The sequence below is a fragment of the Phacochoerus africanus genome, chromosome X (assembly GCF_016906955.1).
Source record: "Phacochoerus africanus isolate WHEZ1 chromosome X, ROS_Pafr_v1, whole genome shotgun sequence".
NCBI lineage: Eukaryota > Metazoa > Chordata > Mammalia > Artiodactyla > Suidae > Phacochoerus > Phacochoerus africanus.
The window spans coordinates 76,078,276-76,150,364 of NC_062560.1; the positions used below are offsets into that span (position 1 = coordinate 76,078,276).

At 37.1% G+C, this 72,089-nt stretch overlaps 1 pseudogene; it reads left to right on the forward strand.

Moving 5' to 3' along the window:
* Window positions 1-39,781: 39,781 nt before the first annotated feature.
* LOC125118069 (C-terminal-binding protein 2-like) lies at window positions 39,782-41,025 on the forward strand (annotated as a pseudogene).
* The last annotated feature ends 31,064 nt before the right edge of the window (window positions 41,026-72,089 follow it).

Sequence of the window (72,089 nt, forward strand, 5' to 3'; positions counted from 1 at the left end):
AAGAACCTAAGATGCGAAAGCCCACTAAGAAGTTATTAAATAAAATGTTTGATTTTTTTGAATTAGATAGGCTAATATAGCTTAATTATTTACTGCAGTGCACATTTCATAGTTGGTGATCAATAAATATTCTCTTTTACTTGCAGAAACTCTGTTCGCAATATGAACAAAATGATAATGTTCCATCATTTAAAATAGTGCCTGAATTACCCCCCACTGGAGTGAGTGATACCTGAAAATATTTTCATGTTTAAAAATCTCCTATTGGGGAGTTCCTGTCACAAGTCAGTCATTAACAAACCAGACTAGGATCCATGAGGATGTGGTTCAATCCCTGGCCTCACTCAGGATCTGGCATTGCTGTGAGCTATGGTGTAGGTTGCAGACATGCCTTGGATCTTGTGTTGCTGTGATGTAGACTGGCAGTTATAGCTCCAATTTGACCCCTAGCCTGGGAACTTCCTTATGCCACAAGTGCAGTCCTAAAAAGACAAAAGACAAAAATAAATAAAATAAAATAAAATAAAATAAAATAAAATAAAATAAAATAAAATAAAATAAAAATCTCCTATTGAAATGCTATCCTGGAGTTCCCATTGTGGCTCAGTGTTAATGAGCCCAACTAGTATCCATGAGGATGTGGGTTCTATCCCTGGTCTTGCTTAGTGGGTTAAGGATCCAGTGTTGCTGTGAGCTGTGGCGTAGGTCATAGACATGGCTCACATCCCACATTGATCTGACTGTGGTGTAGGCTAGCAGCTGCAGCTCTGATTCAACCCCTAGCCTGGGAAATTCAGTGTACCATGGTTGCAGCCCTTAAAAAAAAGAAAAAAAAATTCCTATCTTCCTAGGTGGTCTAAGATCTTAAATAGTTAAGAGTTTACATGTTTTGATAAGGAATTTGCTGATAAAATGAGAAGAAATCAATGGAGGATTTTTTGGATTTTTTTTAAGCAGCTAAATATAGAATGTATTTCAAGGAGAAAGGATTAATACATTCATAGATATTGACAGAAGAACCATGAAAGCTATGCTAATCAGTTTGAAAATCACCCTGCAATCAGTGGGAACTTAATAGCTATTATCAGTGGAATGACATGATTAGGGGGCATTGAAGAGGATATAGAAAAAAAAGGAATTGAAGACAGAGGATCAGTGATGAGTTCATTGGCCAAATGGGGATGAGAACTTTAAATAAGGATCTCTGAAAGGATTAGAGGGTAGATTTGAGAATTATTTTAGAAAAATAATTATAGCACTTAGTTAAAAGAGTTAGATTAATTTTGGGATTTCTTGTTTGGGCAAATAAATGAATGTTATATGATTTGCTAAGATATAGATTATAAGAAGTAAACCATGATTGTCAATTAAGTGAGGAGGGGCTGATGAATTAGTTTCTCTGGGATTTTAAATTTTATGATGAAACTTCTCAGAAAATAGATTGAAAATATAAGATTATACCAACATATTGAGGCAAAATATTAACTCAGGTAGTCAGTTTAGGATCTTGGGCTTCAATGCATTCTTTGATATGGCTATTGATTAACATTTGTGGCTTAAGGGCTCAAGGGAGTAACATCCCCACAGGACTTGTTTACTATAGGGAGTGTACCTACACCAAGATGGACATTAATCCCTAATCCCATGTGACTCAATTTATGGGAAGAAAAGGGCAAAGAAACCATGAGACCTACAGGACATTTCCACTCCCCAAACCCCTTATTGGATACGGACTGATATAGGTAATTGAGCAAAGCCAGTGGGAGAAAAACCACATCTTTCTGGACCCCATGTTGGTACCCTCCCATCTTTAAGAGATAAAAATCCCTATAGGACAATAGAGAAGGGGGCTCCTCTCCTGCCTCCCAGCAGACCTGGGAGCTATTTGCTTCCCTTTAATAAAGACATTGCATGCTTGCTACCTATGTGTTGGAGGAGTTCATTCTTTGACTGCACCAACAAGAACCCCGGATTCTGGTAACATCTTTCTTGCATCAATATCAAGGCACAATGAAGAATAAAGGTAATGGCCTGATAAAGAATATTGAAAGAAAATCAGGTGTAGTTTACAATAGGCAAACAAGGAGAGAGTTGCAAGAATAAAGAGGTTCTTAAGAGTATCATGTTTCTCTTGGTGTTAAAGTAGTTTAGATTAGGACAAGAAAATATTAAATTTATAGGATGTATTTAGGAACCCAATGAAGAGATTGTTACTATTTTTTGATGAAAACCAATTGTAGGTTACAGTGGTTTGAGAATCAACTAAAGAAAGACAAAATAGCAAGAAAATTAAAAAGCTTTCATAAATTTGAGGATAAAGGAAAGGAGAAATATTGAATGGTACCTCAAAATTAAGAAATACCTAGAAAAACTTTTTCTAAGGCAAATTAATTTTACTGCAGAGTAACTAGGTAAGAATTCAAAATTTCCAAGGTCTTAAATAAATACCTTGAAATACCTTGCTCATGTGGTCCAAGCCAAAATTCTTAATCTAATAGTGGGAATTCACATTGTGGCTCAGCAGTAATGAATCTGAGTAGTATCCATGAGGATGTGGGTTCAATCCCTGGTCTCACTCAGTGGGTTAAATATCTGGCATTGACATCAGCTCTGGTGTAGGCCACAGACACTGCCTGGATCCTGCATTACTCTGGGGAAGGCCGGCAGCTGCAGCTCCTATTTGACCCCTAGCCTGGGAATTTCCATATGCCACAGCAAAATTTTAAAAAATTAAAAAATAATAATAAAATACTATATGATATCACAAATCTGGAATCTAATATATGGCACAAATGAACGTTTCCACAGAAAAGAAAATCATGGACATGGAGAACAGGCTTGTGGTTGTCAAGGGGGAGGGGGAGGGAGTGGGATGGTTTGGGAATTTGGGGTTAATAGATTCAAATGATTGCCTTTGGAATGGATAAGAAATGAGATCCTGCTGTATAGCACTGGGAACTATATCTAGTCACTTATGATGGAGCATGATAATATGAGAAAAAAGAATGTATACATGTATGTGTAACTGGGTCACCTTGCTGTACAGTAGAAAATTGAGAGAATGCTGTAAACCAGCTATAATTGAAAAAAATACAAATCATTATAAAACGGAAAAAAATAAATGAACTAATAAATAAATCTAATAATGTCATAACATTTTGTCATTATAAATATTCCTTGACCAATTTTCTTCTTCTACATCCCCTTTAAAGTGAATAGTAATATGACTTTATATAGTTTCTCTCTCTCTCTCTCTCCCTCCCTCCTTACACTCGATTTTTTTCGGTGTTCTTGTGGTAAATATATATTGACTAAAAATGGATTATACTATGTAATTATAGTAACAATGATAGTGATTCACACAGATATACAAAACAAAAGAAAATTACAAATTCTGACACCAGTGAATAATCCAATTTCACATCGCTATTACTTCTCAGAGAAATATCACAGGGTTATTATTCCTCTAAATTTTGTTCATGCTGTTTTTGCACTGTATGCTGTATCTTTCTTTCTTTTTTTTTGTCTTTTTGCCTTTTCTAGGACCACTTCCATGGCATATGGAGGTTCCCAGGCTAGGGGTCTAATTGGAGCTGTAGCCACCAGCCTATGCCAGAGCCACAGTAATGTGGGATCCGAGCCGCATCTGCGACCTACACCACAGCTCATGGCAATGCCGGATCATCAACCCACTGAGCAAGGCCAGGGATCAAACCCGCAACCTCATGGTTCCTAGTCAGATTTGTTAACCACTGCACCATGATGGGAACTCCATCTTTTTCTCCTATTCAAATTTCACCTATTCTTAAAGTTTGAGCTCAAGCCATACCTCTTTTTTAAAGCTTCCTATAAACACCCCAGCCTATTTGGCCCCTTCTCTGACCTCTTATAGTACTTGATCATACTATAAAAAATTGGTTAATGACTATATGCTTTTGTCTATTTCCTCACTTTGATTTATGTTTGCATGTCTCTTCTTACCAACTAGATTGTAAGCTCATCAATGGCAGTGAGCTAATCTTATGTTTCTTTGGTTCTGTGATCCAACCCTACCCTACATCTTCTTTTAGTTACTAAAAGTATGTACAATGGAGTTAAACACAAATAAACCATTAATCAATACATTCTTAATACTGTGAAATCAATAATTATGTATAGAAGCATAATGTACATAAATCAGACACCTTTCCTTATTAGTACCTTTAAATTCTTTTACATAATTAATTTGGGGAAGAAGAAGAATAGTGTGATTTCCAAGAGGCTGGAGTGTTTTACAAGTTATTTCAAAAATTTTATCAGCAGGAAGCATATTACATTTCTGCCTGTAGATGTACAATTGAACATTCTCAAAGTCCCTTTAAGTTTTATAATTTTCCTCATAAAGAGTGAATTATGAGGTTTCTCTGAATATCTTGAAAAGAATATATTTCAATGGTATACAAATCTTAATGCTTAATTTTACCTGTCATTCAATTGAACTATCCTATAAACACAACCTAATGTGATATAAAATGGCAGTGATTAGCATTTACAAAGGTTAATTTGAAGGATTTCATATGGCTCTGAATATAACAGATTCTTTTTGTGCATTATATAATTTATCTTTTCCAACCTCACATTGAAGCTGTCAGTTTTAAATTATAAATGCACAGAACTATCCAAAATGTTTTATTTTTTTATTTTTTGGACTTTTTGTCTTTTTAGGGTCACCCCCAGGGCATATGGAGGTTCCCAGACTAGGGGTACAGTTGGAGCTGTAGCCACCAGCCTAGGCCAGAGCCACAGCAACATGGAATCTGAGCCACATCTGTGACCCACACCACAGCTCACAGCAATGCCAGATCCTTAAACCACTGAGCAAGGCCAGGGATTATACCCGCATCCTCATGGAAGCTAGTCGGGTTGGCTAACTTCTGAGCCATGACAGGAATTTCCAAAACACTTTAAATAGGTAGAAAACTTATCTAGTTTCCAAATGAAAACAAGATGTAGGGCTACATGAGGCTGAGTCAGCATTGTGAGTAAGTATGGTGGCTTCCTTAGTAATACCTTGCTATTTTGATTTGGGAAAATTTTGTTTCCTTTTATCCTCTCTTTTGGTGGCTTCAACTCATGTCCTTGGCTTTTTGGTACAATTGCCTTACCACAAATATAACCATATATATATATAGTCTGATTTCATGATTCCTTTGGTTTTCCATATGAAGTAATTTCAATGTTTTACTGCTTTCCTTTCTTCTGTTCTTCTCCCATAAAAATTTACCTGTGACTCACACCCTCAGAGTCTTCTCTAAAAATTAGCAATAAGACATTTCCCAAATAAGTTAACTCTAATGCAATACCATAACTTAATCCAATCTAAATTCAAACACCAGAGAATTTACTATCATGGCTCAGCAGTAATGAATCCAACTTGTATCCCTGAGGATGTGGTTTCAATCCCTGACCTCACTCAGTGGGTTAAGGATCTGGTATTGCCATGACCTGTACTGTAGGTCACAGATGTGGCTCAGATCTAGCATTGCTGTGGCTGTGGCATAGGCCAGCAGCTGCAGCTCTGATTTGACACCTGGCCTTGGAACTTCCAAAGACCATGGGTGCAGCCTCCCCCCCAAAAAAGGTTAAAAAAAAATGCAAACACCAAGATGTCTTTAAGGAATTGATCTAAGAATTGTACATTTTTCTATAAAGGGTTGGAGCTTTTTTTGGCATTCCTCAAAATTAGGGCTAATATAAATTAGATGCTGTCACAAAGCTTCCTTTGATAATGATAGTTATAATGAACCAGATTGATAGACCTCCTAAGTTAAGAACCCATTGAATTTGAGACAAAAGTTAAGCCTTAATTTTTTAAAAAAGGAAAATTTTATTTATTTATTTTTGCTTTATAGGGCCGCATCTGTGGCATATGGAGATTCCCAGGCTAGGGGTCCAATTGGAGCTGTAGTTTCCAGTCTATGCCAGAGCCACAGCAATGCAGGATCTGAGCTGTGTCTATGACCTACACCACAGCTTACATCAACACCGGATCCTTAACCCACTGAGCAAGGCCAGGGATCGAACCCACAACCTCATGGTTCCTTGTCAGATTTGTTAACCAATAAGCCATGATGGGAACTCCAAAAAAGGAGAATTTTTAAGCCAAGTTCTAATTTTCAAGTTATTTAGCTTCTATTAATGTGGTTCCTAAACTTAGGTGTGTATTCATCACTTGGGCAGCTAGTTAAACATAATTTCTGTCCTCCTAGGAATCTGTATATTTTTTATAATGCTTTAGATGATTTTGATATAGGCCATCCGAGGAATACACTTATACAAATGCTACTGTATAAGTGAATATAGACCCATCGCAGTATGTTTACTATAACTTTTCTCATATTTGTCAAATGTAACCTCCTCTCAAAATTATCTTAACTTTTGATTCCATTTAGTCCTAAGGAAATCCCCCAAAATTTGATTGATAATTTTTGATCAAATTTTTTTTAATGTATACAGATATAACAATAAAATGGAATCCCTGAAACTTCACCTCCTCTTGGAAAAGAAAATTAAATGTGTGTGTGAATTATTTCTTAAAATATTATGAAAGTGGACTGTGGAAAAAATAAATCAAATATATGTTTTATGATATATAAGTTACTTTCATTTATTTTAGCATTTAATGTATTACACATTATGTATTAATTTAGACAACATCCTTGGGTGACCCAATTTCCTTATTTGGGAATGCATTCTCCAGGAGTAGTTAGCTAGCATTTTCATAACGGATCACACTAGAGAAATGTCTACTGTAAGTGCTCCCATTATCATTATCTCTGATCAATGCAGAAGGTTTTGTTAGAGTTCTAGATGTTATAAATGAATTTGCACTGGTAAAATTTAAAGTATTTCCATTATCTGGATTGGCTTAATATATTTGAAAGTCAGTATCACCAGTACCTTGGGTTATCTTGGGTTTCTACTGAAAGCAGAGACTAAGAATTTGTGTCTGGGTTGATTATTCTTGGAAATCATACTGAGGGATTTGAGTGAAAGATAAGAAAGAATAGACTAGGGAAGGAAGGATACCCAATAGCAGGGTGTATCAATCACTGAGCTGATGGCTGCTGTGGGCAACTAGGGATCAATCAGCCTTGGGCCGTTTGAGGAGATGGGCAGATTCTGCCTGAAATTCATCCACTTGATAGAAGGAAGAAAATATTTATTTTGTTAAAAGGCGATGTCATCAGATTATTCCTACATGAAGCTGATTGCCTAAGTAGTAGATGGAGTAAAAGTTGAGCTGTGAGAATATAAGCTAGGAAAAAAGCAATGTCTGGTATACACATCCATGCATGGTCCATGTAGTTACCTTGTTAAATAGTGTAGAGGTTGTTATAAATGGATTTTCATTGATGAAATTTCTCAAATTCAAAATATGTGCATTGTGTAGAAGTAGTTTAAGGTCATTATTATACTTTCATGTACAGGGTATAAAAATGTAGTGACTTCAGTGGCCTGGACAATTGAAGATGGCCTCAGGCTTGGTTTCTAAGTGGTAATATGTCTAGATATTTACTTTTGAGGATTCTTGGTTATCATATTTTGAATAGACAAAGTAAATTCCTTTATGCAAGATAATGTTAGAGCACCTACAAGGAAAAAGTTCTGAGATTCAGTCATCTTACATTAGGATCACTTTTACAAAAATATCTGTGTGTCCCACAAAATTTAGCCTAAGACTTGCTCTCATTTGAACTTTAGGAAAGAAACCTTTTGCTCTTATCAACTTCTAATTCTTGTAGACTATGTATTTTGTTCTGATAATAGTACCTGCCCAGATTAATTCAGTGTACAAAAGTATAATATATCTAACATCTGTTTAGAGAAGTCATTTATTACTCATTTAAAATTTTAGAAAAATTTAGAAGTAAAATAATGTCCATAGCTTTCAAAAATTGGAACGATTATGCCCATTGAGAGCTTTGTGCTCCTGACCTCCTTGTATATACAAAGTACAAATTTTTAGAAAATAATTTTCAACTCAGAAAATTAATTATATGTGGTATGGTATTGTAACCATGAATTAAAAGACAAGAGTAAAATTAATTTTAGAACTATAAATATACCCAATCAAGAACTTTAGTTACTACCTTATATTGTGGGCTTAAGTATTAGGTATTAGAACTCAAGATGAGGTTTTGAAAATATTTTATTGTTTAGTTAGAAAAAAACAATAGTCCAAATCTTAACTTCCAATCATCCTTCCTTACCATGAAGCTCTACATAGAACTCTAAATCCAAGGGAAAATAGCAAAATTCTAATCAAAGTACAACTTTATAATTAGCTGTCCAATATCCAATATTTGCAATAAATAGAAAGGGCAAAACTCGCTTGGGGCATGCTATTTAATCTTAAGAACTGAATGGGAAAATGGCCAAATCTTGGGATGCTGTAACCTTCTGGTAATCTGATGTATCCAAAACACTAATATAGTTTTTTATTCAAAAAGAGAAAGAGTTCCATGCATGGAAGAGGATATTATTTGAAAGGAAGTCAGAAGGTAAAATAGAGTCAGATGAGGATGTCAAAACACTGTTTTCCTTTGAAAATATGTATGTGTAATGCTTAACAGTGATTCATTGCAAAGTGTTATAGGTACAACGTCTCCAAGCAGTTTTACTAGGTACTTATTATTATCCCCTATAAAAGATGAGGAAAATGAGACATAGATAGTTTAAATGACTTGCTCAAAGTTGTACAATTAATAAGGTCTGAATGATTCCAAAACATGACTTGTCCACTATGTAATCCACATTTTAGAGATCTATTATATCACCATTTCCCAAAATGTGTCCTTAAAATACTAATACTCTTAGGTGTTCTTTAAACAAAATATTCTATATGAGGTGAGGATTTATTTTACCCTTTTGAAGATTCATAAAATAGTCACTTATAAGAGTTATTAAAGGTTCAGTGAATTACTGAGATCAAGAGTCATGTATAATATTTTGAAAAGCAGTGTTGTTTAGATTTATTTGAACATAAAACACTTTTTCATGTAGCCCATACAAATACATTTATAGAAAGAGGAACCCTACACTTTATTTTCAGTTAGAATTAGATCAACAATATTGAGCTTAAGTAAGGTGTTAATAAATGGGTCCATCAGAGAAGTCATTCGTTCATTTATTGTCATGAATTTATTTTTCATGACTATTTGTTAGAAATTGTGATAGTTGATAGGTAGAGAGATATGAATAGGACAGACTCCCTGTATTCAAGAAACTCTCATAGCAGTAGCAAATAATGAGAACTGAAACTCTTCTATTGTGGTTAGCTCTCCAGGTTGGTTTCATGCACAGTAATTATATGTCAGGAGATTGCTCATTGAAGAGTTAATTGGTTAGGCAGTTTAGCCTAAATTTGAATAATTACCCAAAGAATATGTAATTTCAGGCAGTATAGGTTTCTCTCTCCTCCCTAATCCCAATCCTAACACAAATTACTAAAAAAAAAAAAGTCAAAAACAACCATTACAGCCATGCTTAAAATAAGAATAACTTGGAGACGGGATTAAGATGGCAGAATAGAAGTACGGAGCTCAACTTCTCTTCTAAAAACAACAAAATTCACAACTAAATGCTGAGCAATCTTCAACCAAATGGACCAGACCTTAAAAAAAGATATCCTACTCCAGAAGAAAAAGAGGAGGCCACATCAAGAGGTAGGAGGGGCAATTATGTGAAATAAACAACCCCATACCTCAGGAGTGGGAAGCACCACAGACTGGAAAGTAACTGCTTCACAGAGACTCACCTACAGGAGTGAGAGTTCTGAGCCCCACATCAAGCTTTCACTTGTGGGGATCTGGCACTGGGAGAAAGAGCCCCTGGGGCAACTGGCACTGAAGGCCAGTGGGGCTTGTGTGCAGGAGCTCCATGGGACTGGGGGAGATGGGGACCCCATTCATAAAAGGCACACACAGAATTTCATGTGCACTGGGTCCCAGGGCAAAGCAAAGTCTCCATAGGAATCTGGGTCAAACCTGACTGCAGTTCTTGGAGGACCTCCTGGGAAAACAGGGGTGGACATGGCTTCTTGTGAGGGAAGGACATTGAAAGCAAAGCTCTTGGGAATATTCATCAGTGTGCCTTTCTCTGGAGGTGGCCATTTTGGGAAAATCTGGCCCCACACATCAGTCAGCACAGAGAAGCCCCAGGGCAAACAACAATCCAGGTGGGTTCACAGCCCTACCCCTCAGTAAACAGGCTGCCTAAAGACCCCTCAGGCACACAGTTGCCTCTAATTCCATCCAGAGACTAAACCACATCCACCAGAGGGATTAGAATCAGCTCCACCTACCAGTGGGCAGGCATCAGCCCCTCTCATCAGGAAGACTACAGCAAGCTGCCCCTACCAACTTCAGCCCCTGGGGGGCAGACATCAGAAGTAAGAGAGGCTACACTCTATTATCTGTAAAAAGGTCACCACACCAAAAACCTAAAAAAATGAAAAGAGAGAGAACTATAACTCAGACTAGGGAGAAAGGAAAAAACCCCGAAAAACAACTAAGTGGTCAGGAGATTCTCAGCCTCCAGGAAAAAGACTTTAGACTGTTGATGTTGAAGATGATGCAAGACATTGGAAATCAACTGAAGGTGAAGATGGATAAGTTACAAGAAACATTTAACAAAGAGATACAAGATATAAAATTTAAACAATAGATGCAAAATACCATAACTGAAATAAAAAAATTTCATTAGAAGCAGCCCACAGCAGAATACAGGAGACAGAAGAACGAATAAGCAAGGTGGAGAACAGATTAGTGGAAATTACATATGTGGAACAGAAAAGAGAAAAAAGACTAAGAAGAAATGAAGAGAGTCTGAGAGAACTCTGGGACAATGTTAAACGCACCAACATCTGTATTATAGGGGTGCCAGAAAGAGAAGAGAGAGAAGGAGACAGAAAAAATATTCAAAGAGATAATAGCCAAAAACTTCTCTAACATGGGGAAGGAATCATTCACTCAAACCCTGGAAGCACAACGAGTACCATATAAAATAAACCCAAGGAGGAACACCAAAAGACACATATTAATCAAACTGACCAAAATTAAAGACTAAGAGAAAATCTTGAAAGCAGCTAGGGAAATGATACAAATAACATACAAGGGAACCCCGATAAGGTTATCAGCAGATTTTTCAGCAGAAACTCTGCAGGTCAGAAGGGAGTGGCATGATATACTTAACGTAATGAAAGGAAAAAACCTCCAACCAAGATTACTCCACCCACAAAGGCCCTCATTCAGATTTGAAGGAGAAATCAAAACCTTCACAGGTAAGCAAAAACTGAGAGAATTCAGCAACACTAAACCAGCCTTACAACAAATACTAAAGGAACTTCCATAGGCAGTAAAGAACAAGAGAAGAAGGAAAGAAAAAAGAGTAGCAAAAACAAATCCAAAGCAATTAATAAAATGTCAATAAGAACATACATATCCATAACTACCTTAAATGCTAATGGACTAAATGCCCCAACCAAAAGACAGAGACTGGCTGAATGGAAACAAAAACAAGACCCATATATATGCTGTCTTCAAGAGACCCACTTCACTTCTAGGGACACATACAAATTGACAGTGAGAGGATGGAAGAAAATATTGCATGCAAACGGGGATCAAAAGGAAGCTGGAGTAGCATCCTCATATCAGACAAAAGAGACTTTAAAATGAAGAATATTTTAAGGGACAAAGAAGGACATTACATAATGATCAAAGGATCAATTCAAGAAGAAGATAGAACAATTTCAAATATCTACGCACCCAACCTCGGTTCACCACAATATATAAGGCAACTGCTAATAACCTTTTAAGGACAAACTGACCATAACACAATCATAGTGGGGGACTTTAACACCCCACTTACAGCAATGGACAGATCATCCAGACAGAAAATCAATAAGGAAACACAGGCCCTGAATGATGCATTAAACCAGATGGACTTAACAGATATTTATAGGACATTTCATCCAAAAGCAACAGAATACACATTCTTCTCAAGTGCACATGGAACATTCTCTAAGATTGATCACATCCTGGGCTATAAATCCAACCTCAGTAACTTTAAGAAAATTGATATTAGATCAAGCATCTCTTCAAACCATAACTCTACAAGACTACAAATCAACAACAAGAAAAAAACTGCAAAAAACACAAACACATGGAGACGAAACAACATGCTACTAAACAACCAATGGATGAGTGAAGAAATCAAAGAGGAAGTTAAAATATACCTAGAAGCACATGACAACAAAGATACTACACTCTAAAACCTATGGGATGCAGCAAAATCCGTTCGAAGAGGAAAGTTTTTATCAATATAAGCCCACATCAAGAAACAAGTAGAAGCTCAAATAAACAAGCTAACTTTACATCTGAAGCAGCTAGAGAGAGAAGATACAAGACCTAAAGATAGCCGAAGGAAAGTAATCATAAAGATCAGAGTGGAAATCAATGAAATAGAAATGAAGAAAACCATAGAAAAGAACAATGAAATGAAAAGCTGGTTCTTGGAAAAGTTCAACAAAATTGAGAAACACCTAGCCAGACTTATCAAGAAAAAAAGAGATCATACTCAAATCAATAAAATTAGAAATGAAAAAAGACAAGTAACAACAGACATCACCATAATAAAAGGTTCATAAGAGACTACTGTATGCAACTATATGCCAATAAAACAGAATGCCTAGAAGAAATGGACTATTTCTTAGAAAGGTACAATCTTCCAAGACTAAACCAAGATGAAATAGAAAAGTTGAATGGACCAATCACAAGAACTGAAATTGAAACTGTGATTCAAAAACTTCCAACAACAAAAGTCCAGGACCAGATGGCTTTGCACGCAAATTCTATCAAACATTTAGAGAAGAGATAACACCTCTCCTTCTGAAACTATTTCAAAAGGTTGCAGAGGAAGGGATTCTCCAAAACACATTCTATGAGTCCACCATCACCCTGATATCAAAACCAGACAAAGACACCACAAAAAAAGAAAACTACAGGCCAATTTCACTGATGAACATAGATGAAAAAATCCTCAACAAAATACTAGCAAACCAAATGCAACAATACATTAAAAGGATTGTACATCATGACCAAGTGGGATTTATCCCAGGGATGCAAGGGTTCTTCAATATCTGCAAATCCATCAGTGTGTTACACCACATTAACAAACTGAAGAAGAAAATCCATATGATCCTCTCAATAGATGCAGAAAAAGCCTTTGACAAAATCCAACACCCATTTCTGATCAAAACCCTTCAGAGAGTGGGCGTAGAGGGAACCTACCTCAACATCATAAAGGCCGTATATGACAAACCCACAGTTAACATCATTCTCAATGGGGAAAAGCTGAAAGATTTCCCGCTGAGGTCATGAACAAGACCAGGATGTTGCTCTTGCCACTACTATTCAACATAGTTTTCGGAGTCCTAGCCACTGCAATCAGAGAAGTAAAAGAAATCAAAGTGATCCAAATTGGAAGGAAGAAGTAAAACTATCACTATTTGTAGATGACATGATAGTCTACTTAGAGAATCCTAAAGAGTCTGCCAGAAAACTCTTAGAGCTCATCCATGTATTTGGCAATGTCACAGGATACAAAATTAATACACAGGAATTAATGACATTTCTATATACAAACCATGAAAGATCAGAAAGAGAAATTAGGGTAGCAATTCCATTTACCATCACATCCAAAAGAATAAAATACCTAGGAGCAAACCTATCTAAAGAGACAAAAGACCTGTACTCTGAAAACTATAAGACACTGATGAAAAAAAATCAAAGATGACACAGACAGATGGAAAAATATACCATGCTCTTGGATTGGAAGAGCCAATATCATCAAAATGACTATATTACCCAAGGCAATCTACAGATTCCTTGCAATCCCTATCAAATTACCAAGGACATTTTTCACTGAACTCAAAATATTTTAAAGTTTGTTTGGAGGCACAAAAGACCCAGTATAGCCAAAGACATCCTGAAAAAGAAAAATAGAGCTGGAGGTATCGGGCTCCCAGACTTCAGACTATACTACAAAGCAACAGTCATCAAAACCATATGGTACTGGCACAAAGATCAGTGGAACAGGAAAGCCCTGAATTAACCCCACACACCTACAGCCAACTAATCTATGACAAAGGAGGCAAGAATATACAATGGAGAAAAGACAGCCTGTTCAATAAATGGTGCTGGGAAAACTGGACAGCCACATGTAAAAGAATGAAATTAGAACACTCCCTAATGCCATACACAAAAATAAACTCCAAATGGATGAAAGACCTAGATATAAGACAAGATATTATAAAACTCTTAGAGGAAAACATAGGCCAAACACTCTCTGACATAAACAACAGCAACATCTTCTCAGACCTGCCACTTAAGAGTAATGGCAGTAAAAACAAAAATAAAAAATGAGACTCCATTAAACTTAAAAGTTTCTGAACAGCAAAGGAAGCCCTAAACAAAACTAAAAGAAAACCCACAGAATGGGAGAAATTATTTGCAAATGAATCAACTGACAAGGGATTAATCTCCAAAATTTATAAACACCCCCTACAGCTATATCAAAAAAGCAAACAACCCCTTCTAAAAATGGGCAGAAGATCTAAACAGATAGTTCTCCAAAGACATACGGATGGTCAAAAAACACATGAAAAGATATTAAACATCACTCATTATTAGAGACATGCAAATCAAAACCACTATGTGGTGTTGCCTTACACTGTCCAGAATGGCAATCATCAAAGTCTACAAACAATAAGTGCTAGAGAAGGTGTGGAGAAAAAGGAACTCTATTACACTCTTGGTGGGTTTGCAAATTGGTGCAACCACTGTGGAAAATTGTATAAAAGTTCCTCAGAAAACTAAACATAGAACTATTATTTCATCCAGCAATCCTACTCCTGGGCATCTATCCAGAGAAAACCATGACTTGAAAAGACACATGTACTCCAATGTTTATTGCAGCACTATTTTAAATAGCCAAGACATGGAAACAACATAAATGTCCATTAACAGAGGAGTGGAACAAAAGATGTGGTAAATATACACAATGTAATATGACTTAGCCATTAAAAGGAAAGAAATACCAGTATTTTTAGCCACATGGATGGACCAAGAAATTATCAGGCTAAGTGAAGTCAGTCAGACAATGAGACACCGACATCAAATGCTTTCACTGACATGTGGAATCTAAAAAATGAACAGAATGAACTTCTTTGCAGAAGAGATACTTACTCACAGACTTTGAAAAACTTATGGTTTCCAAAGGAGAGAAGTGGGGGGTGGGGGATGTGCTGGGGGTTTGGGATGGAAATAGTATAAAACTGGATTGTGATGATCATTGTACAACTATAAATGTAATAAATTCATTGAGTAATAAAAAAATAAAAGTATTTACATCCATGAGATTGGTTGATCACGAGGGAGACTTGATAGAAAATGGAAAGGGTCTTTAAACTATATGTCCCAAGAATAGCTGATGTTATTGGTACCTTTCCCATATCCTCTTAGTAGTTATTGTCTTTTTTACAAACCAGCCCAATTTTCAAGGGTCAGCATCTATGTATTTTTTTTCCAGGTTTATTTCTGGACACTAAAGTCCAGTCTGTCCTTACACATATAAAACTAATACTTCCAGGTATTTAGTGCCATTCACCAAGGAGTAGCTGCCAAGATGATAAGAGTTGATAGAAAAATATATTTGTTTCCTTTACCTCTTATGTGAGTCATCTACAAAGTATGTATTCTACACTGCCTCTCATAATTCTCCAGTGGAATGAAGCATCTCTACCCTACAATGGAAAATTGCTTGATAACTCATTTTATATTTTTATTCTTTCCTTGTTTTATTTCTCCATTATCTTACAATATTTACTCACATCTGCTCCAGGTGGAAAAAATGGTGACACTGAAATATTAGAGTGTTGAGTAGAAGAGGAAGAATCATCAATGTGGCTAAAAAGATGTGGTTAGTGAAATACGAGGAGAATGCTTTATCACCTGTGTTAGACACTGCTGATGAAGAATGAAAGTTGCCATTATAGTTTGCATTATGCGAGTCATTGATAACCTTGGAAAGAGTGAAGGGGGGAATTTTTATTGAAATTAGTTCAAAGGAACAAAAGAGAATTAGAAGAAAGCAAGTTATCAACCTCTTGTTCAAGGAGATTTGCTATAAGAGATGAGAGCATAGGTAGAGAAATGGGTAGTAGTTTCAGGAAGATGTGAGATCAAAATAAAATATTGTATTTTACTTTTAGATCACAGAACTAACATGATGTTTCATTGCTAATGAAAATAATTGAGTAGAGAGGGAAATTTTGATTGTTAAGGAAAGTGGAGAAATTGTTAGTGTGATATTCTTGGATGATTTAGTATTGATGGGCTGGAGTGCACAGAGTAGTTGGCCTTAGAAAGGAACACAGGAAATTCTTTCACAGTAATGTGAAAAAAAGCAGAGAATGTTGAGATAGTTGCAGGTAGGGAGTGTGCTGAAACCAGTAGGAATGTCTGAAAACCATTCTTAGAGTACAAGATGACTGGCTTGGACAATGATACATCTCCTAGCAGGATGGGCTGCATCCGAACTCAACTTTATAGGTTATTGTGGTTTTCTTTTCCATTCTCCAACCAAGCAGGAGGGGCTGTAACTGCTCAGGGCCTCAAGAGGCCAGGCATTTCACTTTTCAGTCAAGCTTGTCCAAGCTTTTCGGTCCAAGCTTGTCACCCACACTCAGATATTCTGACATTTCTGTAGTTTAATTATTCTCCCAAGGATGAAGTTGCTTTCCTGTGTGCTGCTGCATAACAAATTACCACTAACTAAGCAGCTTAAAATGACTCTTTACTCACTACCTCAGAGTTCTGTAGGTTGAAAGCCTGAATGAGTTTATATGAATTCTCTGCTTAGGGTCTCATTTGGCCAAAATCAAGGTGTCATTTTGACTAGATACTTATCTGAAAACTCTGGGGAAGAATTTTCTTCCAAACTCTTTCACATTCTTGGGGGATTTCAGTTATTTTATCTGTAGGACTGAGATCTTCGTTTCCTTGCTGGCTGTCATCTTGAGGCTGCACGTGGCTTTTACAAGTTGTTCTCAAATACATTATCTGTTACCCTCTCTATCTTCAATGACAGCAATAGAATCTGTCTTCTCAGGCTTGCTTCCAATCTCTGCAACTCCTCCTTACTTCTACAAATGGCCAAAAAGCTTCTACTCTGCTTTTAAACAGCTCATGTGATTAGGTTAGGGCCTATTAGATACTATCTCTTTCTTAAGAATCAAATAATTAGTAAACTTAACTACATCTACAAAATCTCTTCTGCCATGCAGCACAACATAATCCTGGGGTTAACATCAGGGAACAAAGATCTTTCCACCTATTATGGTCTAGCTTATATTTCCTATAATTTATGTCTCTTTTATATGCACAATACATTTGATCCATCTTAAATTCCCCACATTTTAATCTCATGTTCATATCAACTCAAGTTTAAAATCACATCATTGAAATCTGTCATTTTCTCATCAGTTCAAGTTGAAGGTCACATCTAGAGTCTCTTAACTATGAAAAGTAGCAGAATAGGCTGCTCCAAAATATGATTTTGTGTGATCCTCTGTGGCTCAGTAGGTTAAAGACCTGACATTATCACTGCTTTTGCATGGGTTTGATTTGGTGCAGCCAAATATATATATATATATATACACACACACATACATATATATATATATATATATATATATATATACACACACACACATACATATATATATGTATATACACACATACATATATATACACACATACATATACATATATACTTATATATCTATATATAGATATGTAGATATATATTTACAAGATATCCATCCTCCCTCCTTTCTCAGGAAGAACAAATATTAATTGCCAGAGATAATTTTAGACCTTTATCAATGGAGAGAGACTTAAGTATGCCTAAAAAATTTCATTCTTATTTACCTTGCTTTTCCTAGTAACAGCCCCATAAGTGCCCCATACACCTTTTTTTCTTTTGTCTTTAGCTAAAAACGGTATTTAATCTGGAGTTCTAAGCCACTTCTTTGAACTATTCATGTGTTCTCTTGATATCTCCTATATAAATGGTATATGTATCAATAAAGTTCTCATTCAATAATTCAGAAGAGTAGAGGAAAAATTATTTTCCTCCCCTATAGCACTAAGTTCAAAATCTTATCTAATTCAGGCACTCAGGTGGGATGAGTTTTCTGGGTATGAAAATTCCTGAGGCACAGTTCCTCTACATCTCCCTTACTAAACTATTTGTCTCCAATACTCCTAACATACAATGTAATTTTCCCCACTGCTTCTAATATATAATGATAAGACAAGTATAGGGAGACACTTGTATAATTTCGTTTCAAAAAGGAGAAAAATGAAAGGCAAAAAGGTATGATAATTCTGAACATTTTGGAAATTTAGCCATGCATATTTTGAATTTTTCTTAGTTTTCAGGGCCCAGGAATAATTTCCCTAGCTCTTGGTTTTCACCTCTAGGGCATTTCTTAGATTCTATAGGCTATTGGTTCTTTTCTCTGGGTTCTAGACTCTGCCTGCTAAATCACCTTTTTTTTTTTTTTTCATGAATGGCATCAGGTTTTGCATCTGAATAGTACTATTAACTCACTTCATTCAAGTAGAGTTCTGAGGATCTGACAGCCTTCTTTTTATTCTCTCTATCCTCAGTTTTTGCTTGCAGGACTTCTGCTGATGTAATTTATTTAAGAATTTTGTGGGTTTTGCATGAATTGCACTGGATTTCACTCCATTAGACAAGAGGCCATTTTACATATTCTTCTGAGATAATTCTCCATTTCTATCTTTAGCTTTTCCTAAAATTCCTGAAGGACAACGCTCTTAAGCTTTGTCGGAGGCCCACTGGTTTGACTGAATGTGTGACTCACACCCTTAATCTCTTCTAAAAGTCTTTGCAATATTGAATACGTCAATCTTTTAATCTTCCTGAGGTTTTAGTAGCAGGATGCAGATACACTCAGCTTTTCTTCTGTATCATAATTTCTGCATCTATTCCTTGCATTTAGCATCTTTTGTCATCTTGAGAAGTTGACAATTTTGAAATGTTTCAGATGCTGGTTTATTTTTTTTTAAAGTTCTATCCATCTATCTATCTATCTATCTACCTACTTATCATCTATCTATCATCTATTAGGTAGGATAGGATAGGGAATCAGACCCAGGTGATTCAAAACAGGTCATTTATCACTACCAAAAACAGGAGGCCTGTGATCAAATAATAAGGACACATGCAAATACCAGAGGCATGCTCTTAAGAGATCACTCCCGTAAGACCTATTCCCTATGCAGATTAAGGCATCCCACCAGAAGCCAATTGGAGTAGCAAAACATGCCCCCATGCAGAGATCAAACAACACTCAGCCCTTACACATGGCACAAGGGGGCTGGGACAGAAAAAAATTAGGGGGCCTGGATTAGGAAAATTACTGTCCCCAGTAAGGTTCATGATGTGGGAATGTAAGGAAAGACCCAGTTGCAGCCAGAGCCAATCCCTGCCCTAGGATCACTTGCTCTCCCTGAAGGTATAAATATAATTTGATGTACACTGCTATGAACTTGATTGTGATCAATATTGTGATTTCTGAGGCAACTGGTTAGGAGCATTTTTCACTTGGGGAGATAGACCAGAATGGCTCATTAAAAGTGCCCAAAAAATAGCTATAACTTTTGACCTAAGGCGCTGTCAGTTTGAGGGGAATTTGCTTCAACCCAGAACCACTCCCATCCTGAACTGAATGCTCCTGCCTAAAGAGCCTGTCTGCTTCCATCCCTATGCTGCAAGACTGCTGGCTTTATCCCAGTGCTGCTGCAGCACTTCCCAGATGGAACAGTCCCCCACCAGACCATCCACACCTCCAAATCCTTGCTCTGTGTGGGCTAGTGTTGGAGGCATGAATATGTGACTTGACAAAGAATGGAAAGAAAAGACTGGCACCATAGAGAGTCTGTAGAAGGTCAGTCTATACAAAGTCTTGTGACTCTCTCATAACCCTTGAGGCAAAACAAATGAGAACAACATCAAAGAATGGCATCTTGAAAACGAGATTGCTGAAGCAATGATATTGCTGATGGAAAACCATCAGTTCTGACATTCTCAGGACTGGAGCCTTGGGGGATTTGTGGGAGAGGCCATATATGGCTTGAAGCAAACAACAAATTATGGCCTGGGATGGCTAAAACATTTATGATGACTTTATGTACTTAGGAATGACTGTGCTAACATATCTTGCTTCCAATCTATTTGAAGTAAAATGTCACTGTATCCCCTGCACATACAAGGAAGTAGAAAATAGTAAATAAAAAACTTGAGTTGTGTCAGAGGGTTGCTATTGCCTCTTGAAGGCTGTAGCCCCCTGATCCTGTCTCTATTTCTTTGTCTCTTTCTTCTTATTTCTGTGTCACAGCTGACTTTGGGAGCTGGGTTGACGAGCAGGCCTCATCAGGCTAGAATCAAGATAAATAACACAGAGGGATGTGATTTATCTACCTATTTTTCTATATCTTCTCTCATGTTATTCTAGGCAGCCAGAAGAAAGCAGGCAGCACATTGCTAATGAATTTCCTTAGCTATATATCCAGGTTCATCACTCACAAGTTTTGTTTTTCACATAACTGCAGGACACAATTTTCTTGAAATATTCTGCCACTACATAACAAGCATCATCCTTTCTGCAGTTTCCAATAGTATATATTTCATCTATGTTTGAAACTTTACCAGTAGTCTCTAATGTCATATTTATATTAACAGTGTGTTTAGGGCAATCTACACTTCCTCTGTGATGCCTCTATAAAATTTTCTAGACTTTCTTCCATTCCCAATTCCAAAACAACTCTCACATTTTTGGATATTTCTGGTGGCAGCAGCCTACTTCCAAAATCTGTATTAGTTTTCTCTTGTTGCATAATGAATGGCTACAAATTTAGTGGCTTAAATCCATACCAATGCATCATCTCATAGTGTCTGTAAGTCAGCAATAACAATGACAGGGCTAGATTTTCTGATCAGGGTATCTCCAGGATGAAATCAAGCTATTTTCCAGTATATGGTTCTCATCTGAAATTTAGTGTCTTCTTTCAACCTCACTGTTGCTAGAATTCATTCTTTTGTAGACTGTAAGCCTCATTCTCCTACTATCCATTGTTCAGGTCCATTCTCTGCCCCTAGAGGCTTCTGGCAGTTCCTTGTCATGTAGAGCTAATAGGCATAAAAATAGATATTTTCTTTCTTTCTTTCTTTCTTTCTTTCTTTCTTTCTTTCTTTCTTTCTTTCTTTCTTTCTTTCTTTCTTTCTTCTTTCTTTCTTTCTTTCTTTCTTTCTTTTTCTTTCTCCCTTCCTTCCTTCCTTCCTTCCTTCCTTCCTTCCTTCCTTCCTTCCTTCCTTCCTTCCTTCCTATCTTCAGTGAAAGCTGGGGAAAACACTGTGCTTCTAAAGAGCTTACCTGTTTAGGTTAGGTGCACAAAGGATAAGGTCATAACTAGAGGGGGAGGGAGTGGGATGGACTGGGAGTTTGGGGTTAATAGATGCAAACTATTGCATTTGGAGTGGATAAGCAATGAGATCCTGCTATATAGCACAGAGAAATATATCTAGTCACTTTTGATGGAACATGATGGAGGATAATGTGAGAAAAATTATATACATATATACATATGTATTTATGTGACTGAGTGACTTTGCTATACAGCAGAAATTGACAATAGGAATCAACTACAATAGAAAAAATAAAAATCTTAAAAAAATAACCTAGGAAGGATGTCTCATCATATTTACAGATTTTATCCATACCAGAAGATGAGGGGCTTATATAAGGGTGGGAGCTCCTGGAGTTATTTTAGAATTCTGCTTACTATGCCCTATAAAACTGGAGAGCAGCAATGGAACAGTGTATCTTCACTGGAATATAAATCCACTGCATGTCTAATAGATTACATGAGAATCAGCATGCCTCTCCAGGAGGTGATGAAAGGACTAAGCAGGTCATATGCTTCTTCTAATCTTCTTGCTAAGCATTATTTTAAATTTCATCAATAAAGTCTATTTATTGATTTGTTTTAAAATTTAATAACATTTTATTTAATGCAATATATCCACAATATTATCATTTCAACATGCAATCAATGGAAACAACTAATAATTAGATATTTTATACTCTGTTTCTTAGTCTTTGAAATTTAGTGTGTGTTTTGCACTTGCTGCACATTTCAATTTGAAAGAGCCATATTTACAAAGTATTTTTCCAGCTTTATAGAGAGATAATTGACATATAATATTGTGTTAAGTTGAAGATATACAATGTGATGAATTTATACATATATATTTTTATTATTTATATATACATACATATATATCTATATAGTGAAATTATAATCACAATAAGTTTAGTTAAAATCTCCAATACCTCACATAAGTACCATGGTTGTTTTATGTTTGCTTTTTGATAGTGAGGATATTTAAGATTTACTAGCTCAGTGACTTTCATGTATATGATACAATATTGTTAACTATAATCATCATACTTTTCATTAAGGGTGCAAATTTCTCTTTGATATTTTGACTTCCCTTTCTTTGGATATATACCCAGAAGTGGGGTTGGCATATCACATAATGGTTATTTTTATAATTTTTTGAGGAACTTCCTTACTACTTCTTCTAGTGGCTATATCAATTTATGTTCCCATCAACAGTGTATAAGGATTCCTTTTCCTATACATTCTCATGAGTATTTGTTATCTCTTGTCTTTTTGAAAGTTAGCGCCTAGACTGGTGTGATGTAATATCTTATTGTGGTTTTGACTTACTTTTTTTCTTTTTTGGCATAGTGTGCAGTGGCTTGATGTAGGATTTCAGTTCCCATACAGGCAGGGATTGAACCTGAGGTACAGTAATAAAATCACCAAATCCTAACAACTAGACTGTCTGTAAACTCCCTGATATGCATTTTTATGCTAAATAGTGATATTGATCACATTTTCATGATCTATTGGCCATTTCTATGTCTTCTTTGGAAAAATTTCTATTTCCTTCCTCAACCCATTTTTTACTCACATTGTTTGATTCTTTGAATTGTGTTGTATGAATTCTTTATAATTTTATTATTAACTTCTTATCAGATAGATATTTTGCAAATATTATCTTTTATTCCATAGGTTGGTTCCATATTTTGTTGATTATTATTTTGCTATGCAAAAGATTTTGAGTTTGACATAGCCCCATTTATTTATGTCAGTTTTTGTTGCTTGTGCTTTGGGTGTCATATCAAAAAATATATTCCAAGACTAACGTGGAGGAGTTTTTTCCTATGTTTTCTTCTTGGGGTATTTGAATTTCAGGTTTTACATTAAGTTTTTAATCCAAGTTAATTTTTGTAGTAGTATAAGATAGAGGCCCAAATTTATTTTATTGCATGTGATTATTCAATTCCCCAAGCAATATTAAAGAAACTATCATTTCCCCTTTATGTATCCTTGGCTTCATTGTCCAATAGCAGTTGACCCTATAACTATCATTTTTCCCTGTTTTTTTATTCTATTCCATTTGTGTGTGTGTCTATTTTTGTGCCAGTACCACAGAGTTTTTTTTTTTTTTGGCTTTTTGCCTTATCTGGGGCCGCTTCCCCATGGCATATGGAGGTTCCTAGGCTAGGGGTCGAATCAGAGCTGTAGCCACCTGCCTATGTCAGAGCCACAGCAACTCGGGATCCGAGCCGCATCTGCAACCTACACCACAGCTCACAGCAATGCCGGATCCTTAACCTACTGAGCAAGGCCAAGGATCGAACCTGCAACCTCGTGGTTCCTAGTTGGATTCATTAACCACTGCGCCATGACAGGAACTGTGGTCACATACAGTTTTGATGCTACAGCTTTGTAATATAGAAATTGGAAATTAGAATATGTGTTGCCTCCAGCTATGTTCTTCTTTCTCAGGATTGCTTTGGCTATTCAAGGACCTTTGTGATTCTATACAAATTTAAGATTTTTTTTTTATATTGGTGAAAAATGCCATGGATTTTGTTGTAGGGATTGTGTTGAATCTGTAGATGATTTAGAATATGAATATGAATATTTTAACAACATTAATTATTCTAATTCATGAACTTGATATACCTTCCCATTTACTTATGTCCTTTTCAATTTCTTTCACCAAATTCTTATAGTTTTAAGTGTACAAATCTTTCACCTCCTTGGTTAAATTGATTCAGATCTATTTTATTTATTTATTTATTTAATGCTATTGTGAATGGGATAGTTTTATTTTTATTTTTCTGTATTTTTTTAGCATATAAAATCACAACTGATTTCTATATGTTAATTATGTATCCTGCCACTTTACTGAAGCTGTTGATTTGTTCTAAAAGTTCATTGATGGCATCTTGGGATTTTCTACCTATAAGAATAACTATCTGCAAATAGAGATACTTTTACTTCTTTCTTTCCAACTTGGATGACTTTTATTTCCTTGTCTTGCCTAATTGCTGTAGCTAGGACTTCCAATACTGTGTTGGTAGGAATGATGAGAGTGTGCACCCTAGTTTTGTTTCGGATTTTAGATGAAAATCTGTCCAACATTTACAGCAGAGTATGTAGTTAGTTGTGGGCTTACCTATAGCATTTATTATGTTGAAGTAAGTTCCCTCTATCCCCAATTTGTTGAGGGTTTTTATTGTGAAAGAAATGTTGAATTTTGTCACATGCTTTTTATGCATCTATTGATATGATTATATAAATTTATCTTTCATTCTATTAATATGGTATATTGCAGTTACTAATACGCATATATTGTACCATCCTTGCATCACAAGGATAAAAATCACTTGATTATCATCTATAATTCTTTTACTTGGCTGTTGAATTTAGTTTGCCACTGTTCTGTTGAAAATGTATCCTTTTATAGTCATAATATATATTAGCCTTTTTTTTTAAGTGTAACTTTCTGACTTTGGTATTGGGGTATTCCTTACTTTATAAAATGAATTTGGAACTCTATTCTCCTCTTCAAATTTTGGAAGAGAGAGAAGCAATGGTATCAGCCCTACTTTAAATATTTGGTAGAATTCACCTGTGAAACCATTTGGTCCTGGCTTTTTGTTGTTGTTGTTATTTTATTTTATTTTTTTAAAATTACTGATTGAACCTCCTTAATAAAAATCAGTTTTCTCAAATTTTATATTTACTTATAAATCAGTCTCAACAGGTTGTATATTTTTAGGAAGTTATCTTTTCTTCTAGGTTACCCAATTTGTTGGTATATAATTGCTCATGGTAGTCTCTTAAGATAAACTTGTATTTTGTTGTATCAGTTCTAATTCATCTCTTTCATTCCTGATTTTATTTATTTGAGTCTTTTTTTCTTCTTTTTTTTAGGGCTGAACCTGGGCATATAGAAGTTCTCAAGCTAGGGGTCACATCAGAACTACAGCTGCCAGCCTACACCACAGCCATAACAATTCAGGATCTGAGCTGAATCTGTGACCTACACCACAGCTTAGAGCAATGCCAAATCAACAACCCACTAAGTGAAGCCAGGGGTTGAACCTGCATCCTCGTGGATACTATTTGGATTTGTTTCCACTGTGTTGCAATGGGAACTCCTGAGTCTTTTTTTTTTTTTTTGGTTTAACTAAAGTTTCTCAATTTTGTTAATTTTTTCAAAAGATGTTTTTAGTTTCATTCATCTTTTCTATTTTTTCTCTCTTTTATTTACTTCTGATCTATGATATTTCCTACCTTCTTTTAACTTTTCTTTTAGTTTGTTCCCCTTATTCTAGTTCCTGGATTGTAAAGTTAGGTTATTGGTTTGAGAGCTTTCTTTTTTTCTTAATGTAGGAATTTATCTTGATCTATAAATTTTACTCTTACAACTGCTTTTGAAGTTTTATTATGTTTTGTTCCATTTTCATTGTTTTAAGATTTTTTTAATTTCTCTTTTAATTTCTTCTTTTACTCATAGGTTGTTCATGAGTTTGTTGTTAAATTTCCATATATTTTTAAATTTTCCAATTTTCCCTCTGTCATTTGTTTCTAGTTTCATACAATTGTGGTTATAAATGGTACTTGGTATGATTTTAATTTCTTAAATTTGCTGAGGCTTGTTTTATATGATCTAGCATATTACCTATCCTGGAGGATATTCTGTGTGTGGTTGAAATGAAAATGTTGGACAACCTAATGTTGGATAGAATTTTCTTTCTTATATGTCTGTTAGGTCCATATGGTCTAAAGTATAGTTCAAGTGCAATGTTTCCTTATTGATTTTACTTTTTTCATCCATTATTAAAATTTATTAGATATCTTATTTTGGATAAAACCTAGTGGAACATAAAGAATATGAGAAGGTTTTCATTAAAGTTTCATTCTCATTTTCTTTTAAGTGTGGCTTTGGCTATTCTGGTCTTCTATGCTTCCAAACAAACTTTAAAATATTTTGTTCTAGTTCCGTGAAAAATGTCCTTGGTAATTTTATAGGGATTGCATTGAATCTGTAGATTGCCTTGGGTAGTATAGTCATTTTGATAATATTAACTCCTCCAATCCTAGAGTATGGTATGTCTTTCCATCTGTCTGTGTCATATTTATTTTTTCCATCAGTGTCTTATAGTTTTCAGAGTACAGGTATTTTGGCTCTTTAGGTAGGTTTATTCCTAAGTATTTTATTTTTTTGATGCAATGTTAAATGAGATTGTTTCCCTAATTTCTCTTTCTGATCTTTCATTTTTAGTATATAGAAATGAAGTTGGTTTCCATGTATTAATTTTTTATCCTGCGACTTTGCCAAATTCATGGTGAGCTCTAACAGTTTTCTTGTAGAGTCTTTAGGATTCTCTAAGTAGAGTATCATATCATCTGCAAATAGTGATAGTTTTCCTTCTTCCTTTCCAATTTTGTTGTTGTTGTTGTTGTTGTTATTGTTGTTGTTGCTATTTCTTCAGCCGCTCCCGCGCATATGGAGGTTCCCAGGCTAGGGGTTGAATCGGAGCTGTAGCCACCGGCCTACACCAGAGCCACAGCAACGCGGGATCCGAGCCGCCTACACCACAGCTCATGGCAACACCGGATCGTTAACCCACTGAGCAAGGGCAGGGACCGAACCCACAACCTCATGGTTCCTAGTCGGATTCGTTAACCACTGCTCCACGACGGGAACTCCTTTCCTTTCCAATTTAGATTCCTTTGATTTCTTTTTTTTCTCTGATTGCAGTGGCTAGGACTTCCAAAACTATGTATGTTGAATAGTAGTGGTGAGAGTGGACATCCTTGTCTTGTTCCTGATCTCAGTGGGAATTCTTTCAGCTTTTCACCATTGAGAATGATGTTAACTGTGGGTTTGTCATATATGGCCCTTATGAGGTTGAGGTAGGTTCCCTCTATGTCCACTTTCTGAAGGGTTTTTACCAGAAATGGGTGTTGGATTTTGTCAAAGGCTTTTTCTGCATCTATTGAGAGGATCATATGGATTTTCTTCTTCAGTTTGTTAATGTGGTGTATCACACTGATGGATTTGTGGACATTGAAGAACCCTTGCATCCCTGGGATAAATCCCACTTGATCATGATGTATAATCCTTTTAATGTATTATTTCATTTGGTTTGCTAATATTTTGTTGAGGATTTTTTCATCTATGTTCATCAGCGAAATTGGCCTGCAATTTTCTTTTTTTGTGGTATCTTTGTCTGGTTTTGATATCAGGGTAATGGTGGCCTCATAGAATAAGTATGGGAGTATCCCTTCCTCTGCAATTTTTTGGAATAGTTTCATAAGGATAGTTGTTATCTCTTCTCTAAATATTTGATAGAATTTGCGTGCAAAGCCATCTGGTCCTGGACTTTTGTTGTTGGAAGTTTTTGAATCACAGTTTCAATTTCAGTTCTTGTGATTGGTCCATTCATCTTTTCTATTTCATCTTGGTTTAGTCTTTGAAGATTGTACTTTTCTAAGAACTTGTCCATTTCTTCTAAGTTTTCCATTTTATTGGCTATTATAAAGTTTCTTGCAGAAGAGTATTTTGGATTTCACTTTTGGGGTGGCCTATTAGCTAAATGATCTTGGATGACCAAATCTCTCCCCAGATTGGGGAAGTTCTTTGCTGTCTTTTTAAATAAACTTTCTCCTTCCCTTTTCCTCTTTTCTGCTTCTGGGAGTATTATAATTAATTTAATATTATTTTCCTTAAGCCATAATTAACATAGGTTTATTCACCCTTTTCATTCTTTTTCCTTTGTTCGTCTCTATAAACTTCAAAGTCCTATCTTCTACTTCACAGATTCTTCCACTTGATCTATTCTGTTGTTGATGTTCTTTGTTGCATTATCTATTTCATTGATTATGTTATTCCACTACAGACTTTCTGTTTTATTCTTTTTTATTTCTCTTTCTCTCTTAAACTTCTCATTTTGCCTATTCATTGTTTCCCTCATTTCACTGAGTGATTCTTTTGTGTTTTCTTATAACTCACAAAAATTCCTTAAAACAAGTATATTGAATTCTACATCAGATAGATCACAGATCTCAATTGAGGGATCAGGTACTGGAAAATTATTGTGTTCATTTAATAATGTCATATTCTCTTGATTTTTTAATTTTTCTCTAAGGGTTGTGTTGCTGTCCACATATTTCAATTAGGAGTCACCTCCTCTCTTTTTTACTGACTCTCTTAAGGAATGGAATACCTTTTGTCATTCCTAATGTGGACTCTGAGTCTGTCTCAGACCTTTCCTTTGGATATCCCTACTCCACACATCTTTCTCTCTCACGGAAGAATTCCTAAGCTTTTTTGCCTTCTCTTGGTCCTGAAAATCTAAGCTAGATGTTGACATTTTCTCTTTTCCTTTCTCTAATTTGTGATGAAAGCTCATTTGTAGTTTTTCCCAGGTGTGCAAATGCAGGCCAACTTTCTGCACATGCTCATTAATTGGCAAAACTCTCTTGGCCAACCTTTGGAGCTCACACAGTAAACTGTTGATAGGGTGGTAGTGTGTGGGAGTTTAAGTACATGGAGCACTACTGACTCCAAGTCAGCAGTGAGAATCTATAGGTGAGGCACCCCCAAAAGTTCACATGTTGGGTCTCTTAATTGTGACTGTAACATAGTTAATAGGATTTACATCGCTTTGAGATTTACTATTCTAAGTCCTGGTTACTGTTCTTTTAGCAGATCACCACCAGCCTTGAGTCATAAAACTCATAACTCCATATTCTGGATGATATGAGAGAAATGGGCCTCATCAGCACAGACAGGGGAAATGGGCACACACTTATATGAGCTTACTTTCTCATGTGGGAAAAATCATGGGCCTGGAAAGTCTTTCTTGGCACTGAGCTGTGTCACCTTGAGGGAGAAATAATCCATATAAAGTCAATCCAATCTCAGAATTTTTTGCTCCAATAATATTCTTGCTGAAACTTCACTGGATACCTGAATGTCTACATTGAATTTTTCTTTCCCCCACGAGTGGCCATCAAAATAAGTGCCATTTTGATGGTATCATTCTGATATGGTTGGATTAATTCTGAGCCCCCAAGTGGTGATTGTTAAGAGTTGCAGATTAGTTTGGTATATATGAAGGCAGGGACTGGGAGTTCTCTTAGCTTTTTTTTTTTTTTTTTGATATGATTGTCAGATAGCATTGTATTATTTTCAGGTATACAACAATGATTTAATACTTCTATATACTGTATAATGATCACTACAATAAGTCTAGTTCACATCTATCACTACACATAGTTAAATTTTTTTTTCTTGTGATGAGAATTTTTAAGATTTATTCTCTTAGCAACTTGCAAATTTGCAATACAATGTTATAAACTATAGTTACCATATTGACCATTACATCTGCATTACATTAATTTTATAACTGAAGTTTGTACCTTTTGACCCTCTTCACCTATTTAACCTATCTCCCACTCCCTGAAAGTTTTTTTCTAATAGTTTTTACTTTCCATTGAAGTAAGAGGCAAGAAAATTAACAGATTGAAGACAAAGCGAATTTTTAAAAATTTGAGACAAGAAAATGAGATATAGTTCCTAGCTAGTAGAAAAGAGTATAGGCCTAGAAAATGTAATAATAGTTCATTTATTATGAAAGCACACTTGAGGTTGTCAGTGGTTGTATATTTAAGGTAATTCAGTCAGCTCAGTGTGTCTCACCCCACACTTGACCAGCCAGGGGATAATGAGGACATCCATGACATTGATCACATAAAAGATACAAATATGATGTTTTCTAATGACTTTCCATGGCTTTTAGAATGAAGAAAAAATTCCATTACAAAAACCTTCATTTTCTAACTCCTGCCTACTGCTCTAGCCTCATCTTTGTTATCACACTTATTTTTGTTCTTATAAGCTGCAGTCACTTGGAGGTTATCTCTCTCTCTTTTTTTCTCTTTCTTTTTTAGGGCTAAATCTGTGGCAGTAGGAAGTTCACAGGCTAAAGGTCAAATCAGCAGCAGCTGCCAGCCTTTGCCACAGCCACAGCAATGTCAGATCTGAGCCACATCTGCAACATACACTGCAGGTCATGGCAACATCAGATTCTTTAACCCACTGAGTGAGGCCAGGGATCAAACACACATCCTCAGGGATACTACTCAGATTCTTAACCCAATGAACCATAATGAGAACTCCACATGGAGGTCATTTCCGGTCTTCAAATTTAGTATTCTACATCCCTCTTCAGAAACTTTGCATATGTTTATTCTCCCTGGGATATTCATACCTCTATTCTTTTGCTTAAAAGAATACATAGTTATCTTTTAGAACAAAACTAAAATATAACTTCCTCTCTAAATCCTTTTCTGACCATTTCCAGGCTATATAAAATCTTCTTTTGTTTTTTGTTTTTTTGTTTTTTTTTTTTCCTTTGGTCTTTTTAGAGCCACATCGCAGCATATGGAGGTTCCCAGGCTAGGGGTGGAATGAGAGCTACAGCTGCCAGCCACAGCCACAGTCACACCAATGCCAGATCTGAGACATGTCCATGAACTGCACAGCAGCCCATGGCAATGTCAGATCCTTAACCCACTGAGTGAGGCCAGGGATTGGACCTGCATCCTCATGGATACATGGACATGACAAAATGGAGACTCCTAAAATCTTCTTGTTATTCGTTTCCATCTTATACTACTTTCAGGCCAGCTCAAAATAGTCAGGGATCTTGACTACCATACTGCCATAGCAAATAAATTCTTTTTGCATAAACCCCTTTTCTCTGCTCTATTTCATACATAATCTGTTATCTGTGAGACTGAATATTTTGTGATAAGTTTCTAAACTATAATGGGAGTTCCCTTCATGGCACAGCAGAAACAAATCCAACTAGGAACCGTGAGATTGCGGGATCAATCCCTGGCCTCAGTCAGTGGGTTAAGAATCTGGCATTGCCATGAGCTGTGGTGTAGGTCACAGATGTGGCTTGGATCTGGTGTTGCTGTGGCTGTGGCATAGGCCAGCAGCAACAGCTCCAATTATACCTCTAGCCTGGGAACCTCCATATGCCATGGGTGCAGCCCTCAAAAGACAAAAGTAAATAAATAAATAAATAACAAATGTATTCAATTCTAACAGAATTTGTGTAAAAAAAGGTAGAAAGAAAGAAAGAAGAGTTTGCAGTTTGCATTTGGAATAAAACTCTACAATCTGGAGTGAGGCGGTGTGGGAAAAGGAAAATATATACTGGAATTTGGAGGTTAAAATATAAAATTAACTTAAATAATAGTTATTTTTAATCATACTAGGACCATAAGGAAAGCATATTTGGAGTTTTACAATGGATTGTGAATTAAACAGAAAATATATCTGTATAGCCAGAAAATATATCCATTGATGTTAAACCTAGAAAAAAATACAAATATTGATAATTGTATTGTATATTTATGCATTTTTATTTTGTAACAAATTTAAGTTGAATTTAATTATCTCATAATTTGCATAATTTTGATGACCTTACATGGCTTTGTATGAAATTAAGTTTGGAAAATATATATCTTACTGTCATATTAAATTAACTAGAATTTTTTTCTTTTTTCGTTTTAGGGCCGCACCCATGGTATATGGAGGTTCCCAGGCTAGGGGTCTAATCAGAGCTGTTGTTGCCAGCCTACGCCAGAGCCACAGCAAGCCAGATCGAGCCATGTCTGTGACCTAAACCACAGCTCACAGCAACTCTGGATCCTTAACCCACTGAGTGAGGCCAGGGATTGAACATGCAACCTCATGCTTCCTAGTCAGATTCTGTTCTTATGTGCCACAACAGGAACTTCTAAATTAACTTGAATTTTAACTAGAATTTTTCTGGTTCTATCTCTAGATTTCAGAAAAAATCAGTTCACAATCATATTAGTTCAATATTCTACTTAGACAAATAGATCTTATTAATACATAATTTTAAGTACCTAAAATATGTTCATAATTTCTGGATCATTATACATACATTCTTTTACACAATAATGACTGGTAAACTAAGGAAAAAAGTGGCTGTCATAAACTTCATTCTGTCTTAAAGGGTTTTTAAAAATTTTTTTTGTCTTTTTAGGGCTGCATCTGCGACATATAGAGGTTCCCAAGCTAGGGGTAAAATTGGAGCTATAACTGCCAGCCTATGCCACAGCCACAACAACACCAGATCTGAACTGCATCTGTGACCTACACCACAGCTCATGGCAATGCCAGATCCTTAACCCACTGAGCAAGGCCAGGGATCAAAACTGTGTCCTCATGGATTTGTACCCACTGAGCTATGACAGGAACTCCCATTTTGTCTTCAAGGTTAAAGTATATAAAACACATTCCTCATTCATATTGTAAACTGTAAAATAACTTCAAGTGGCACAGAAATAATTATTCAACCTCTCACTACCACTGAAGTGTTGGGAAGATGGAAAGGAAATATTTGCTGATGGAAATGAATTTAAAAAGGGGGCTGACAAAGTTTAAAGACACAACAGGATGAATAGTGTTTGGGAGTGAGTTCTCTAGCATTCATTTATTTGTTCATCTGTCACTTCCACTAAGCTGTGTGCTGCTTAAGAATTTTTCTGAGGATGACAATTCTTGGTATATAGCAGGTTCCAAATACACGTGGCACAAACCTTTCCCAATTTTCTATAAAATCAGAAGCATAGATCTGTTTTCTTTCTTCATCACTTTTTGTCCCTTCTAGGTTGAAATTCTTGTGCCTCTTTCCTTGGCTACCAGGAAATTTTCTTTACACAGTCTTTGGGGATGATTAGTGTGTTTTTAAACATTCCAATTATATAAACAAACTATATTTTCTTTTAATAAAATTTAAATGTAGTTTATAATTAATGGTCTCAATAATCCTATGCTCTGAATAGATGCTGGTATTTGCCTTAGCTTTGACTATTTTTAGAGTACTTTGACATCATAGTAATATCCAAACCTCACAATAGCCCTTTGGAAAAAAGGAGAGCATATTTTATCTTTATCTCACAATTATAGATGTGAAAACTAAGGCTCACAAAGATTTTCCATACTCTGCATCTTTCCCATTCCCTCTGCATGCCCCAGTAAGTAAAAGAGATAAAACTTGATTCCATTTTCTATTCTCCTAGTTCCATGCTCTTTCTCTGCACTGATTTTTTTAGTAAGTGATAGAATTTCCCTCAACATAATTTTTAGATAAAAGAAAACAAATTAATATCAGCTTTTATGTTGTGGTTTCAAAATAATAATTATATATTGTCATTTCAAATATTTCATTCAGTTGTCTTTAAAGTCATACAAATATCTTTTCATATCATTTTTATTTACCGAATATTTACTAAATTATATTGCAGATATTGTTTTAGGTATACTGATAATGCAGTAATAATCATGATCATGGGATAATAATCATAGGATCATCATGATCTTTCCTTTTACGGAATTTAAATTCTTATGGAAATCATAAGGAATTGTGTAGGCATTTAAATTGTGTTAAGCTTTTTATTGCATGCTTAACACAACTGGGAGGATAGCATGCTGTAGGGGCATCCAGATAGAGTGGATGAAAAATGGATTCTGTGATAAAATACTTTAAGAGAGAGAATAAAGTTTAAATAGGAGAAGGAAGGCATTTTTGAAGACATTGCAAATGTCCCATATACTTTAGAAGCACATTCGTGGTCGTCAGATTACACTTACCAATAGTGCCTATAGTGCCTATCATTACAAGCAGTGGCACCATATTGATGATGCTAGTTTGGGTGTACAGAGAAGTCCAGCAGTGAATTAATTTATATTAATACTACAATGAGCTATTCACTAGAGTTAATTCCTTGCTTTTATAAGCTCAATTGAAAAATACTTCTTTGACTTAGTTCCTTAAGAAGTTTTATGGTGAAAAATATCCTCAGTTCTTAGTAGTTTCCAACTTCATTATTTATCTAAAGAATAGTATCAAAGTGACATTTAGACATCATGTTATTTCAAGCAAAAGAGAACACTAGAATAATAAAAGATAACAAAATTAAGAAAACAAATATATATTTCTACTTTATGCCAATGATTTTACAGGTGGTGCTTAATAATAAACAATTCTAAGAGTTCTAGGGTTTAGATAATGTCTCATTTTTGAGAGAAGAACCTGAGAATCAAATAAATTTAGAATTAGTCTACTGTGATTTCCAATAAGACATAGAGTCAAGATTAAAACCTAGATTTGTAAGAATTCCATTTATTTTCCATCACACCACAGAGAGCTGGAAGGATCTTTCAGAAATCAGAGTCAACAATTATATTTTATTAATATGGAAACTGAGGTACAAATAAAGTAACTTGTCTAAAAGTGTAAGTCATAGGGAAATTATCAAGATGAGAGTGTGGATTTATCAAATTTAATTCCAAGCCTTTCCACTAACAGTACAGTAGTTTGTTTTTATAATGATTCACCTTTAAGATGTGAAGTAAGACTCGGTTAAAAAAAAGTTACTAGGAGTCTCTGAACACATATTTTGAGCTTAAGATTTTCCTATATTAAACACTATGCACTTTTCATGTTTCTATAAAAAACATGCTGTGTGTTGACTAAGCATTCACATTTAAAGTTGCAGTAAAGGCTGATACTTGATTTTTACCTGATATAAATGTTGTGAAAAATATACAGTAGATCAACTCTGTCCATTAGGACCATTAGGTATAGAAATTTTGGTACTTCTTAGTGGAAGAAAGAATGTAGGGCTGAAAGCAATAACTGAGGAGTTATCTCTGCTTGAAGGGGACAAAAAAGAATTTAAAAAATTACTCTAAACTCGACACTTTGTGTAGTGGGTTTCAGTGATGCCACAAAAATAGTTATCAGGAAATAAATAACTCACAGGGACCTAGTACCCCCTGTCTCACTAATAGTTCCTACTAGCCAATATTTATCTACAAATTTTGCAATAATTTGGCTCGTGACAAAATAAGTGCGATGACATTGTCACACTCCCACATGCTTTTTCAGGCTACCTTATGTCTTTTTAAAACTGAGCTGGAAGTAAAGAACTTCCGGAGTTCTTGTCCTGGCTCAGTGGTTAACGAATCCGACTAGGAACCATGAGGTTGCGGGTTCGATCCTTGCCCTTGCTCAGTGGGTTAACGATCCGGCGTTGCCCTGAGCTGTGGTGTAAGTTGCAGATGCGGCTCGGATCCTGCGTTGCTGTGGCTGTGGCGTAGCACACCATCTACAGCTCTGATTAGATCCCTAGCCTGGGAAGCTCCATATGCCGTGGGAGTGGCCCAAGAAATGGCAAAAAGACAAAAAAAAAAAGAACTTCCACTGCAGTCCCTTTTCCCCTCTTGGACTCCTAGTTCGCCTCTCTTGAGAGCCTTATCTTGTTTGGATAGTTATAAACTAGGATTTAGTTTTATTTATTTATTTCTGGAAAATAACTTAATGTGATATCACTCACATAGTTATCTTAGTTTTATACCCTTTCTTTCCAAATGTTACAATCAAATATTATATACATATGTATTAAATGTTAAAATGTAAATTATTTTTACACAATCTATGTATGTGTGTATATATATACATACACACACACATATATATACAGATTGTGAAAGTTCTTATTGCATAATCCAATTCCAAGTAATGACTACCATTACCTGTTTAGTGTATATTGCTGCATATTTATAGACACATAAACATAAATTTAAACTGGATCAATGAAAAAGCATATATGAAAGAATTTACCATGTGGGACAATTATAATTATGCTGATGCAAAGGGAAAAGGATTCTTTTTTTTTTTTTTGTCTTTTTAGGGCCTCACCCACAGCATATGGAGGTTCCCAGGCTAGGGGGTCCAATCAGAGCTGTAGCCGCCGGTCTACACCACAGTCACAGCAACGCTGGATCCAAGCTGCATCTGAGACCTACACCATAGCTCATGGTGATGCCAGATCCTTAACCCACTGAGCAAGGCCAGGTATTGAACCCACTTCCTCATGGATACTAGTGGGGTTTGTTAACTGGTGAACCATGACAGGAACTCCTAAAGGGAAAAGGATTCTGATATATTTATTGAAAAACATTATTTATCTTCTCACAAACGTTATACACTGTTATGATACACCTTAAGTTATAAATGAGGATATTTTTGCACTTTCTTCTCTTCCATTTTCAATGTCTCACTAGAAATCTATATTTCTTTAAATTTAATTATTTTTGTTCTATAATATAATCAAATGTTTGTTTGTTTTGGCTGCACCTGTGGCACGTGGAAGTTCTGCCAGGGATCAAACCCATGCCATAGCAACACCTGAGCCACAGCAGTGACAATGCTGGATCCTTAACCCATTGAGCCATCAGGGAACTCCTGATTATTAATTATTTTAGTACTTGAAAATCAATACAGAGTGTTCATATTACTGTAACCATATAAATATTATATGCTACAGAGCCATGGTTAATGAGACGTCATTATTTTAAAGATAGTCTGCAAATGTTTTTTTGATTTAATCTTTGTTCAAGTGAGAAAAGGATTAATATTTTATTTCCACACTTGTTTGTTTCACTTTTTCTATTTATTTGTAGTTATAATATGTGAATTTTTTGCTAATTCTTTCTATTTTTTTGGAATTTTTGAAGTATTAATGACATCAAATTGAGTCTATTACATATGTTCAATAAAGGTATGAAGAGAGCTTGTTGTATTACATCCTATAATGTACCTATTACATACAATTATACCTATTACAACAAACATATTACTATATCATTAAAACCTCTATAGACATAGTTATTATTAGGCTGCTGGGTCAGATAAGAACTGAGAGTGAGTGACAGAGTTTCATACGCTAATTATTGGTTTTTAAAAATTTTTCTTGAATTTCCACCCAATTAGTTAATACACATAAAATATTTAGCAAGCAGCCTGAATTAGGGTAACATTCAATAAATGCTTGATTGTGTTATTATAGCTATATATTTGATGTTTCATAATTTTTACATATAAAATCCCAGTTTTTATATAATTAGGAATGGTACACATTATCATAAAAAGCAACCTACATTTTTTTCATTTTAAAATGCTTTTGTTTGTGAATTCACCTTTGTCTGATATTAGTCTTCTTTCAACATTGTTTTTGCATTTAAATTTTAAACTTTTAAAAGCACATAGTTTTATGCATGCCTTTTCTAAATGTCAAAAACCCTAAATTTTGTTTTTAATATGATACTGCTTAGTTTTCTTTTAATAATTGTGTTACTTACTTTATAGTGATTGTTGTAATGCTCATGGCCTTAGTTTTCTCATCTTATAAATGTATTTGAGTTTCCTTTGTTTTTATATTCTGGCATAATTCTGCTACACCTCTTCATAATTTTACTTTTTAAAATTTTTTTTTTATTTTTTTGCTGCACCAGTGGCATGCGGAAGTTCTCAGGCTAGGGATAGAACCCATGCCCCAGTTTTAACCAGCAATAACAACACTGTATCCTTAACCTGAATCTGTCTTCATCTCTGTTAGTAATAAAGTTTACCGCTTAAATGTACAAGCTTATACTTATGTTTTATTTTGCCAACTCCAAGAACAAAATACTTACAGTTTCCTGCTATGAGATACACAAATTAATTTACACAAATTTTCTCCTACCAAATTTTTAACTTTACTCTCAAACCATTTTTGCTATTTTGCTAGAATTTTTTACACTGTAGCTCTTAATTCATGACTGGTGAAACTTTTTGTTTTTAAACCATAATTAACATAGTTACTTAGACATTTTTAATTTTAAGGTATTGCTTTCTTTTTTTGCAAATTATTTTATACAATGGGTCATTTGTTGTTAACATCTGTTTTGGTTTTTCACAGTTTTGCAATTTCACATAAATAGGTTTCTCACTCTTTGTAGACTGGTGTCAATTCTAACACATACAACTTTAACAAAACATTAGTAACTGCCTACCCTGGAGTTTTTTAATGCATGTACATGTTTGCATTTTCTGAGGAAATTCTTTAGCTTATATAAAATTCTCAAATTAATATATTTTAATAGTGTTTCCTAATTTGTGGTCCAGGGAAATCTAGGATGCCTGGAGTTAAGAAAATATATTCAAATCTATTAAAGCATATTTATGTTAAAAATGCAAGTTTTACCATAAAGAATCTTTAAAATTTTGGTGTTAAAGAGAATCTCCTGTATTGGGAAGATTATAATATGCTTTTTATATCAGCTTTATTGAGGTAAAATTAACAAATAATTTTGTAATATGTTTAAAATATATAATGTGAAAAATTGATATATGTTATGTAAAGATTATCCCTATCCTTGGGGAATTATTTAATGCATCTCATGTTTACCTCACAAGTTTACTTTTTTTTAGTGTCAACATTTAACTTCTACTCTCTTAGAAAATTTAAATTATGGAATTACTGTTCATTTTGTTCATGATTTTCTGGTTGTTTTGATGGTCCTTTGTTCCTGTTTGTTCCTACCTTATCTCTTCCTTTGTGATTTGATGATTTTTCTATGTTACAGTGCTTTGATACCTTTATCTTTTGGGTGACTACTATAGGTTTTTTTTTTTTTCTTTATGTATACCATGCAGCTTACATAAAACATCTGATATTCATAACACATTATTTTAATCTAATAACCACTTTACTCCAAGCACAAAAACTCTACACTTTGAAATGCCCTCTTACATTTTTTATATTTTTATGTCACAATTGACATATTTTTACATTGTGTATCTATTAACAAATCACTGCAGTTATAATAATTTTAATACTTTTATCTTTTAATCTTAGTTATCAATCATTTGCCAACAATCAATAAGAGAATTCTAAATTTAACTGTATATTTCCCTTTACCAGTCAATTTTATACTTCCATATGTTTTTCTGTTACTAATTAGCATTCTTTTGTTTCAGCTTAAAGAACTTTCTTTAATATTTATTATAAGGCCAGACTATTGGTGATCAACACCTTTAGCTTTTGTTTGTCTGAAAATATCTTTGCCAGGTATTCTTGGCCACCCCTACAGCATGTGGAAGTTCTTGGGTCAGGTATTCAACCAATTCCACATTAGTGACCAGAGTCACAGCAGTGAAAATACCAGATCCCTAACCATTAGGCCACCAGGGAACTCAAGCTACGTATTCTTGATAGTTTTTCTTTTTTGCTGTGCTTCGCAGGACACAGTGGCTAGGTCCTTCAGCATTGACATCTCCATGGTTTTACATAAGGCTATTGGTGCTATGAGCTACCACACCACTGCCCTCACCAGGGAGGACCTGGAGAAGTTCAAGGCCCTGAGAGTGACCAAGTGGATTGTGCAGAAAGCAGCTACAGCACTGTAGAAATCAAGGCTGCCAGGGAACTTGGGATTTCTATGTGCAACATCCCATCCATGGCAGTAGAAGAGACAGCTGGTTCCACCATCTACCACATCCTCAATGTGCACTGGCATGTGGCTATACTGGGCACTATGGGAAGGTATCTGGAACACAGAGCATCTGTTCAGAGCAGATCCAGGACACTGCCTCTGGAGCACCCTGCATGGGTGAAGAGATGCTGGGCTTCTTGCTGTTTGAGCCAAGGCCTTTAGATTCAGTGCTTTGTTGTTGTTTTTTGTTTCTTTGTTTGGCCTCACCTGAAGCAGGTGGAAGTCCCCTAGGCCAGGGATCAACCCTTGCCACAGCAGCAACCCAAGCTGCTGCACTGAAAACTTTGGACCCTTAACCCACTGTACCACAAGGGAACTTCCAGCGTACTTTTTTATGACACTTTACTTGCCAGATAAGATGTAGCAGTCCCTGGGCATGCAGAGGTTCTACACCCTGCAGGAGTTACTGTATCAAGGTGCTGTTTTCCCTTGCACTGTAATCACAATGAACATAACCACCACCTCATCAATGACTTTACTACACTATACTATAAAACAGATGAAGCACAGAACATTTCTAGTACATGCGGCCCACCATGGACTTGTGAATGAGAAAGCCTTAGCCCAAGCCTTTGAGGAAGGTAGGATATGACCAGTGGCCTTCAATGTGCATGAATCAGAGCCTTTCAGTTTTGCTCAGTGTCCCTTAAAGGATGCATTGAATCTCATTTGTACACTTCATACTGTCTGGTATAGTAAGCAAGCCTCAGTAGATTCACTGGGCAATCACAGGTCACATCTCAGAAATCTTAAGAAACTGTATGAACAAGGGATGCTTTGTCACAATCACTCCCTGTCAGTAATAGCTCAGCAAGCAATTCATTCAGAGCTCAATGGTACCACACATAGATACCCACCAGGCATATTGGGTGGGGCTCCGGGACAACTTCCTGCAGCCCACAGAATGGATCATTTCTGGAGGGATCCCAGTGACCCACAACTTCCCTACAAAACTCCTCTTCCCAAGCCCCCTCTCCAAACCAGCCCACAAAACATGAGGACCATCGACAGCACCCGAACCAGCAATAGCAGAGAATGATGAAAAGTAATCATTTCAGATGCACCAGGGACCAAGAGATAGTGAAAAATAGATAGACCAAGAGAAAAAGAATGTGACAGTGTTTTTAAATGATTCTGGACCTACACATCATTGTCATTGCAATGTTAAAACTATGAGGAGTTCCTGCTGTGGTACAACAGGTTCAGGGGTATCTCTGGAGCACTGCCACGCAGGTTCCATCCCTGGCCTGGCACAGAGGATTAAGGATCCAGCCTTGTTGTAGCTGTGGTGTAGGTAGCAACTGTGGTTTGGATCTGATCCCTGGGCTGGAACTTCCATATGCCATTGGGTGGCCCAAAACAAAACAAAACAAAAAGATACAAAAGAGCTGGACTCCAAAACATGGGAAAACTGAGGATGCGGAGTGCTTACAGAAGCACTGAAAAAGACTAGGATGTGATTGATTAATTACTAACTTCTGTTATGGTGTATTATTTTTCATCTGAGCATCAAATTACAAAGAATAAATAGATCTTTTTCCTTTATCAGTTCCTTGGGCACAGCAGGTCCTGAAAACTTGCTCTAGAATATTGCATCAAGAGTTCCAAACATCAAAATAAAAAACATGAAGAAGAAATACCCATCCGATGATTCTAGTCCCTTTGGTTCATGAGGACTAGTTACCTCTTTTGCTAATAAGAAAATGAAACTACTACAAAATGGGGAGAAAACTGTTTCCCTGTGTTAGATGACCTCAAAAATAGGATTGAAGACAATATAGGCTCCTGTACAGAGAAGTCTCTCCCAACTGCATTGTATACTATGGGGGGATAAGTTGGTTTTGAGTTCAGTAATACCCTCTGATGATGCAAAAAATACTAAGTTTCACAAGCTGTTTGTACTCAGATATGTCTTTTCAGTTTCAGATCTTCAGCTGTTTTATTAAGTGGAAAGTCTTGAAGTTAAACAAATGGCTCAAGAAAAATAATGTTGCATTTACATGTCTCCGGAAACACTATTTATGGTAACTTGTCAGATTGTCTATGAACAAACCTACTTTTTGAGGCATTGATAACATTTTTTCCTCAGGTGATATTTTATGCAAGAATACTTAAGGTGTATTATTAAATATGACTGATTTTTTAAAATCCTATTAGATTTGTATCAACTAGTTAAGTGTTATATTCAGCCTTTTGTGCATCACTGTCTTTTTGTTTAAAAGATAGCCTATTTTGAGCCTTTTGTATAGGTACATTCCTGTTTTTGTGGGGAAAAAAAAAAACCTTTAAAACCATCCCAGGAGTTCCCATAGTGGCTCAGGGGTTAACAAATCTGACTAGTATCCATAAGGATGCAGATTCAATCCCTGGCCTTGCTCAGTGTGTTAAGGATCTGGTGTTGCTGTGAGCTGTGGTATAGGTCAGCAGCTACAGCTCCGATTTGACCCCTATCCTGGGAAACTTGATATGCCACAAGTGCTGCCCAAAAAAGCAAAAATAAATAAATAATTTCCAAACAGAAAAATAATGGCTATCAGAAACATGTTTTGTTTTACTGTTAATTACCATTACTATCTTTGCTTTTAGTAAAGGTGGACATTTAGCATTTAGTGCAGTTTTCTATAAAAATGTAATTAAAAAAAAAAGAACTGCTTCTTTGTTTTCTACAGTCCTGTAGGACTTATGAATTTAAGCCGCATTGGCTACTGGAACCAGGTGCTTTGGGACCCATCTCTCATGTGGCATCCACCAAAACTGGGGAGCCAAGTGTGTATATAAGCTCCTTCAAGGAAGATGCTAGTGATTTGGTTTTATTGTTATAGCAGGCCAGAGGGAGAAGATTGGGAAAATGTCCACTGGCTTTCTCAGTCTCTGGAGAGATTTACAGCCAGCCCTCAGACATGTGCTAAATTAGAAGCTTGACCCTCAAGCATCAGCTAGTAAATTATTCAGTTAGACCCCTTTCAGGAAAAGCCTGGGAGATGGGTGTTTTCATCTGCTCCTTCTGCATCAATTCCTGAGGAAAAGCTGTGGCCAGAGCTACCATGACTATAAAGAACTGCTTTTTTATTTGCTATAGTCTTGTGGGTCTCTTAGATGCAAGCACGTTTGCTTTCAGAGCTAGGTGTTTTGGAGGATTGGAGTCAAATGTGGGGGAAGTAGATGTGTGGTCCAAACTCTACTTTTCCCATGGAGAAGCTGGGTCCCAATTCTATGGTTTCATGCCAAGAGTGGGTTTGTGATGAAAGTGAGTTTAAGTGTTTCCTGTTTCAAAGTGGGTATATTTTTAATTTAATTAATGTGTAGGAATCACTCAGCTAGTTTCTGAATTTTTTTCAGAGGAATTGCTCTATGTTTAACAATATATTTAGTGCATCCACAGGGGAAGGAGAATTCCAGAAACTACTATATGGCCCTATTGGTTAACTCTCTATAAACTGCTGTATTAGTGAGTTCCATTGCAAAGCAGACATCTGTATTTAATTTTTTTGTTTTAATATAATGCATTATATTAAATGAATATCTGTATCCATACTTATCAATTAAGATGAAATATTTACTCAACATGTATAATATAAATTGTATGATTTCTATTGTAAATCATCTCGATTCCTGATATCTCTAATTTTCTTATTCTTAAAAATCTCATAACTATCCATCTCATCCTGTATTCCATCTTTTCCCACATCCCATCAGATATACAATAGGTCTCTGAGTCATGCTTTTTTTCTTTCCCTCCTCCTTTCTATTTTTCTCTAACTTCCTCTCTCCTTTTCCTTTCTTTCCTCCTTCCTTTCTTCTTTTCTTCCTTGCTCCCTTTATTCTTTTTTTTCTTGCCTCCCTTTCTTTTATACTTCAATCCTGCCTGTCTACTTGACTTAAACACATATTTGACAGGCCTTATCCCCAGTGCTGGGATGACTTCTATGAACAAAAACTTGAGCAAGAAATGGACTGATTTGAGGAGACTATGGCAAAGGAAATTATAAAAACACACCCAAGTCCTTATGAAGTCACAGAGCAATCTAAAGTTGCAGTGTCTCAAAAGTTCTTCCAAAAGAAGTACCATCAAGATTGAAAGATTGAAAAAAGAAAAGAAGCTGATGAGTTAGGGTGTATACACTAGAGTAGATACAGGAACAAATCAACTGTCATTTAAAAAACTTTCATAGAGAAATAAGACATAGAATTTGGTATCCTCAAAAATAGAGACAAAACTAAGCAGATGCATCCTAGTGATATAGAACCGAACCAAGAAACTCAAGAGAACAGTATAGAATTTAGGTTAATGAAAGATATTAAGAGAATATTACTAAGGATATTTTTTAAAAAAACACACATAGCTATGCTTTTGACTACCCACTTCGACTAAATAATATGAATTACATGCTTGACCAAAGTCATCATCTCTTGTAGAGGATCAATTATTTTCTTGACTCCATTTCACATAAAGAAAGTATGAAAACAATGAAAACTAAGCTGGTTTCAAAGCAAGGAAAAGAAGAAGTCTTATATCACTACATCTGTTTTCTCTGTGTGGTTAAATACTATATCCACATGCTAATTTGATAAATGTGGTAGATGAGCAAGAGGAAAAAAGAAGAAAATTGAATAAATACAGGGGAACTTTCTCCCTTGAAATTTCTTTATTTTTTTAATCCAAAATGGATTTCTTTTTTTTAATTTTTTTTATTTTCCCACTGTACAGCAAGGAGATTAAGTTATACTTACATGTATACATTACAATTACATTTTTTCCGCCACCCTTTGTTTTGTTGCAACATGAGTATCTAGACAAAGTTCTCAATGCTACTCAGCAGGATCTCCTTGTAAATCTATTCTAAGTTGTGTCTGATAAGCCCAAACTCCTGATCCCTCCCACTCCCTTCACCTCCCATCAGGCAGCCACAAGTCTATTCTCCAAGTCCATGTTTAACTTTTCTGTGGAGATGTTCCTTTGTGCTGGATATTAGATTCCAGTTATAAGTGATATCATATGGTATTTGTCTTTGTCTTTCTGGCTCATTTCACTCAGTATGAGATTCCCTAGTTCCATCCATGTTGCTGCAAATGGCATTATGTCATTCTTTTTTAAGGCTGAGTAGGATTCCATTGTGTCTATATATCACCTCTTCCGAATCCAATCATCTGTCCATGGACATTTGGGTTGTTTCCATGTCCTGGCTATTGTGAATAGTGCTGCAATGAACATGCGGGTGCACATGTCTCTTTTAAGTAGAGTTTTGTCCGGATAGATGCCCAAGAGTGGGATTGTGGGGTCATATGGAAGTTCTACGTATAGATTATTCTAAGGTATCTCCAAACTGTTCTCCATAGTGGCTATACCAATTTACATTCCCACTAACAGTGCAGGAGGGTTCCCTTTTCTCCACAGCACCTCCAGCACTTGTTATTTGTGGATTTATTAATGATGGCCATTCTGACTGGTGTGAGGTGGTATCTCATGGTAGTTTTGATTTGCATTTCTCTTATAACCAGCGATGTTGAGCATTTTCTCATGTGTCTGCTGGCCATCTGTATATCTTCTTTGGAGAAATGTCTGTTCAGGTCTTTTGCCCATTTTTCCATTGATTGATTGGCTTTTTTGCTGCTGGGTTGTATAAGTTGTTTATATATTCTAGAGATTAAGCCCTTGTCGGTTGCATCATTTGAAACTATTTTCTCCCATTCTGTAAGTTGTCTTTTTGTTTTCTTTTTGGTTTCCTTTGCTGTGCAAAAGCTTTTCAGTTTGATGAGGTCCCATGGGTTTATTTTTGCTCTAATTTCTATTGCTTTGGGAGACTGACCTGAGAAAATATTCATGATGTGGATGTCAGAGAGTGTTTTGCCTATGTTTTCTTCTAGGAGTTTGATGGTGTCCTGTCGTATATTTAAGTCTTTCAGCCATTGTGAGTTTATTTTTGTGCATGGTGTGAGGGTGTGTTCTAGTTTCTTTGCTTTGCATGCAGCTGTCCAGGTTTCCCAGCAATGCTTGCTGAATGGACTTTCTTTTTCCCATTTGATGTTCTTGCCTCCCTTGTCAAAGATGAATGGACCATAGGTGTCAGGGTTTATTTCCGGGTTCTCTATTCTGTTCCATTGGTCTGTCTGTCTGTTTTGATACCAGTACCACACTGTTTTGATGACTGTGGCTTTGTAGTATTTCTTGAAGTCTGGGAGAGTTATGCCTCCTGCTTGGTTTTTGTTTCTCAGGATTGCTTTGGCGATTCTGGGTCTTTTGTGGTTCCATCTAAATGTTTGGATTGTTTGTTCTAGTTCTGTGAAAAATATCATGGGTAATTTGATAGGGATTGCATTGAATGTGTAGATTGCTTTGGGTAGGATGGCCATTTTTACAATATTGATTTTCCCAATCCAGGAACATGGGATATCTTTCCATTTCTTTACATCTTCTTTGATTTCTTTGATTAAAGTTTTATAGTTCTTGGCATATAGGTCCTTTAACTCCTTGGTCAGGTGTATTCTGAGGTATTTGATTTTTTGAGGTGCAATTTTAAAAGGTATCGTATTTTTGTATTCCTTTTCTAATATTTCATTGCTGGTATACAGAAATGCAACTGACTTCTGAATGTTAATCTTATAGCCTGCTACTTTGCTGAATTTATGAATCAGTTCAAGGAGTTTTGGGGTTGAGTCCTTAGGGTTTTCTATGTATAGTATCATGTCATCTGCATACAGTGACAGTTTTATCTCTTCTCTCCCTCTATGGGTGCCTCTTATTTCTTTTGTTTGTCTGATTGCTGTGGCTAGGACTTCCAAAACTATGTTGAAGGGCAGTGGTGAGAGTGGGCATCCCTGTCTTGTTCCAGATTTGAGGGAGAAGGCTTTCAGTTTTTCCCCATTGAGGATTATATCTGCTGTGGGTTTATCATAAATGGCTTTGATTATGTTCAGGTATGTTCCCTCTATACCCACTTTGGCGAGGGTCTTGATCATGAATGGATGTTGGACTTTGTCAAATGCTTTTTCTGCATCTATTGAGATGATCATATGATTTTTGACTTTTTTTTTGTTAATGTGGTTTATGACGTTGATTGATTTGCATATGTTGAACCATCCTTGTGAACCTGGGATGAACCCCACCTGGTCATGGTGTATAATTTTTTTGGTATGTTGTTGGATTCGGTTGGCTAAGCTTTTGTTGAGAATTTTTGCATCTATATTCATCAATGATATTGGGCGATAGTTTTCTTTTTTGGTGGTATCTCTGTCTGGTTTTGGAATGAGGGTGATGGTGGCATCATAGAATGTCTTTGGGAGGATTCCTTCTTCTTCAACCTTTTGAAAGAGTTTCAGGAGGATGGGCACCAGATCTGCTTTGTATGTTTGATAAAATTCACCTGTGAAGCCATCTGGTCCTGGACTTTTATTTGTAGGGAGTGATTTTATGACCTCTTCAATTTCATTTCTAGTGATTGGTCTGTTCCGTTGGTCTGTTTCTACTTGATTCAGTTTTGGCAGGCTGTAAGATTCTAGAAAATTTTCCGTTTCTTCCAGATTGTCAAACTTGTTGCCGTATAGTTGTTCATAGTATTCTCTTATGGTTTTTTGTATTTCTGCAGTATCCGTTGTGATTTCTCCTTTTTCATTTCTAATTTTGGTTATCTGGGTTCTTTCTCTCCTCTTTTGAGTGAGTCTGGCCAGGGGTTTGTCAATTTTGTCTAACTTTTCAAAGAACCAGCTCTTGGTTTTATTAATTTTCTCTATTGTTTTTTGAGTCTCTATTTTATTGATTTCTTCTTTGATCTTTTTAATTTCCTTCCTTCTGCTGACTTTAGGACTTTTTTGTTCTTCTTTTTCTAATTCATTTAGGTGGAGGGTTAAGTTGTCCATTTGGGATCTTTCTTCTTTTTTGAGAAAGGCCTGTATTGCTATAAATTTCCCTCTGAGCACTGCTTTCGCAGCATCCCATAGATTCTGAGAGGTTGTGTCTTCATTATCATTTGTTTCAAGGTAGTTTTTAATTTCCCTCTTGATTTCCTCATTGACCCACATTGGTTTTTTAGTAGCATGTTGTTTAGTCTCCATGCAGTAGGTTTTTTCTCTTTCCTTTTCCCATGGTTGGTTACTAATTTCATGGCATTGTGGTCCGAGAAGATACTTGAGATAATTTCTATGCTCCTAAATTTATTGAGATTAGCTTTGTGTCCCAATATGCAGTCGATTCTTGAGAATGTTCCATGAGCATTTGAGAAGAATGTGTAATCTTATTGTTTTGGATGTAGTGTCCTGAAGAGATCAATGAAGTCTAACTTTTCTATTGTTTCCTTTAGGATCTCTGTTGCTTTACTGGTGTTCTGTTTAGAGGATCTGTCCATTGATGTGAGGGGGGTATTAAGGTCTCCTACTATGATTGTATTCTCATCAATATCTCCCTTTATGTCTGTTAATATTTGTTGTATGTATCTGGGTGCTCCTGTATTTGGGGCATATATGTTGACGATAGCAACATCCTCTCCTTGGATGGATCCCTTAATCACTAAGTAGTGTCCTTCTTTGTCTTTCTTTATGTCTTTTGTTTTAAAGTCTATTTTGTCTGATATGAGTGTTGCGACTCCTGCTTTTCTGTCATGTTTATTGGCGTGAAATATTTTTTCCCACCCTTTCACTTTCAATCTATATGTATAATTTGAGTTTCTATATGTATATGTATAAGGTGAGTTTCTTGTAGGCAGCATATTGAAGGTTTTTGCCTTTTTATCCGCTCAGCCCCTCTGTGTCTTTTGATTGGGGCATTCAGTCCATTGACATTTAAGGTGATAATTGATAGATGATTATTTATTGCCATTTGTACCTCATGTTCCAGTTGATTCTATGGTTCTCCATTCTTCCTTTTTTTTTTTGTTGGATGGTCTCCAGTTACTATCTGCTTGAGTTTTTTTTTTTTTCATTTTTTGCCAATGCAATATTTGGATTTGGCTTGTGGTTGCCCTGTTTTTTAAGTATGCTAACCCCTTCCCATAATTGTGTGTTTTAGCCTGATGGTCCTGTAGGTTTGAACACTTCATTACTATACTAAAATTAAGAAGAGAAACATACAAACAAGCAAAAAGGGTCTATTTATTTCCTAACATCCCTTGCCCACATTTTATGGTTTTGATGACTCTTTTTTATTTTTTCCTTTTTAATTTTATTTTGTTTGAGGCCTGTTCATGATTAAATCTGTATGCTGGCCTATTTGAGTGACTCCTCTCTGATTGTGGTTTCCTCAGTCCTAGTTCTTCCTCTTCTTCTTCTTCGTTTTTTTTTCTTTTCTTTTTTCTTCCCTTTCCTTCCTTTCTTTTTGGTTTAGAGAAGCCCTTTCAATATTTCTTTTAGCCTGGGTTTTGTGTTGCTGTATTCTTTTAGTTTTTGTTTGTTGGAAAACATTTTTATTTCCCCTTCTATTTGAAATGATATTCTTGCTGGATAGAGTATTCTAGGTTGCAGATTTTTTCCTTTCAGCACTTTAAATATCTCTTGCCATTCCCTCCTGGCCTGGTACTGTTTCTGCGGAGAAATCAGCTGATAATTTTATGGGGGTTCCCTTGTAGGTAACATTCTGCTTTTCCCTTGCTGCCTTTAGGATCCTCTCTTTGTCACTAACTTTTGCCATTTTTATTATGATGTGTCTTGGTGTGGGTCTGTTTGGGTTCAGTTTGTTTGGGGCCCTCTGTGCTTCCTGTATCTTGAACCCAGTATCCTTTAGATTTGGGAAGTTTCCGGTGATATTTTCTTCAAATATATTTTCCATCCCCTTATCTTTTTCTACTCCTTCTGGAATTCCTATTATGCGTAGATTGGCCCACTTTATATTATCCCATATGTCTCTTATATTGCTTTCCAGTTTTTGGATTCGGTTTTCTGTCTGTTGACCGGATTGAGTGATTTCCATTATTCTATCTTCCATATCACTGATTCGTTCTTCTGCATTATTCATTCTGGTTTTTACTGCCCTTAGTTCCGTTTGCATCTCTGCAAATGTATGTTCTAGTTTTTCTTGCCTCCTCCTTATATTTTCTAGTTCCTTTCTGAGGGTGTCTGCATTACTGTTCCTATCTTCTCTTAATTCCTTCAGTATTTTCACTATTTCTCTTTTGAACTCCAGGTCTGTCGGGCTGCAGAGATCTGTTTCATTGTTCACTGTTTTACGTGAGTTCTCCTGTTGGTTTGACTGGGGGTGGTTTCTCAGCTTCTTCATCTTGCTTGTTGTTTTCTTTCTCCTGAGGGAGTTGTACTCTCCGTGGTCGGGCAGTGTTTGCCTTGTCACTGCCGTGGAATATTTCCTGAGGGCTGGCGTTGTTGGTCAGTCTTTTTTGAGGCAGTGTGACTCCTCTGGAGTGTTGATGGGGCTAACAGGGTCTCTTTGAAGCAAAGGAGGACTTCCTGAGGGCAAACAAGACTGGGAGGTCCACACCACGATGGTAGCAGATTTCACTTGGTCATGCAGAGCTTGCTCTGTTGTTTTTAGGCTGTGGGGTTCTTGCAGGGGGTTGGCGGTGTTGGGCAGCTGTTCCTCAGGAGTGCAGAACCCCCTGGGGGCTGGAGCAGCTATCTGGGTCACTGAGAACCTAAGAGGCTCTTCCCTAGGGCAGCCCAACTCAGAAGGACAGTTTGAGAATGTAGACAGATCTTTTCACAGTCTGACCATGCTTGTTGTATCTTTTCTGGGCTGCAGGGTGTCCTGCAGAGAGCTGGCAGTCCTTTCCAGCTGTTCTGCAAGAGTGCAGCTCCCCCTGAGGGCTCGAGAAGCTAGCAGGGCTGCTGAAAACCCAAGAGGCTCCTCCCCAGGGCAGCCGGACTCAGAAAGACTGTACGAGAATTAGGCAGATCTTTTAACAACCCGGCCAGGCTTGCTGTAGCTTTTCTGTGGTGCGGCAGGTCCTGCCAGTAGCTGCCAGTCCTGTGCCATTGCTCCAAGGAAGTGCAGCTCCTCCTGAGACCTTGAGCGGCTAGCTGGGCCACTGCGAAGCCAGGAGGCTTCTCTCCAGGGCAGGCTGACTCAAAAAGACTGTCTGATAATTAGGCCGATCATTTCATGGCCTGGCCAGGCTTGTTCTAGCTTTTCTGGGCTGCAGATCTTTTCTCGGGGGCTGGTGGTGTTTGGTGCTGCTCCACGGGGGTGTAGCCCCTCCAAAGGGCAAGCAGGCCTGTGCAGGGACAGCCCCTGCAGTGGTAAGCTTCAGGTAATTGTTGAGGCCAGCCCTCCCAGATGGCAAGCAGCCCCAGGTCCGGCAAGTGCATAGGGGGTTGCAGGGTTGGGGGGAGGGGATGCAGTGGGAAGCACAGCTTTCTGCTAGCTAGTGGGCCGGTAAGCTTGCTGTGGCTTAGGGAGTATTCTGTGGGGACCCACCCCTTCTTCTCTCCCCTCCCCAGCAGGGACGCAGACCAGGCTCTTCTCCCAGGTTCCCTCTGATGTGGCTTTCCACTTCCCCGCCCCTAGAGTATTGCTCCCTTCCCCTGCGACAGCTTTGTTTTCTAGACTCCCATGCAGTCTCTGCCCTGTCAAACTTGACAGACTGGTTTCTAGACCTCCCAAGCAGTCTCTGCTCCACCCCACCCCACCCCTAGCCCTTTCCCAGGGACTAACCTCGAGCCCAGGTCTCGGTGCCCAGCCCCCACCCAGGCGTCTCAATTTTTGGTGACTGTGCCGGTAGTTTAGATGGTCTGTTCAGTTCTTGATCTGCTTTTCAGAACTCCAACTTACTGCTACAGTCTTTCTGCATCTGGAGATTCTTCCGGTTTGTTTGATCTTTCCCCCAAGTAGGTGACTTTCCAGGGAACAGGATCGCTTTCTCCTCCACAGTTCTCTTTCGGGAGTGCCCATCCAGCTCGGGTTCACCTTCTCTCACTCTCCTCTTTTCTCTTGTTTTACCTAGTAATGTCACAAACTTCTTGCCGTTATTGGAGTCTAGGTTCTTCTGCCAGCGATTGGTTGCTGTTATGTGTGAGTCGTTTATCCTGCAGATGTGTTTTTTGTGTGTGTGTGTTTGTGGGAGAGGGCGAGCACGTCCCCCCACTCTTCCACCATTTTGTCTCCTCCCTCTGAAATTTCTTTATTGAGGAATTCCTATTGAAAGATTGGTCTAGTGAACAAGCAGCTCAATTTTTGTTACTGTTTCAACTGCAGCACCTTAATATTATGAGATACAATCAATGCAAACCCTCTCTTCCCTACTTATCTCCATACACTCACTTCAATTACATATAGTTTTTAATTTATTAATTTTTTGCTACTGTATCAATTTCTAACTGACAGAATTTGCATACACAGATTTGCAGTCATCATTATCAATAATACAAACATAGAAATATGACTTCAATTGCCATATAGGGAAAATATTTCCTAAGAGAAAGAAAATAAGTTTAAAATTTCATACAGATAAATTGCACTTCACAATCTTTTGAGCACAACTGCTTCAAATGAAGAGCACATAAAATTAACTGTTATGTAAGTACCTAATTTCAATAAAACTAAATTATGCCAGACAGTAACATGATAATTTTTCACAGCATAATTTATTTGCTATGGCACTAAGGAGGATAGCAGGGGATTAATAACTCTCTCTATAGGAATCTCTTTTAATAGGGAATAGCAAAAGCCATAAAGTGAAGACTGTAAACACATTTTCTCTACTTTGAAACACTGCTGGTTGTAGGTCTGGGGCGAGTGGAGCTTAGAATTGTAGTAAATTGCTTTCTATACAGAATAAATACATATTTAATAACAAGACAGTGTAAGGATTCTGTACAGGTTTCATGATATTGGCTGAAAGTTTCCCTCAGCTACTGGTTAAAAGTGGTTTTCACTGAAATCTGGGAGTCAGTGCTTCTCCTTTAATTAAGAAGAGTGCAGGGAAGCAGCAGAGTGAACTTTCATTTATTATATTATTATTATGATTATTTTATAGTCTCACCTGTGGCATATGGAAATTCCTGGTCCAGGGATTGAATCCAATCTGCAGTTGCAACCTACACTGCAGCTGTGGCAATGCCAGATCCTTTAACCCACTGCATAAAGCCAGGGATTAAACCCACATCTCAACAGCTATCTGAGCCACTGGGATTGGATTCTTAACCACTGTGCTACAGCAAGAACTCCTATTAAAATATTTTTAACCAGAATTAAATAATAAGACTGGTCTGGGGAGTTCTCTGATGGCTCAGTGGATTAAGGATCCAGCATTGTCACTGCTATGGCTCAGATCCTTGCTGTGGTGTGGGTTCAATCCTTGGCCCAAGAACTTCTGCATGCTGCAGGTGTGGCCAAAAAATATTAGTATTATGGTATCAACCATGTTTGATCAATATACATTGAAAATCATTGAAACCTAAGTTCTCTACCTGTTAGGGCTGCTAAAACACAATGCCACAGACAGGGTAGCTTATAAACAATGGAAATTTATTTCCCAAAATTCTGGAGGCTATAAGCCTGAGATCAAAGTGCCAGTTTGGTTTCAGTAGGGCCCTCTTTCAGGTCACAGGCTTGTAACAATATCCTGATATGGCAGAGAGAAATGGGGAGCTCTGAGGGGTCTCATTTATAAGGGCATTAATTCCAATCATGTGGACTTTGCCTTCATGACTTAATCAACTTCAAAGGCCCTCCGCTCCCTAATATCTTGGGGCTAAGTATTTTAAAGTATGACTTTCAAGGGAAAACAAACATTCAGACAATAGCATTACACCCCTGCCCCCCCCCACAAATTCATGTGCTTCTCACATGAAAAATACCATCATTCCATATCATTTGTCTTAATACATTCTAGAATCAATTCAAAAGTCCGAAGTCCAAAATCTTCATATAAATATCATCTCAATCAGATAAGAGTGAGACTCAAGGTATGACTCATTCTAAGGGAAATTGCTATCCAGCTGTGAATTTGTGAAATCAAATATGTTATATGCTTCTAAATTAATATGTGGGGCAAGCAAAGGATACACATTATCATTCTAAAATAGAGAAATACAAAAGAGAAAAAGGAATAGCAGCTTCAAGGTAAGTCCAAAACTTGGTGGGGCAGACAGGAAGGCTTAAGAACAATTCTTGGGAATTCCCATTGTGGCTCAGTGGAAATGAACCTGACTAGTATCCATGAGGATGCAGGTTTGATCCCTGGACTTGCTCAGTGTCTTAAATGATTCGGCACTAATGTGACATGTGGTGTAGGTCTGAGCTATAGTGTAGGTCTGAGCTGTGGTGTAGGTCACAGACATGGCTCAGGTTTGATGTTATAGCTGTGGCATAGGTCAACAGCTCCAGCTCTGATTCAACCCCTACCCTGGGAACTTCCATATGCCATGGATGCATCCCTAAAAAGAAAAAAGGCAGTGAACAATTCTTGTCTTGATGCCCCATATTCAGGATCCATTGTGGTGGGGATTGGGTCCATGGCTCAGGGAAACCCTGCCCCTATGGCTCTGCTGGATATAGACATGCTACCACTCTCAAGGATCAAAGTTTTACCTGAAGCTCTCTGGGGCTGGAATTGCATTCCAATAGCTCTACCATTTTTGGGTCATAGGGGCAACCCTGTCCCTACAGTTCTGTTGGGGGCTATCTGCAGTAGCCTCACCCTTACAAATGACCCTCTGCCTTTGCTGTTCACTCATGGCTCTATGTGGCTCCATTCTACAAAATCTAGGTGGAGGCTCCCACACACCCCTTTACTTTTCTGGATGCAGCTTACACTGCACCAGGGTCTGCTGGACCCAATTTGAGGTAGCCAGAGGGGTGTGGCATAAGAATGCAGGGAGTGGAGTCCACCTACTGCAGGGGCTCCTCTTTTGAAATCCCTGTGCTGTACAATATGTAACTTATTTACTTAATATATAGTAGTTTGTATCTCTTAATGCCCTACTGCTATCTTGCCCCTCCTTCCTTGTCCCCATTGGTAACCAATAGTTTGTTTTCTATATCTGTAAGTTTGTTTCTATTTTGTTATGTTCATTTACTGGCTTTATTTTTTAGATTTCATATATAAGTAAAATATATGTATATATGTAATACACATACATACCACATCTTCTTTATCCATTAATGGATACTTAGGTTGCTTCCATATCTTGTAAGTTGTAAATAATGCCTCTATGAACATTGGGGTACAGGTATCTTTTCAAATTAGTGTTCTTGTTTTCTTTGGATATATACCCAGGAGTGAGATTGATAGATCATATGGTAACTCTATTTTTAGTTTTTTGAGGAAACTCCATAGTGTTTTCCTTGGTGACTGCAGTAATTTACTTGCATCAACAGTATACTAGGGTTCTCTTTTCTCCACATCCTTACCAAAATTTGTTATTTGTTATCTTTTTGATGATGGCCATTCTGACAGATCTGATGTGATATCTCACTCTAGTTTTGATTTGCATCTCCGTGATGATTAGCAAAGTTGAGCATTTTTCCGTGTACCTATTGACCATCAGTATATATTCTTTGGAAAAATGTCTATTCTGATCTTCTGTCCACTTTTTTTTTTTAATTAGAGTATAGTTGATTTACAGTGTTGTGTCAATTTCTGCTATACAGCAGAGTGACCTCAATTATTGTTTTTTTCTTTTTTCTTTTTCTTTTGTCTTTTGTTGTTGTTATTGTTGTTGTTGTTGTTGTTGTTGCTATTTCTTGGGCCGCTCCCATGGCATATGGAGGTTCCCAGGCTAGGAGTTGAATCAGAGCTGTAGCCACCGGCCTACACCAGAGCCACAGCAACGCGGGATCCGAGTCGCGTCTGCAACCTACACCACAGCTCACGGCAATGCCGGATCATTAACCCACTGAGCAAGGGCAGGGACCGAACCCGCAACCTCATGGTTCCTAGTCGGATTCGTTAACCACTGTGTCACGACGGGAACTCCAATTATTGTTTTTTTCATACTATCTTCCATCATTTTCTATCCCAAGTGATTGGATATAGTTCCCTGTGCTGTGCAGCAGGACCTCATTGCTTATCTATCCTAAATGTAATAGTTTGCAACTACTAACCCCAAATTCCCTGTCCATTCCACTCCCTAGCCCCTCCCCCTTGGCAACCACAGGTCTGTTCTCTATGTCCATGAATCTGTTTCCCTTTTGTAGATAAGTTTATTTGTGCCATTTTTAATAAGTTTGTTCTCTATTGAGTTGTATGAGATTTTTATGTAATTTGGATATTAACCCCTTATCAGTCATATCATTTGCAAATATTTTCTCCCACTCTGTAGTTTTCTTTTTGGTTTTTTGAAAGTTTCCTTTTCTGTACAGAACCTTTTAAGTTTAATTAGGTCCCAATTGTTTAGGTTTGCTTTTGTTTCCTTTTCCTTAAAAAACAGAACCAGACAAATCTTATAATATCTGTCTGGAGTTCTCATCGTGGCTCAGTGGTTAACGAATCCAACTAGGAGCCATGAGGTTGTGGGTTCAATCCCTAGCCTTGCTCAGTGGGTTAAGGATCTGGCATTGCTGTGAGCTGTGGTATAGTTTGCAGATGTGGCTCGGATCCCGCCTTGCTATGACTGTGGCATAGGCCAGCGGCTACAGGGCTACAGCTCCAATTCGACCCCTAGCTTGGAAACTTCCATATGCCGCAGGAGCAGCCCAAGAAATGGCAAAAAGACAAAATAAAAAATAAAAAAAATCTGTCAAAGATTGTCCTGTGTATATTTTTTTCATTCTTTTTTTTTTTTTTTTTTTGGTTGCCATGTACAGCAGCTTGATGTAGGATCTCAGTTCCCAGACTAAGGATTGAACCTGGGCTACAGAGGTGAAAGCACCAAGTCCTGGCCACTAGACAACCAGGGAACTCCCACTGTCTAGAGTTTTAGTCTAAGATTTTATGGTTTCCTAAATTACATTTAGGTATTTAATCTACTTCGAGTTTATTTTTGTATGTGGCATGGGAAAATAATTCTAATTTCATTGTTTTACATGTAGTTGTCCAGTATTCTAAGCACTATTTATTGGAGAGACTGTCATGATGTGGGTGTATTTGGGGTCATTTTGTTTGACTCCTTGTGATTCCTGTGCCTGGATATCTGTTTCCCTCTTCAGATTTGGGAAATTTTAACCCACAATTCCATCAAATATATTTTCTATCTTTTTTTCTCTCCCTTCTTCTTTGGGGATTCTATAATGCAAATGTCACTGTGCTAGATGTTGTTCCAGAGGTTCCTTAGACAGTCCTGATTTAATTTTTTTCTTTTTGTTGTTTTGATTGATTTTCATTATTCTATCTTCCAGATTACTTGTATGTCTTCTGGATCACCTAGTCTGATGTTGATTCTTTCCTTTTTTTTTTTTTTTTTTTTTTGCTTTTTAGGGCCTCATCTGCAGCATATGGAGGTTCCTAGGCTAGAGGTGGAATTGAAACTGCAGTGGCAGGCCTAAAAGATAGCCAAAGCAACATGGGATCTGAGCCATGTCTGTGACCTCCACCACAGTTCACAGTAATGCTGGATACCCCACCCTATGAGCAAGGCCAGGGATTGAACCCACCTCCTCAGGGATACTAGACAGATTCATTTCCACTGTTCTATAATGGGAACTCAGACCTTTGATTTTTTTTTCTAATGTGTTTTTTATTTCAGTTATTCTTCAGCCTTTTTTTAAATTTTCTAGTTCCTTTATAAAATTCTCACTGTGTTCATCTATTCTTTCCCCAAGTTTGCTTAGCATTCTTACTTCTAATGCTTTGAATTCATCTGATAAATTATTTATATATGTTTTATTAGTTTTTTTTTCAGGATTTTTTTCTTGTTCTTTTTTTGAAATAAATTCCTCTGTCTCTTATTATGTTTAATTTTCCCTGTTTCTATGAAATTAGGTGAAATAATTACCTCTCTTGATCTTGAAGGGGTGTCCTTTTGTGACAGTGTCCCTATTCAGTCTCTGTGTTCCCAGTAGCTTTTGTGGCAGAGCTGTATCCAAAGTGAACAAGTGAGATGTTTTCCCTCAGTGTGTGCTGGCAGCTATGATCTTAGAGATGGTGTGAGCCAGAGCTTTTTCTATGGTCAGTAGCTATTACTTTTCTATTAGGGGTGAGGTCAAGTCCCAAGATGCTGGGGCAGAAGCCCTGCATGTCAGATCTGAGCTGACATGAGTAGAGCACCCACCTCTAAGTAGGTGCTCTTCCCCATCCTGATAAAATCAACTTTGCGCCAGAAGGGAGCAGTGTTGAAGGAAGAGGGGCTGAAGCACACATTCAGTGTGGGCTAAGGCATGTTCTGTAAGCAAAAGTAATGGCCACTCTTGCCCCATTAAGATGCAGTGCCAGGTATGACCCATCTCTGTGCCCACCAAGTGTGCACTTTCCTTGGCAACCATAGTTCTCTAATTTCCAATTTCAGGATCCAACCCCCTGTTAAGTCTAACTATTTTCTGTCATTTTCTTGCAATATCTTTATATAACTAAATACGCAGATATCCAAAGTATATGGCAGAGGAAATGGGATTAAGACGGCAGAATAAAAGGAGTGTAGCTCAACTTCTCTCCTAAAAACAACAAAATTCACAACTAAATGCTGAGCAATCTTCAACCAAATGGACCAGACCTTAAAAAAAGATATCCTACTCCAGAAGAAAAAGAGGAGGCCACATCAAGAGGTAGGAGGGGCAATTATGTGAAATAAACAACCCCATACCTCAGGAGTGGGAAGCACCACAGACTGGAAAGTAACTGCTTCACAGAGACTCACCTACAGGAGTGAGAGTTCTGAGCCCCACATCAAGCTTTCACTTGTGGGGATCTGGCACTGGGAGAAAGAGCCCCTGGGGCAACTGGCACTGAAGGCCAGTGGGGCTTGTGTGCAGGAGCTCCATGGGACTGGGGGAGATGGGGACCCCATTCATAAAAGGCACACACAGAATTTCATGTGCACTGGGTCCCAGGGCAAAGCAAAGTCTCCATAGGAATCTGGGTCAAACCTGACTGCAGTTCTTGGAGGACCTCCTGGGAAAACAGGGGTGGACATGGCTTCTTGTGAGGGAAGGACATTGAAAGCAAAGCTCTTGGGAATATTCATCAGTGTGCCTTTCTCTGGAGGTGGCCATTTTGGGAAAATCTGGCCCCACACATCAGTCAGCACAGAGAACCCCAGGGCAAACAACAATCCAGGTGGGTTCACAGCCCTACTCCTCAGTAAACAGGCTGCCTAAAGACACCCCCAGGGACACAGCCAAATCTAATCGCATCAGAGACTAAACCACATCCACCAGAGGGATTAGAATCAGCTCCACCTACCAGTGGGCAGGCATCAGCCTCTCCCATCAGGAAGCCTACAGCAAGCCCCATACCAACTTCAGCCACAAGAGGGGCAGACACCAGAAGTATGATAGGCTACAACTCTATTATCTGTAAAAAGGTCACCACACCAAAAACCTATAAAAATGAAAAGAAGAGAGCTCTAACTCAGATAAGGGAGAAAGAAAAAAACCCCGAAAAACAACTAAGTGGTCAGGAGATTCTCAGCCTCCAGGAAAAAGACTTTAGACTGTTGATGCTGAAGATGGTACAAGACATTGGAAATAAACTAGAGGCAAAGATGGATAAGTTACAGGAAACACTTAACAAAGAGATACAAGATATAAAACTTAAACAAGAAGAGATGCAAAATACAATAACTGAAATAAAAAATTCACTAGCAACAGCTAACAGCAGAATACAGGAAAAAGAAGAATGAATAAGTGAGGTGGAGGACAGATTAGTGGAAATCACAGATGCAGAACAGAAAATAGAAAAAAAAGATTGAAAACGAATGAAGAGAGTTTCAGAGAACACTGGGACAATGTTAAATGCACCAACATCCATATTATAGGGGTGCCTGAAGAAGAAGAGAGAGAGAATAGAACAACAACAAAAAATATTCAAAGAGATAATAGCCAAAAACTTCCCTAACATGGGAATGGAACCACACATTCAAATCCAGAAAGCACAACGAGTACCATATAAAATAAACCCAAGGAGGAACACACTGAGACACATATTAATCAAACTGACCAAAATTAAAGACAAAGAGAAAATCTTGAAAGCAGCTAGGGGAAAGAAACAAATAACATACAAGGGAACCCCACTAAGGTTATCAGCAGATTTTTCAGCAGAAACTCTGCAGGCCAGAAGGGAGTGGCATGATATACTTAATGTGATGAAAGGAAAAAACCTCCAACCAAGATTGCTTTACCCAGCAAGGCTCTCATTCAGATTTGAAGGAGAAATCAAAAGCTTCACAGATAAGAAAAACTGAGAGAATTCAGCAACACTAAACCAGCCTTACAACAAATACTAAAGGAACTTCTCTAGGCAGAAAAGAAAAGACAGCAACAGGAAACAAAAATACCACAAATGACAAGGCCCACCAGTAAAGGTATATATACAGGAAAGATACGAAATCATCCATGCACAATTATGCCACCAAAATCAGAAATTGTGAGAAGAGGAGAATACAAATGTGGGACACTGGAGTTGCACTTGCAATTAAGAGAGGAAAACTTAAAACAATCTTATATATATACATATATATATATATATATATATATATAGACATATCAAAACTTCAGAATAAATGCAAACCAAAAATCTACAATTGATACACAAACAAATAAGAAAAATCAATTCAAATACAACACTAAAGATAGTTATCAAACCAGAAGAGGAGAGATCAAGAATAGAAGGGAAGAAAAAAGAGAAACAAAAACAAATCCAAAGCAATTAATAAAATGTCAATAAGAACATACATATCCATAACTACCTTAAATGCTAATGGACTAAATGCCCCAACCAAAAGACAGAGACTGGCTGAATGGATACAAAGACAAGACCCATATATATGCTGTCTTCAAGAGACCCACTTCACTTCTAGGGACACATACAAATTGACAGTGAGAGGATGGAAGAAAATATTGCATGCAAACGGGGATCAAAAGGAAGCTGGAGTAGCAATACTCATAATAGGCAAAATAGACTTTAAAATGAAGAATATTTTAAGGGACAATGAAGGTCATTACATAATGATCAAAGGATCAATCCAAGAAGAAGATAGAACAATTTCAAATATCTACGCACCCAACCTCGGTTCACCACAACATATAAGGCAACTGCTAATAACCTTTTAAGGACAAACTGACCATAACACAATCATAGTGGGGGACTTTAACACCCCACTTACAGCAATGGAAAGATCAACCAGACAGAAATTCAATAAGGAAACACAGGCTCTGAATGAAGCATTAGACCAGATGGACGTAATAGATATTTATAGGACATTCCATCCAAAAGCAACAGGATACCCATTCTTCTCAAGTGCACATGGAACATTCTCTAAGATTGATCACATCCTGGGCTACAAATCTATATAATTAAATATGCATACATATCACACTTAGTTCAAATGTGTTCTGTTACTTGCATTAAAATTATTGCTTCCTAAGTCATGATCCAGAATCAATAGAACTGCCAGCAGAACAAGTATCGTACATGTATTGAATATTTAATAAATATGTATTGATTTGAAAAAGAAGATTTTTTTTTTTGGCTGGCCCACAGCATATGTGGTTCCTGGGCCACGGATCATATCTGAGCCACAGTTGTGACCTATGCCACAACTGTGGCAACATCAGATCATTTAACCCACTGTGCCAGGCTGGGGATCAAACCTCCATCCTGGCACTGCAGAGACACTGCCAATCTCATTGTGCCTCAGCAGAAAGTCCAGAATTGAGCAGATCTTTAAAAGCGAATTACTCAGAATATTATCCAAGCTGACCCTTATGAGCACTGATTTTCTTTAAAAAAAAAAAATGCATTGGAGGGAAAAGTAATTATTACATAAGATTTGCAGCTAGCTACCAAAGTTTTTTGTTTGTTTGTTTTTAGGGCAGTTTAAGATTTTTAAATGAATATTTATAGATCATTAGTTACTTTATCGAGAACTTAGATAGAAAAGGAAGTATAGTAAAATCCATGTTAATGGTGATTAAGGATTAATCATAAAGGAAATTAATTCATAAGAAAGCTAGAGTTACTGAAATACCAACATTTCTATATTTCTTGATTGGATGTTATTGTCTAATCAGGCTTATGCTCTTCAAATGGCAGCACTGAATGGCACTGATTCCTCCATCTCTAATAATGATTGTTTGGACCAGGGATGGACACATGATCCAAAGTCAACTGATCAACTGACCAGTGATCAAGCAAATTCTCTCTTTCAAGAATGTAAACATAGAATCTAGTAAGTTTGTAGCACTTGAGGGGGCTAAAGATCATGGAGAATCAGAGCTAGTGTTGTCATTCACTTTTTCCTTGGCCCAGTCTGAGTGACTTTCTAAACTTCCAAATAAAAGAAAAACAGAACAGAGCATTAGTAAAATTTTATTATACACAAATGTTTGATTGCAAGAAAGATTTAAGACTTTATAATAGTAGACATGTTAAGAGAAGAGTAATTTTGCTTCGCTAGCTTTTCAAGTCACCTGTGAACTGTCCATCTCTTCTTAAACATCCTAGCAAATTCCCTGAAATTATTAATAATGTTTGAACAAAGTTTCCTGTATTTAAATTTTGCATATGGCCCCCACAAGTTATGTAGCCAGTCCTCTGTATATTTTCATGTCCTAGATTTAAAAGCATGTTATGATATTCTCATTAAATTTATTTATTTCACTGCTGTGTAAAATGAAAATAATAGCTAAAGACATCCTGTTGTCTGCTTCAAGAGGTATTGTGAAAAAGAAAGAACTTTATTCCTTGACGTTATTATTGAATCACTAATTCTATCTACAATTCTATCTACTGTATGATCTTGATCTACCTATGGGCTCTAGATTGTTTCTTATGAGATAATAAATATCATTTCATTAAAGCCAGTTAAAGCCAGACCTTCTGTACCTTAAAGATGAACATATTATAGTTAATACAATAATAATTAGAATAATGATAAACAACTTGATTAACTTTAGCAATCTAATCATATAGAATGATCTTAATGAGGTTGGAGTACAGGAGGTAGAGACATAGGAGGTAAAATAAAGTATGAAACATAAAAGTTGTTTTGATATCCTGGTAGGGAGTTGTGAGAAAGGAAGCACTGGGCATCTGGCATTTGAATACACATAAGCAGGAATTGGCACCGAAAATTGATGGCAAGTGTGATGGTTATATTAATGTGTCAAATTGCCTGGTTACGGTGCCCAGATTTTTGGTCAAACACCAATCTAGATGTTGTGAAGCTATTATTTAGATGCTATTTAAATTATTAAACTTTTAAGTCAGTAGGCTTTGAATAATTTTTCTGAATTTGTTCTATGGTTTCTGGATGTGGTTCTCTAACCACATTAGATTTGAAGGTGCTAGTGACTGCATTCCAACATAGAGTGCAGAGAGCATTGATAGTCCATGGTGTGACTTGGCAATAGACATATTGAAAATATCACCATTGCTTACTCATAACTAATACTTACAAGAGGTGAGGTTATGTGTAAACATATATTTGATACGTTAGAACATTTTTCAAACAAATAAGTCTGAGATAGGCCTATTTATCCTAATTGTTCTGGACAAACTGAAGAAAGAAAAAATATAGTTTCAGGGATTGAAATTCAAAGGTCAAGTGCTAAATAAATGAACTGAAAGTTTCAACATCTGCTCTGAAAGAAACCCTGTGGCTAGAGACGAGATTCCTAAAAATAAAAATCATTAAAAAAAAAAAAGCCCAAAGTCTGTGAATGACTGAATTATGATGCAAATGTATTTCCAACTTCCAATGTTGGTAAGGTGAGAATATTAACAGAAAAGTAATGGATTCCAGAAAATTTGAATGGGGACTTGAGGGCAGATAGTGATGAAGCTTGAAATATCGAACCCATAAATTCTGCTGATTTGCTGAGCTTTTTTTTGGGGGGGGGGAAGAAGCCATTCCACATCTTCTGAGGATATTAACCCTGAATTGCCTGAGAAAAACTATAACGGCCTTCTCTTAGGTGATTGCCTTGTAAGACACTCCTAATTCTCCTCAAGGCTGACCAAACCACCCCTATTTGCTTCCAGACCATCCTGAAAGGTGAGGTATAAAGTGCGACCCATAAGGAAATGTGCTATAATCCAAAATAACCACTTCAGTTCTTTCAGTTTATACAGACAGAAATCTGGGAATATATGTGGGATTGGATTTTAAGGGCGTGGAATAATGGTTGAAGAAACATAAATTTGGATCAGGTTGAGTTTATTGAAATGAAACCACGAAACAGAGGATCTAGATGTAATACCATAGCTTAGGGGGTTAGAAAGGGCTCTGAAAGTTTTGTTGTTTGTCTGAAACATGGACCAAAAACTGGTTTACGTACTGAATTAAGTTGAAATGTAGCCCTGCTTTGATATACTGTAGAGGAAGGGATTCAAAGGGTTAGGGAGAATGTTATAGTGAATCTGTCATTTAAAATCTGCTGTTACACTCTTGCAGAATCCAGAGCATATGCCTTTCACAACAACAGAAAAAAATAAATTTGTGAGAGGAGCCCCAGCATACTCGAAGAGCTCTGTGGTTGCTCTACTTTGTAGGTCAGAAATTAGTGGGGACTGCTGCCAGTGAATTGGGAAATCTAAATCTAATGGGACCATTTATTTGTTTATTTGTTTTTCTTTCCAGAGCCACAACTGTGGCATATGGAAGTTCCTGGGCTAAGAGTCAAATCAGAGCTGAAGATGCAGGCCTACACCACAGCCGCAGCAACAATGGACCTGAGCCACATCTGTAACTTATGCCACAGTTTGTGGCAACACAAGATCCTTGACCCACTGAGGAAGGCCAGGGATCAAACCCACATCTTCACAGACAGTATGTTGGGTTCTTAACCCACTGAGCTTAAAACAGGAACTCCTCATGGGGCTATTTGGATCTCAAGATAGCAAGGGCTAAGTGGTGGTACTTAATTGTTCAAGGAAAGATTAATGCAGTTACTTTAATGAACAGTGGAGTCAAAGCAGTAATCAGAATAGTCTGACAGAGACCTATGATGTTGGCTAGTTGATTATGATGTTCCTAGAAACTAAATAGATGGCAAGTGTAATAAAAGTTTATTTGATCTGTGTAAGCAGAAGTGTTCTTGGTCAAACAAACAGAATTCTAAATTGAATCATAAAAGGAGATGGTTATGGCTCTTCAATCAACTCCCAGACTTTATCTAGTTTAGAACATCCAGAATCCCCTTTGGATAAAGAGGAGACTAGTTTTCCTTGAGCAAACAAGCCATCACATTGCCAAAATTAATAGTGTTAATCAAAAGACTAACAGCCTTCCACAAAGGGACCTATGGTCTTTAATAAAGGAATATGCATTAAGGAAAAGAAAATAATTAGATATTTCAGGGATGACTAGACACTGGCTTCAAACACTAACTCTAAGAGAGCAAAAACACCACTGTGGTCCACCAGTCAAAGTATAGGCTTATTGAGGTCAAGTGATCAATGGAGCTTTAGTTTAGGTGCGGCACTCACAGTGAGTGCAGTGGATCTATAACTCATCCTGTGGTTATTTTCCCTATCTGGAATGCATAATTGGAATAGACATGGCAGAATCTCTACAATCATCTCCTGATCTGTGATGCAAAAGTTATTATGGTAGGAAAATCCAAGCAAAATCCACTTGAACTGCCATAATCTACCTAGGAATACAGTAAACCAAAAGTAATATTACATTCCTGGAGAAACTGCAAAAATTACTGCTACCATCAAGGGCTTGAAGGTTGTTGATTCCCATAGCATTCTCCATTCAATTTGTCTATTTAGCCTGTACAGAAAGAAGATGGACCTCTGAAAATGATAATAGACTGTTATAAACTTAGTCAAGTTGTAAATTCAGTTCTAAAAGCTGTACCAGAAGTGGTTTTATTGCTTGAGAAAATTAACATGTTCCCTAATACCTGATATATAGCTATTGATTTCTAATATTTTTTTTTCTCCACACATGCTAATAATGAATACCAGAAGCAGTTTGCTTTCAACTAGTAAGGCCAGTAATACACATTAACTGCCCTAACTCGGGTATATCAACCCTCCAGTACAGTGTTATACTTTAGTGTGCTGGAAACTTGATAATCTTTTCTTTTCACAAGACATAACACTGGTCCATTACATCATTGATGTTGTGATGATAGAACCCAGTGAGCAAGAAATAGCAATTACTCCAGACTTATTGACAAGGCATTTGCATGTCAGAGTATGAGAAGTAAATCTAACAAATATTCAGGGATCTTCTATCTGAGTGAAATTTCTAGAGTCCAGTGGTATTGAGTATGTTTTCATATGCCTTTTAAGATTAAGAATAAGTTGCTGCCTCTGGGCCCCTTCTATATACAAAAAAAAAAAAAAAAGAATCACAATGTGTAGTGAATATTTGGGGATTTTAAGGCCAACATATTCCTAATATGGGTATCATATACTCTATCCCAGTTACCAAGTGACCTAAAAATCTACTAGTTTTGAGTCAGGCCCAGGAAAGAGAAGGCTCTGCAGCAAATCCAGGCTGTCATGCAAGCTTCTCTGCCATTTGGCCAATAATCCAGCTGATCCAATTGTACTTAAAGTATCAGTAACATACACAGCTGTTTGGAGCCTTTGGCGGGCCGCTATAGATGAATCACAGATTAGATCATAAGGATTTTGGAGAAAAGCCCTGCCATCATCTGTAAATAAATAGTTTCTTTTGGAGAAGCTGCTTTTAGCTTATTATTGAGACTGAATGCTTAACCAAAGACTACTGATTTTTTATACAATCCAAGCTACCATTATGAACTAGATATTGTCTAACTAACCACACCGTCAAGCTGTTAAATAGAAACAGCACATGTAAGATTGAGCTTGAACTGTTCCCAGAGGCACAAATAAGTTACATGACTGGCTGAAATGCCCATGGTCTCCACTTATTATTATTATTATTATTATTGGCTGCACCTGAGGCATATGGAAGTTCCTGGTCCAGGGATTAAATCAGAGTTGCAGCTGCAGGCCTACACCACAGCCAGGGCAGCCAGCATAGGATCTGAGCTGCACCTGTGACCTATGCTACGGCCTGTGGCAAGGCCAGATCCTTAACCCACTGAGCAAGGCCAGGATTGTATCCCACATCCTCAGGTGGACAATGTCAGGTTCTTAACCTGCTGAGCCACAACGGGAGTTCCCTCACTCTTAATACAGTGTATTTTCTCTCACAGCTCATGTCTATATTCTCATGAGGAACCACTCTGATCAGTTGACTAAGGAAGAGAAAACTAGAGTTGATTTGCAGATGGTTCTGTATGACAGAGGCATTGCCGAAAATGGAGAGTGGTAGTACTTAGCACCTTTCTGTGACATCTTTGAATGAAGTGGTGAAGGTAAATCCTCAGACTGGGCAGAACTTTGAACAGTGCACTTGGTTCTTTATTTGATTTGGAAGGATAAATGGCCAAATGTGTGATTATATATTTGTTCTTGGACTGTGGCCAATAGTTTGGATAGGTGGTCAGGAGCTTGGAAGGAACATGATCAAAATATTCATGACAAGGAGATCTAAGGAAGAGGTATGTGTCTAGACCTATGTGAATAAGTGAAAAGGGTAAAGATATTTATGTCCCATGTGAATCCTCATCAAAGTTAATCTCAGCAGAAGAGGATTTTAATAATAAAGTGGATGGGGTGATCAATTCTATAGAAGCCATCAGCCAGCCTCTTTCTCCAGCCATCCCTGCCATGCCTCATGGGCTCATTAAAACGTGGATATGGAGGCAGGAATGGAGTGTATGCAGGGGCTTGGAAATGTGAATTTCCAATCACCAAAGCCATCTTGGCTATAGCTACTGCTAAATGTCAATCTACCAGCAGCAGAGACCAACACCCAGTCCCCAGTATGGCATCATTCTCTGGTGATCATCCAGCTACCTTGTAGAAGGTCAATTACATTAAACTATTTCCATCATGGAAGAGGCAGTATTTTGGATAAAGATTTGTCTTCCCTATGTGCAGTGTTTTGCTTAAAAGTATCATCTGTCAGGAGTTCCTTTTGCAGCTCAGGGGTTAACAAACCCAACTAGTATCCATGAGGACATAGGTTCAATCCCTGGCCTTGCTCAGTGGTTTAGGGATCCCATGTTGCCGTGAGCTGTGGTGTAGGTTGCAGACGTGGCTTGGATCCCTTGTTGCTGTGGCTATGGTATAGGCTGGCAGCTATAGCTCTGATTCAACCCTAGCCTAGGAACCTCAATATGCTACAGGTGTGGCCCTAAAAAGACACACACAAAAAGTATCATCTGTAGGCTTACAAAATATCTTATCCACAGTCATGGAACCAACACAACATTACTTCTGATCAAGGAATTCAATTCACAGCAAATGACATGTGAATTGTCATTTGCTGTGAAGTTGACAGAATTTTCTTGTCTCACCATGTGCCCTATCATCCTGAAGCAGGTGGCTTGATAGCATGGTGGAATGACCTTTTGAAGATTCAGGTACAGTGCCAGTTAGGTGGAAATACCTTGCAGGGCTGAGGCAAAGTTCTCTATGAAAATGTATATTCTCTATACGAGCATCCCACATGTGGTGTTGTTTCTCCCATAGACAGGATTTATGGGTCCAGGATTTATGGGTCCAGGAATCCAGGGGTAGAAATGGAAGTGGAACAACTCACTATTACTCTTAGAGATTCACTAGTAATATTTTTTCCTGTCCCCATGACATTATGCATTTCTGGTCTAGAGTTACTAGTTCCAAAGGGACAAATTCTTCTATCAGGAGACAGAACAATGATTCATGTGAATTGTAAATTAATACTGCCACCTGGTTACTTTGGGCTCTTGATGGTTCTCATTTAGGAGGCAAAAAATGTAATTACTATACTTGTTACGTGATTGACCTGATTGACAAGGGGAAATTGGATTGGTTCTACACAATGGAAGTAAGGAAGGGTATATCTAGAACACAGGAGATCCTTTAGGACATCTCTTGGTATTACCATGTCCTGTAATTAAAGGCAATAGAAAATATAATGAGCAAATCCAGGCAGGACTGCTAATGGCCCAGTTATTCAGAAATAAATGTTTGGGTTAACCCTCTCCTAGATAAAGCAATCAAGCTAGGGTGCTTGCTGAAGGCAAAGGGAATGTGTCATGGATCAGTTATGACCACATGACCAGTTGTTGAAAGTTTTGTAAATTTTCCTTGTTTTTTTTATATATATTATATTTTTGTACCTATAATCCTTTTTCCCTTTCCTCTCTTATCCCTTTATATAAGTTATTTTATCTTTTTTATGATATATTTTCTTTACTTTTTTTTTTCACTTAATGAATTTTATTACATTTATAAGGGTACACTATAATTTTCCAGTTACCTGAATGTAAATGAGAAATGTGAACATCATCCAAGGACTTTTTCTTCTGGGAAAAGAGTTGGCATGTTTTTTATTATATGTAGCGGACAACTGCACCATGATAGTCAGGAGTATGACTTTGTTATTATGTTTATTTGGGGACTAACCATGGTTTACAGAGATCTATACGGGTGCCAAGTTGATAAGGTGTGGATTTATGATGGTTAATTTTATTGTCAACCTAGGTTGGTCACTGTACCCAGATATTTGGTGAAACAGTAATCTAAATATTTCTGTGGGGGTATTTTTAGATGGTATTAACATTTGAATCAGTTGACATTGAGTAAGTAGATCACCTGCATAGCATGTATGGACCTCATCCAATCAGTTTAAGGCCTTAAGAAGAACAAAGACTGAGTTTTTCCAAACAAGAAGAAATCTTATCCTTAACACTTAAGGAAGTCCTATCCTAAGACTGCAACATAGTAACCCTACCTGAGTGTCCAGTTTGTTGCCCTGTTGAATTCAGATTCAGTCTACAACATCAACTCTTTCAGGTACTTGCCTGCCCAAAGCATTTCAGACTTGCCAGCCTGAACAACCATGTCACGTGAGTCAATTTCCTAAAATAAATTTAAACCTAAATCTCTAATATCTCTCTCTCTCTCTCTCTGTGTGTGTGTGTGTGGGGGGGGGGGGTTTGGTGGTAGTGTGAGAGGGGTTGAGATTGGACTACTAGGTCAGAATTTCAGGGTTTGCTACCAGTCCTGCCATTTACTTACTACATGACCTTGAAAAAATTACTTATTTCTGAGCCCCAGATATGTGTAGATGGTAAAATATGAGAAAGTTTGTCTAAATGCAAACAGTCATATATCTAGTCATATTTCCTCATAGCGTCTTCATATTTATTATTCTTCCATATTTGGAACAAGGCCATCTAATATGGTGGTGTCTTTCTCTCACCTCAGGATCAAAACAGAGATTAAATCAACAGAGCCCTTCTGATTTTGATGTTTCCCTCAACTTAATATGCCTGCTTCTCTGGCAGTTTAGTCAAGAGAGAAGCCAGGACACATGTACTTGATGACCTGCTGCTACTACCTCTCCTTATTTTCCTCCTCACAACTCCAACATAGGCAGGTTTACCTGGATTTCCTCTTCCTCTAGCAGATAATTTTTACATATAATATCTTTCTCCATTCAAAGGAGGCATTAGTATAATCCCCTTCTTTGGATAACATGATAGCGGAAAAGGAGCAAAGGTAAAAACCAACTTATTGATAAGGGACAATCCAAAATTATTATCATTTAACATTTACTCTTCAGATAAGCATTTGTGCTTACATAAAGGAAAGTACCGCTCATCTTGGCACCTCTCTTTTCATAAATCTATATTTTTATCTATTGCTTGTCCTCATGTTCTCCCACTTTCACTAGACATCCAGGTTACTGACTGAAACTCTTTTTTTTTTTTAAAGCTGTATCTGAAGCATGCAAAAGTTCTTTGTCCAGGGATCAAATCTGCACCACAGCTGTAACCAGAGCCATAGCAGTGACAACACCAGATCCTTAACCCACTGAGGTACCAGGGAACTCCAATCTTAACTCTTACCATTGTAGGCTTATATTTCCTGTAGGCTTAGCTCCTTTATAGTGGTAGCAGTGATAATCCATATAGTTGAACCATATCATCAGTCAAAACTACAATTTCTTTTACATCGTTTGGATGATTTTGATGTTATTATGATATGTGAATATGTCTCTCAGTAAATAAAGTCAACCAGAAGTAGGTTAGGCAACAACTCCCATCTCCCTTTCCTTCTTGAAATAATCATCATTCAGTCTCTGACTTCCACATGTAGATTAAAAAGGAAATTTATGTGGATTCAGTTTTCTCTCCTGAAAAGTGTGCCTACATTTTCTGTCTTCCTGAGACTTGCCAAGATAACCTTAGTTTCTACATTACTGAGTTCTCTTTCATGCTTCACTGAGGCAGCGAGTCTTTTCCCCAAAATTAATTCTCTCTAGATTTGTCCCAGTCCATTACATGTAGTGCCTGAGTTACTAGTCCTAGAATTAGATCCTCTCCTCTGAAAAATTCAATGTCCAGGCAAGCAGACTTGTTATGTAACTTGCATGCTCTTCCACTTCCTTATGTTGATTATGATAAACCAATCTCTTTGAAAATTTATTCTGTAAGTGCTGGCCTCAAGCTGACTTTGTTCTCTAGTTTGGGGTGTATAATCAGTCCGTAACAAAGTTGTACTTGGCAAATGCATTCTTCGTAGTCCTGGATAAGCACCTAAATTGTATGCAGTCAAAATTTACACTCTCACACATACACAAGCTGGTCTGATATGCAAAGAATATGTGACCTTATTTGTCCCTGAATTTCTATAACCAATCTAGGCTTCCTCATGAGTTCTACCTATTAGGTGGTGTAAAAGTGCTTAGGAGGGCATTTACCAAATAAAACCTTCTCAGCCTGATGCTGTATAAATAAGTTTTGGATGTCAGACCTTTTATATATTCACTAATTACATAAATATTTATTAATTTACTCTATGAGAGTCACTATTCTGAGTGACAGCTACTATTCAAACATCAGTACATAAAACAAGTAAACAGAGTTCTGTGGTGGCTCAATGGGTTAAGGATCTGGCATTGTCACTGCAGTGGCTTGAGTAGCTGCTATGGCATGGACTTAGTCCCTGGCCTCGGAACTTCCACATGCTGTAGGTGTGGTCAAAAAAATTAAAACAAGGAAAAATGCCTAGCTT